This window comes from Schistocerca cancellata, chromosome 4 (genome assembly GCF_023864275.1).
Source record: "Schistocerca cancellata isolate TAMUIC-IGC-003103 chromosome 4, iqSchCanc2.1, whole genome shotgun sequence".
Lineage (NCBI taxonomy): Eukaryota > Metazoa > Arthropoda > Insecta > Orthoptera > Acrididae > Schistocerca > Schistocerca cancellata.
This window is the reverse complement of record NC_064629.1, coordinates 640123390-640195478: the sequence shown is the minus strand read 5'-3', so window position 1 is coordinate 640195478 and position 72089 is coordinate 640123390. Positions and strand designations below refer to the sequence as shown.

The window sequence follows — 72089 nt, the reverse complement described above, 5'->3', positions numbered from 1 at the left end:
GTCGCCTGGACGCGAGTCTCGCCCGCTTGCCACTTTTTTTTTTTTTTTGTTGATCTCATTTTTGTTCTATATTGTTCGTTGAATATGTTCGTGGCGGACGTCCGCTGACACCCGCTCGGGTTGTTCGTTGATCCGTTCACTCAGTTTTCTTTTTATTGCAGAGGGTGGCTAAGCCCTCTGACCGAACACGCTGAGCTACCGTGCCGGCATCACTCGGCTGCTCGCTCACTTGCCAGAATAGTGAAACTCTTCTGTATATAAAGAGCTGCCCAAACTTTAACAGGCAATATTTCAAAAACGAGGCCGCATCGGCACCTACAATTTTAGGGTGTGATAGGTGCCTACCAACACTATAAGCAGGCGAAGTGGGAGGTCATAACTCGATGCACTTCCCAGAAGGTACCCTCGTAAGAATCGATTTCATTTCTAGCAGTGTAAAACAGTGGACATGGATGTGTAGATTCCATCCATATGAGTTTCTTGAGTTAGTAGTATCAGTAACTCATATCTGTATTCCATACACTGAGGTGACAAAAGTCATGGGGTACCTCTTCATATCGTGTCGGACCTCCCTTTGCCCGGCGCAGTGCATCAATTGGTCGTGGCACAGACTCAACAAGTCGTTGGGAGTCCCCTGCATAACCAATTAATCACGGTGCCTCTATAGTCGTCTATAATTGCGAAAGTGTTGCCAGTAGATGATTTACTTCGCCAACTGACCTCTCGATTACGTCCCATATATGTTCTATGGGATTCAGGTCGGACGATTTGGGTGGCCAAATCATTCGCTTGAATTTTCCAGAACGTTCTTGAAACCAACTGCAAACAATTGTGGCCCAGTGACATGGCGTATTGTCATCCAATAAAATTCTGTCGTTGTTTGGAAACACGAAGTCCACAAATGGCTGCAAATGATCTCCAAGTAGCCGAACATAATCATTTGCAGTCATTGATCGATTCACTTGGGCCAGAGGACCCGGTCCATTCCATGTAAATAAGGCCCATACCATCATGGAGCCACGACCATCTTGCACGGTGGCTCGTTGACAACGTGGGTCCATGTCGTCAAGGGGCCTGCGCCATACTCCAATCCTGCCATCGTCTCTTAACAAATGAAATCGGGACTCATCTGACCAGGCCTCTTTTTCCCACTCGTCTAAGGTCCAACCGATACGGTCACGAGCCCAAGAGAGGCGCTGCAGGCGATGTTGTGCTGTTAGCAAAGGCACTCACGTTGGTCGTCTGATGCCATAGCCCATTAACGCAAAATTTCGCCGCACCGTCCTAACGGATACATTCGTCGTACGTCCCACATTGATGTCTGCGGTTATTTCACGCTGTGTTACTTGACTGATAGAACTGACAACTCCACGCAAACGCCGCTGCTCTCGGTCGTTAAATGAAGGCCGTCGGCCACTGCGTTGTCCGTGGTGAGAGGTAATGCCCGAAATTTGGTATTCTCAGCGCACTTTGGACACTATGGACCTTGGAATATTGCATTCGCTAACGATTTCCGAAATGGAATGGCCCATGCGTCTAGCTCCAACTACCAGTTCGCGTTGAAAGTCTATTAATTCCCGTCGAGCGTCCATAAGCTCGTCGAAAACATTTTCACCTTGATCACCTGAGTACAAATGACAGCTCCGCCGAAGTACTGCCCTTTTATATCTTGTGTATGCGATACTACCACCACCTGTATATACGCATATTGCTATCCCATGGCTTTTGTCACTTCAGTGTTTAGTATTAAGTCACTTTGTGGAATATAAATACCTCCACGCAAGTGTGCCCTCTGCGTAGCTGGTTCAAATGGCTCTGAGCACTATGGGACTTAACATCTGAGGTCATCAGTACCCTAGAACTTACAAGTACTTAAACCTAACTAACCTAAGGGCATCACACACATCCATGCCCGAGGCAGGATTCCAACCTGCGACCGTAGCGTTCGCGCGGTTCCAGTCTGAAGCGTCTAGAACCGCTCGGTCACACCGGCCGGCTCTGCGTAGCTAATGACTCGTAAGATATGCTGCGGAAGAGTCGGTAAACTTAACGGAACACTTACAGTTTTTCCTCGTTACTTAGTGGGACAGAGAAAGTTGAGAATCGTTTGCTCCATCTTCTGTTTGCAGACCTATGAAGGATAGAAGTGCATGGCTACAATCTGTCATGTTCTACCCTCCACCCCTACTCACTTGCCCCCTATTACACCCCAGAATAGAATTTATCTTTTAATACGACTCTCTGTCAAGACGCTATATCAATATAATGGCATTGAGACAGAGAATTACAGAGTAAAGGCCGAGGTACTGTACGTCGTTTTCCTAAGCCGTTTCACAAAGGAAGATCACACTGTAGTTATTCCTTTATCGTCGCACGACAGAAGAAAATACAGATATCGCAATAGCTGATCAAATGATAGAAAAACAACAGAAATCGCTCAACAGAGGAAAGGCCACGGAACATAACGGAATACCAGTTCGATTCTACACAGAGTGCAGCAATGTACCGTAGGCCTCTAGAGAAGCGAAGCATTCATAATGATTGGAAAAAGTACATATCATTTGCGTTTTCAAGAAGGGTCGTCGAACAGAAGCACAAAACTATAAGCCTCTATCTCTGCCATCGGTCTGTTGTATAATTTTTGAAAATTTTCATGCTAGCGTATTATGACATTTCTGGAGACTGAAAATCTCCTCTGTAGGATCAAATATGGGTTCCGAGAAGAACGATCGTGTGAAACCCAGCTCTCTCTGTTCGTCCACGAGACCCAGAAAGCAATAGATACAGGCTCCAAGATAGATGCCATATTCCTTGACATCCGGAAGGCATTCGATACTGTTCCGCAGGGCCACCTAATGAATAAAATTCGAGCGTACGTAATATCAGACCAACTGTGCGATGGATTGAAGATTTTCTAGCAAACAGAACACAGCATGTCATTCCGAGTAGAGAGAAGTCCTCAGATGTAAAAGTAATTTCGGGCGTGCGCAGGGGAGTGTTGTAGGACCATTACTTTTCAAAATACATATTGAGTTCTCTATGCCCGTCATATGTGGTGTATTTACTGTTGTTGAGTCGACCATAGTGCCGCTTTGATCTCCACATCAGGGGCAGTTTTTGTACATAGGTTATCGCCTGTATTTGTCACACTTACGACACGGACGCTTTGAAAATGGACATATGTGTCCGGAACTAGTCGCCATGAAGAAAGAAAAGGATACTTCTCAGTGCAATTTATGACGGAGTTACAACCATTTATTTCACATAAACAAATGCAACATATTGTGAATTCGTAGACAGGAAGACCCTTTATCGTATGATTACACAACTGCAGAACAATCACTGGGAGCAGTTACTTCCATAAAATAACTAGGAGTACGCCTAGGAGAGATTTCATGTGGAATAAGCCCATCAAATTAATCGCTGCTAAGACTTATTAGAAGACCCTCAGGAAATGTAGTCCATCAACAAAGGAAGTAGCTTACGAAACACTCTTTCGACAAGTACTTGAACCTTGCTCGGCAATAGGAGATCCGTACCAGATAGGACTGATTGAAGAAATAGAGATGATCAAAAGAAGAGCAGCACGTTTCGCTACAGGTTAATTTAGTAAGCACGAAAGTATCACGGAGAGATTCGAGCCCACACAGAGGTTTACCAGGAATCGTTCTTCCCCTCAACAATACGCGACTGGAAGAGGAAAAGGAAGTGACTGTGGTACACAAAGTACCTTCCACCACACACCGTTAAGTGGCTGCCGGAGTATAGATGTGGATGTAGATGTATTGCAATTAAATGTGGTACACAATTTGATGTTTGTTATTAAGCCACTTCATTTAACAATAATCGTTACTTTTACACCATTAAAACACTGTTTTAAATAATCTGCTATCATTTCATCCCCTGCAACGCGGAAACTGTCATAGAAAAAAATGAATAGAAACTTTTCTGTAGGAAATTTAATGTAGTTTAATTCTGTATTGGGAAACATTTTCGATAGAAGCAGCTGTTTTCGAATTATTCAAGGAAAATAAACGCCTCGCCCCACCTTCATGCTTACACCACAGCGGTCGGGATATTTAATACAGGGTGGTTATAATTAAACTTTCGCTACTTGAGCCGATGTGGACAGAGAACTATTTAACGTATGGGTACACAATCTTACAGGAATGATGTTCAAACTGTGCGCTGCAGGATTTGCGTTATTAGCAGTGTGTCATGACTTGCCGTTACTGATACGGCGACGAAGAGTGTGCATTACTGCTACAGACAGCTAACATGGATCTGGATACGGTTTAGTCGTAAAACTGTTTTATCAAAACAACAGGAAAAGTGCTGCTCTTCGCGAGTATCGACGCATTAAAGGAATACGGAGAGGTCCGCTTTTCGCACAGGGATTGAAAAACACGACTCGGATGTTCGAATTAATTGGCTGTTTGAGAATTGCTCCTGGGAGATGCCGGCGACAAATTGCGCCAAAAATTGTTGAAGGAGTTACTTTTGTCATGGCTAAAATGCTGGACACAATGTGTGATCCCTAAGCAGTGCACGAGCTTTGTCACGGCATCTGAACATTCCATGGTCCACTTTTCGAAAAGTGCTGCTAACAATTGTGAAATGGTTGCAGTCTGTCGGGGATGCAGATGGTCGTCACACTAAGCAACGTTTGTAAGTAAAACAATAGAGGGTACGCAATTAACAAGTGTTAAACTCTCATGTGAAAATTAAAATGCGTTTCTTTCAATTGTTTATTCCTTATTTCCCTTCTACATGTCCTTACAGGTGTTTCCACAAAGTTTTATTGTCCTCCCATCACTCGCTTTTCATCGTGGCTCTCTCAAGTAGTGAATGTCTAATTATGGCCACCCTGTATGTTTTTCATGACACTGTCTCCGCCCACTGTAGAAAACCTAATGGTATTTTCATTCTGTCGTTGCAGTTACAAGGAATGAGTTTTTTTTCACCATACGCGTTTCGCTTTATTAAGGTAAAGCATCATCAGTGATGATGATTTCTGGTTGGTTTCTCGCCTACATAGGAAATGCATTTCTTATGTACTACACAGTACACTTTTTCGCACATCATAGTGGAGTGCGAAAAAGTGTGCTGTGTAAAACGTAAGAAATGCGTAGTTCTGCAGAGCAACGGAAAATTAAAGTATCAGCGTCTAATGAAGAAAGACAACAAAGATGTGCTACCAGATGGCATTTCTTGAAGTAGGCGAGAAACCAACTAGAAAGCATCATCACTGATGATGCTTTACCTCAATAAAGCGAAACACGCATTTCTTGTAGTTGCAAAGAAAGAACGATATCACCCCCAGGAACTGTAAAGCAATTACGAACAATATGGCCACACAAATGAAGAACTCACTGTACAAAAATTTACGACTTCACGATTTTTCCCCCTAAGTCTTCTTCGTTGAATGGACTATTCCTACCCCAATGATATTTGCTACAGCTTCTCTTTCCTTTTTATAAACACACTCACACATATAAATAAGGGCGATTGCGTACTCGTCTCGTCTTAGGAAAAACAGAAACGTTTAGTGATCCTTATCTGCATTTATACTGCACAGTCCACTGTATAGGGCACAGCAGAGGGTTTATTGCTTCAATATTATCGATTTTCTTCCCTGTACCATTAAAGCAGGCTCAGACATGGTAATTGGATGTCTCTATAGGCCCCCTGGCTCAGCAGCTGTTGTGGCTGAGCACCTGAAAGATAATTTGGAAAATATTTCGAGTAGATTTCCCCACCATGTTATAGTTCTGGGTGGGGATTTTAATTTGCCGGATATAGACTGGGAGACTCAGACGTTCATAACGGGTGGCAGGGACAAAGAATCCAGTGAAATTTTTTTAAGTGCTTTATCTGAAAACTACACTCCTGGAAATTGAAATAAGAACACCGTGAATTCATTGTCCCAGGAAGGGGAAACTTTATTGACACATTCCTGGGGTCAGATACATCACATGATCACATTGACAGAACCACAGGCACATAGACACAGGCAACAGAGCATGCACAATGTCGGCACTAGTACAGTGTATATCCACCTTTCGCAGCAATGCAGGCTGCTATTCTCCCATGGAGACGATCGTAGAGATGCTGGATGTAGTCCTGTGGAACGGCTTGCCATGCCATTTCCACCTGGCGCCTCAGTTGGACCAGCGTTCGTGCTGGACGTGCAGACCGCGTGAGACGACGCTTCATCCAGTCCCAAACATGCTCAATGGGGGACAGATCCGGAGATCTTGCTGGCCAGGGTAGTTGACTTACACCTTCTAGAGCACGTTGGGTGGCACGGGATACATGCGGACGTGCATTGTCCTGTTGGAACAGCAAGTTCCCTTGCCGGTCTAGGAATGGTAGAACGATGGGTTCGATGACGGTTTGGATGTACCGTGCACTATTCAGTGTCCCCTCGACGATCACCAGTGGTGTACGGCCAGTGTAGGAGATCGCTCCCCACACCATGATGCCGGGTGTTGGCCCTGTGTGCCTCGGTCGTATGCAGTCCTGATTGTGGCGCTCACCTGCACGGCGCCAAACACGCATACGACCATCATTGGCACCAAGGCAGAAGCGACTCTCATCGCTGAAGACGACACGTCTCCATTCGTCCCTCCATTCACGCCTGTCGCGACACCACTGGAGGCGGGCTGCACGATGTTGGGGCGTGAGCGGAAGACGGCCTAACGGTGTGCGGGACCGTAGCCCAGCTTCATGGAGACGGTTGCGAATGGTCCTCGCCGATACCCCAGGAGCAACAGTGTCCCTAATTTGCTGGGAAGTGGCGGTGCGGTCCCCTACGGCACTGCGTAGGATCCTACGGTCTTGGCGTGCATCCGTGCGTCGCTGCGGTCCGGTCCCAGGTCGACGGGCACGTGCACCTTCCGCCGACCACTGGCGACAACATCGATGTACTGTGGAGACCTCACGCCCCACGTGTTGAGCAATTCGGCGGTACGTCCACCCGGCCTCCCGCATGCCCACTATACGCCCTCGCTCAAAGTCCGTCAACTGCACATACGGTTCACGTCCACGCTGTCGCGGCATGCTACCAGTGTTAAAGACTGCGATGGAGCTCCGTATGCCACGGCAAACTGGCTGACACTGACGGCGGCGGTGCACAAATGCTGCGCAGCTAGCGCCATTCGACGGCCAACACCGCGGTTCCTGGTGTGTCCGCTGTGCCGTGCGTGTGATCATTGCTTGTACAGCCCTCTCGCAGTGTCCGGAGCAAGTATGGTGGGTCTGACACACCGGTGTCAATGTGTTCTTTTTTCCATTTCCAGGAGTGTACCTTGAGCAGTTAAACAGAGAACCGACTCGTGGCGATAACATATTAGACCTTCTGGTGACAAACAGACCCGAACTATTTGAAAAAGTTAACGCAGAACAGGGAATCAGCGATCATAAAGCGGTTACGGCATCGATGATTTCAGCCGTAAATAGGAATATTAAAAAGGGTAGGAAGATTTTTCTGTTTAGCAAAAGTGACAAAAAGCAGATTTCAGAGTACCTGTTGGCTCAACACAAAAGTTTTGTCTCAAGTACTGATAGTGTTGAGGATCAGTGGACAAAGTTCAAAACCATCGTACAATATGCGTTAGATGAGTATGTGCCAAGCAAGATCGTAAGAGATGGAAAAGAGCCACCGTGGTTCAACAACCGAGTTAGAAAACTGCTGCGGAAGCAAAGGGAACTTCACAGCAAACATAAACATAGCCAAAGCCTTGCAGACAAACAAAAATTACGCGAAGCGAAATGTAGTGTGAAGAGAGCTATGCGAGAGGCGTTCAATGAATTCGAAAGTAAAGTTCTATGTACTGACTTGGCAGAAAATCCTAAGAAATTTTGGTCTTATGTCAAAGCGGTAGGTGGATCAAAACAAAATGTCCAGACACTCTGTGACCAAAATGGTACTGAAACAGAGGATGACAGACTAAAGGCCGAAATACTAAATGTCTTTTTCCAAAGTTGTTTCACAGAGGAAGATTGCACTGTAGTTCCTTCTCTAGATTGTCGCACAGATGACAAAATGGTAGATATCGAAATAGACGACAGAGGGATAGAGAAACAATTAAAATCGCTCAAAAGAGGAAAGGCCTCTGGACCTGATGGGATACCAGTTCAATTTTACACAGAGTACGCGAAGGAACTTGCCCCTCTTCCTGCAGCGGTGTACCGTAGGTCTCTAGAAGAGCGTAGCGTTCCAAAGGATTGGAAAAGGGCACAGGTCATCCCCGTTTTCAAGAGGGGACGTCGAACAGATGTGCAGAACTATAGACCTATATCTCTAACGTTGATCAGTTGTAGAATTTTGGAACACGTATTGTGTTCGAGTATAATGACTTTTCTGGAGACTAGAAATCTACTCTGTAGGATTCAGCATGGGTTTCGAAAAAGACGGTCATGTGAAACCCAGCTCGCGCTATTCGTCCACGAGACTCAGAGGGCCATAGACACGGGTTCACAGGTAGATGCCGTGTTTCTTGACTTCCGCAAGGCGTTCGATACAGTTCCCCACAGTCGTTTATTGAACAAAGTAAGAGCATATGGACTATCAGACCAATTGTGTGATTGGATTGAGGAGTTCCTAGATAACAGGACGCAGCATGTTATTCTCAATGGAGAGAAGTCTTCCGAAGTAAGAGTAATTTCAGGTGTGCCGCAGGGGAGTGTCATAGGACCGTTGCTATTCACAATATACATAAATGACCTGGTGGATGACATCGGAAGTTCACTGAGGCTTTTTGCAGATGATGCTGTGGTGTATCGAGAGGTTGTAACAATGGAAAATTGTACTGAAATGCAGGAGGATCTACAGCGAATTGACGCATGGTGCAGGGAATGGCAACTGAATCTCAATGTAGACAAGTGTAATGTGCTGCGAATACACAGAAAGATAGATCCTTTATCATTTAGCTACAAAATAGCAGGTCAGCAACTGGAAGCAGTTAATACCATAAATTATCTGGGAGTACGCATTAGGAGTGATTTAAAATCGAATGATCATATAATGTTGATTGTCGGTAAAGCAGATGCCAGACTGAGATTCATTGGAAGGATCCTAAGGAAATGCAATCCGAAAACAAAGGAAGTAGGTTACAGTACGCTTGTTCGCCCACTGCTTGAATACTGCTCAGCAGTGTGGGATCCGTACCAGATAGGGTTGATACAAGACATAGAGAAGATCCAACGGAGAGCAGCGCGCTTCGTTACAGGATCATTTAGTAATCGCGAAAGCGTTACGGAGATGATAGATAAACTCCAGTGGAAGACTCTGCAGGAGAGACGCTCAGTAGCTCGGTACGGGCTTTTGTCAAAGTTTCGAGAACATACCTTCACCGAAGAGTCAAGCAGTATATTGCTCCCTCCTACGTATATCTCGCGAAGAGACCATGAGGATAAAATCAGAGAGATTAGAGCCCACACAGAGGCATACCGACAATCCTTCTTTCCACGAACAATACGAGACTGGAATAGAAGGGAGAACCGATAGAGGTACTGAAGGTACCCTCCGCCACACACCGTCAGGTGGCTTGCGGAGTATGGATGTAGATGTAGATGTAGATGTAGATGTAGATGTATTGTGCAAGGGTAAAGATATTGTCTGTACGCCTTTGTACGCGTCTAAGTCTCTCTTATCCTATTCTCACGATCCCAAGGCGAGATACACGCTGGCGGCAGGAAAATGGTCGCACAGTTTTCTTCGAATACAGATTCTCTAAACTTAACCATGCGGCACTAGCGAGAACTGCGTTGCCTTTCTGCTAAGAAGTCCCATTTAAGTCCACCGAGCAGTCCGTTACAGTTTCACATACGGTATACCGACCCGTTAGGATCCTAGCAGCCCGCCTCTGAATTCGTTCAATGTCTGTCGTCAGGCCTACTTGATAACGACTCTAAACACTGGAACAATACTCTAAAATTGTCAGCACTAGCGTCTTGTACACGATTTCGTTTACAGATGCCTTGCATTTTTCCATAATAGTTCCAACATACATAATTTTCATTTGCCTTCTCTAATATTGATTTTACGTGCTTTCCCAATTTCATTCTTCTTCTTAATATGTTCTGATGGAGATCTCCTCAGTCTGGCAAGACTTCGTTCACAAAGACGTACTCGTGTTACCCGGATAACAGAACTTCAGTATACCGATGAGACTGCATCCGTTGAAGAGTTACAAGTCAGTTAGCTGTTTTAAAGCTGCATGTGGTCGCTTTGGTCCTACCATCGATACGGAGAAAACGACGGTGCTCGCACAACCTGCCCCAGGATTAAGTCTTCCTGAGTTCAGTATCTCCACCTTAGACACAGCACTGGAACAGGTTGATTATTTTTCATACCTTTGAAGCATCTTGTCTAAACGGTGTATCTGCGAACATTATGTTGTAGGCTGCCCATTCAACATTCGGATGATTAATGCACAGAGTCCTCATGAATAAAGGTCTAAATCTGCGTACCAATCTCACGGTGTATAGAGCTGTTCTCATTTCCACTCTCCTGCGTGACTGTGAAACTCGGACATTCCATCGCCTTGATATCAGAAAACTTGATGAGTGATACCAGGTTTCCCCGTCAAGTCCTTTATGAACTCTGCTCTGATAGCAGGCTTCATGGGGCCCCTATTTAGCGCTTTAAGGACAGACAAAACACATAATGAAGACGGCCGGCATAATCATATAGGCCGGCTGCTGTGGCCGAGCGGTTCTAGGCACTTCAGTCCGGAACCGTGCTGCTGCAACGATCGCAGGTTCGAATCCTGCCTCGGGAATGGATGTGTATGATGTCCTTGGGTTAGTTAGGTTTAAGTAGTTCTAGGGGATTGATGACAAGTCCCAAAGTGCTTAGAGCCATTTGAAGCATTTTTATAATCATACAACCATGTGAAGCATGTTCTGTAGATCACTTACTATGGAGGAACACTATATCAACCGCTGTCAACTCGTTTGAAGAAGAACGCCGCAGACGTGAGGAGGCCAAGCGACAAACAAGAAAGCTTCGCCAATTAAAACCCCACCCTCCTCCCACTATTCAGCGTTATTTGTGTGCACACATGTTTAGCTCATTCTGTGCTGAAAGAAGTTGTGCATCTCAGAATCGAGTTGCAGCCGACGACGAAGACAATCCCTACATACTCAAACGATGTGGCGTGCTCAAGATGTTCACCAGTAATTTTGGAATCAGATACTACACCATTCTTTCTCCTTATTGAAGATGTTATCTCACATTTATTCATATTTAAAGAGAGCTGCCCTTCATTATATCAAGCGTACATTTTGTCCAAGTTTCTGTGCACAGCCGTTCCATCGTTCGACGATGACACTTTTCTGTACACAATACAGCATCGTCAACTAAGTCTTAAAGTGCTGCTGATCGTATCTGATAAATCTTTTATGCATATTGAGAATTTTAGAATTCATAATATGCTTCCTTGGGCCACATCCGATGTTCCATCCGTGCCTGTGGAACATTCCCCGTCCAGTATAACGTGTTGTTATACATCCCTCGAGCCAGTCTGATATTTGGGGGGAGACACTCCGTATGATCGTGTCGTGGTTAGTATTCGCCGATGTGGCACGGTGTAGAACGCCTTTCGAAAAACTAGGAAGACGGAATCTACTGATTCACCTGGATCTGTTGTTTGCAACATGTCGTATATAAATAAAGCAAGCTGTGTTTCACCAGAGTATTTTTTATAAATCCGTACTGATTGTTTGAGAGACGCTTGCTGTCCTCCAGGAACGTCATAACGCTTGAGCTTAGAATATGTTCTACGATCTTGCAACAGACAGATGTCAGCAACGTTGGTCTGTAATTCTGCAAATTTGGTCTTTTACTCTTTTTGTAAAAAGAAGTGGCGTGTACTTTTCTCCAGGGTCACGTAAGTATTCGATGAGCAAAAGACTCTCGATAAACATGAGATAGGGAAGGAGCTAATTTTGTGAAGCATTCAATGCAATATCTACCTGAAATTCCTCTGGGGCTTGGTGTCATGTTCGCTCTAACAATTCTTGATTGTTTTTCAATACCGAGGGTCATAGTACCGATATATCTCGTATGTGAGCCAGTGGTAGTATCCTCTTGCGCGAATACATCTTTAAATACGAAACATAAAATTTCTGCATCCTGTCTGTTGTCTTCAGTTTCTACACCTGACATAGCCACGAGAGCTTGAATGGAAGATTTTAATCCATTCACCGGCTTTACTTAAGATGCTTCTAAGGTTTTCTCCTAGCTATAGGCCTTGGAATGTGAAAAAATGAAGCATTTCTCGTTACGAACTGGCTACAAACTGGATAGGAAAAGGAAACATTATTTATTCTGGCCTCAGATGAGCCTATCGAGAGCTATCGATCGCCGTTTCATTCTCAGCCGATGGTGTTATCTGGATGCGGTACGAAGGGGCGTCAGGTCAGCACACCGCTCTCCTGGCCGTTGTCGGGTTGGCAGCCGCTGCTTCTCATTTAAGTGGCTGCTTAACTGGCATCTCGAGGCTTAGTGCACCCCGCTCCAGTCCTCCCTCCAAGCAAAAATCACTGGCAGTACCGGGGACTGAACCCGGGACCTCCGCATGGCAGCCAGGGCCACAATATGGGTACATATAAACCCAGTAAATGAAAATATACAGTTAATTGTTATCCATGTGCACAGCCGACCTATCTCACAATTAGAAGTTACCTCCCAGAGCCATGTACTCTGACGTATAGTTGCTTACATCTACGAAGTACTGGCGAGTCAATACTGGGGACTGGTAGTTCTGATGGTATTGTATTGCCTATTATGCCCTTAATTGCTTTTAGGCTCTATTGAAGCTGTTGCTTCAGAAAAAATCCTTGATACTAGTTTCGGCTTGTCTGCAAGTCATTGTCAGGTAACAGCAAAATACAATGATTAGTGTACAACTGCCAAACGGCGGAACGCATTGCCATAATTTGTGAGAGCTGGCTCGTTTGTCGTAAAATCCAATGGAACTACGATGTAAATTATCCCAGAATAATAGGTCGTCCGTCATAAGTAATACACATAGACAGAATCGGAGAGTTTACATACGCACCCCGGCAAGAACAGTGACACAGCTCAAAAATGTAATACTTCAGAAACCCGACTTCTGGAATTAAATCTATAAAAATTATATTGAGATAGTATAAGCCGCCTTTAAATTTCAAGTAAGTATTGTTGACAGTAAATGCCATTATATTTTTTCGTGCACGTAGGGGCACTTCACACGTATTTCTCAGTGACATAAACTAAATACGCCGTTTTTCGACTTCTGTCACTTTTCTTGCCGGGGTGCGATGTCTGAACACTACGATCATGTTTCCCATATTATTTATCGTAAAGTAACATCAGAAGCAGTGGCGGTTATAGACTATGTAGAATGCGAGGCCTGTTCCACACTAAAACCTGCACTATGCAGCCCCCTCAAGTGAATATAAACATCGTATCGCTCAAGACACAAGCCTAGGTAAAAAGAAAGCGCCCCTCTTCTTCTTCCTTTTTTTTTTACTTTCAATTTATTGGCTTTCGATGTGTGTCCAAGCAGTTACCTGAATCGAACCCGGGCGCTTTCGGTCAACAATTTACCCCGCTGACTCCGTAGCTACGGTGACCGCGATGTGCTCATCTAGAGGCAGGCAGAAGACTCAGGTCAACATGGGCACTTGCCTATTTACCGAGATTTGTGTTCAGCGACGCAAGATGCTTATGTTCACAAATGGAGACTAAATAGTAGTAGTTTCTAGTATAGAAAAGGCATCTAGTTCCATGGAGTCCATAACAGCCACTGCTTCTGACGTTACTTTGGTATAAATAATGTGATAAATACACTGATGCACCAAAGATTCTGGTATAGGCATGTTGTTGTTGTTGTTGTTGTTGTTGTTGTTGTTGTGGTCTTCAGTCCTGAGACTGGTTTGATGCAGCTCTCCATGCTACTCTATCCTGCGCAAGCTTCTTCATCTCCCAGTACCTACTGCAACCTACATCCTTCTGAATCTGCTTAGTGTATTCATCTCTTGGTCTCCCCCTACGATTTTTACCCTCCACGCTGCCCTCCAATACTAAATTGGTGATCCCTTGATGCCTCAGAACATGTCCTACCAACCGATCCCTTCTTCTGGTCAAGTTGTGCCACAAACTCCTCTTCTCCCCAATCCTATTCAGTACCTCCTCATTAGTTATGTGATCTACCCATCTAATCTTCAGCATTCTTCTGTAGCACCACATTTCGAAAGCTTCTATTCTCTTCCTGTCCAAACTATTTACCGTCCATGTTTCACTTCCATACATGGCTACACTCCATACAAATACTTTCAGAAATGACTTCCTGACACTTAAATCTATACTCGATGTTAACAAATTTCTCTTCTTCAGAAACGCTTTCCTTGCCATTGCCAGTCTACATTTTATATCCTCTCTACTTCGATCATCATCAGTTATTTTGCTCCCCAAATAGCAAAACTCCTTTACTACTTTAAGTGTCTCATTTCCTAATCTAATACCCTCAACATCACCCGACTTAATTCGACTACATTCCATTATCCTCGTTTTCCTTTTGTTGATGTTCATCTTATATCCTCCCTTCAAGACACCATCCATTCCGTTCAACTGCTCTTCCAAGTCCTTTGCTGTCTCTGACAGAATTACAATGTCATCGGCAAACCTCAAAGTTTTTATTTCTTCTCCATGGATTTTAATACCTACTCCGAATTTTTCTTTTGTTTCCTTTACTGCTTGCTCAATATACAGATTAAATAACATCGGGGAGAGGCTAAAACCCTGTCTTACTCCCTTCCCAACCACTGCTTCCCTTTCATGTCCCTCGACTTTTATAACTGCCATCTGGTTTCTGTACAAATTGTAAATAGCCTTTCGCTCCCTGTATTTTACCCCTGCCACCTTTAGAATTTGAAAGAGAGTATTCCAGTCAACATTGTCAAAAGCTTTCTCTAAGTATACAAATGCTAGAAACGTAGGTTTGCCTTTCCTTAATCTTTCTTCTAAGATAAGTCGTAAGGTCAGTATTGCCCCACGTGTTCCAGTATTTCTACGGAATCCAAACTGATCTTCCCCGAGGTCGGCTTCTACTAGTTTTTCCATTCGTCTGTAAAGAATTCGTGTTAGTATTTTGCAGCTGTGGCTTATTAAACTGATTATTCGGTAATTCTCACATCTGTCAACACCTGCTTTCTTTGGGATTGGAATTATTATATTCTTCTTGAAGTCTGAGGGTATTTCGCCTGTTTCATACATCTTGCTCACCAGATGGTAGAGTTTTGTCAGGACTGGCTCTCCCAAGGCCGTCAGTAGTTCCAATGGAATGTTGTCTACTCCGGGGGCCTTGTTTCGACTCAGGTCTTTCAGTGCACTGTCAAACTCTTCACGCAGTATCGTTTCTCCCATTTCATCTTCATCTACATCCTCTTCCATTTTCATAATATTGTCCTCAAGTACATCGCCCTTGTATAGACCCTCTATATACTCCTTCCACCTTTCTGCTTTCCCTTCTTTGCTTAGAACTGGGTTTCCATTTGAGTTCTTGATGTTCATACAAGTGGTTCTCTTATTTCCAAACGTCTCTTTAATTTTCCTGTAGGCAGTATCTATCTTACCCCTAGTGAGATAAGCCTCTACATCCTTAAATTTATCCTCTAGCTATCCCTGCTTAGCCATTTTGCACTTCCTGTCGATCTCATTTTTGAGACGTTTGTATTCCTTTTTGCCTGCTTCATTTACTGCATTTTTATATTTTCTCCTTTCATCAATTAAATTCAATATTTCTTCTGTTACCCAAGGATTTCTGCTAGCCCTCGTCTTTTTACCTACTTGATCCTCTGCTGCCTTCACTACTTCATCCCTCAAAGCTACCCATTCTTCTTCTGCTGTATTTCTTTCCCCCATTCCTGTCAATTGTTCCCTTATGCTCTCCCTATAACTCTGTACAACCTCTGGTTCTTTCAGTTTATCCAGGTCCCATCTCCTTAAATTCCCACCTTTTTGCAGTTTCTTCAGTTTTAATCTACAGGTCATAACCAACAGATTGTGGTCAGAGTCCACATCTGCCCCTGGAAATGTCTTACAATTTAAAACCTGGTTCCTAAATCTCTGTCTTACCATTATATAATCTATCTGATACCTTTTAGTATGTCCAGGGTTCTTCCATGTATACAACCTTCTATCATGATTCTTAAACCAAGTGTTAGCTATGATTAAGTTGTGCTCTGTGCAAAATTCTACCAGGCGGCTTCCTCTTTCATTTCTTAGCCCCAATCCATATTCACCTGCTACGTTCCCTTCTCTCCCTTTTCCTACACTAGAATTCCAGTCACCCATGACTATTAAATTTTCGTCTCTCTTCACTATCTGAATAATTTCTTTTATTTCATCATACATTTCTTCAATTTCTTCGTCATCTGCAGAGCTAGTTGGCATATAAACTTGTACTACTGTAGTAGGCATGGGCTTCGTATCTATCTTGGCCACAATAATGCGTTCACTATGCTGTTTGTAGTAGCTTATCCGCGTTGATATTTTCCTATTCATTATTAAACCTACTCCTGCATTACCCCTATTTGACTTTGTGTTTATAACCCTGTAGTCACCCGACCAGAAGTCTTGTTCCTGTCCTCTGTCTGTTTACATATATCTTTATTTGAATACGCATGCCTGGTATAGGCATGCGTATTCAAATAAAGATATATGTAAACAGACAGAGTATGGCGCGGCGGTTGGCATCTTCTATATAAGAGAACAGGTGTCTGGTGCAGTTGTTAGATCGATTATTACTGTAATGGCAGGTTATCAGGATTTAAGTGAGTTTGAACTTGGTGTTATAGTCGGCGCACGAGCGATGGGACACAGCATCTTCGAGGTAGCGATGATGTGGGGATTTTCCCGTACGACAATTTCACGAGTGTACCGTGAATATCAGGAATCCGGTAAAACGTCAAATCTCCGACATCGCTGCCACCGGAAAAAGATCCTGTAAGAAAGGGACCAACGACGACTGAAGAGAATCGTTCAACGTGTCAGAAGTGCAGCCCTTCCGTAAATTGCTGCAGATTTCAATAATGGGCCATCAACAAGTGTCAGCGTGCGAACCATTCAACGAAACATCATCGATATGGGCTTTCGGAGCCGAAGGCTCTCTCGTGTACCCTTGATGACTGCACACACAAAGCCCTGCACCTCACCTAGACCCGCCAACACCGACATTAGACTGCTGATGACTGGAAACATGTTGCCTGGTTGGACGAGTATCATTTCAAATTGTATCGAGCGGATTGACGTGCACGGGTATGGAGAAAACCTTATGAATCCATGGACTCTGCATGTCAGCAGGGGACTGTTCAAGCTGACGGAAGCTCTGTTCGAGTGATATGGGACTCGTGATACGTCTAGACACTACTCTGACAGGTGAAACTTACGTAAGCATCCTGTCTGATCATCTACATCCATTCATGTTCATTGTGCATTCCGGCGGACGTGGGAAAATCCAGGCGACAACCCACACGTCCATAATTGCTGTAGAGTGGCCCCTGGAACACTCTCCTGAGTTTAAACACCTCAGCTAGCCACCAAATTATGCAGACACGAACATTATTGAGCGTATCTGGGATGCCTTGCAACATGCTGTTCAGAAGAGGTCTCCACTCCCTCGTGCTCTTACGGATTTATTGACTGCCCTGCAGTATTCATGGTGTCAGTTCCCCCCAGCACTACTTCAGACATTAGTCGAGTCCATGTCACGTCGTGTTGCGGCACTTCTACGTGCTCGCGGTAGCCCTACACGATATTAGGCAGGTGTGCCAGTTTCTTTGGCTCTCCAGTGTATGATTGCAGTGTTCACATCGCGCAAGAAAAGTGACACAAGCCAAAAAACGGCAAGTTTTAGTTTATGTCTCTGAAAAATAAGCGTGAAGTGCCTTAAGGGGCACAGAAAACGTTACACCTTTATGTAGCAATTTGTTCACTTCAGGACAGTTGTGTCAGTTTTGTTGTTGTTGTAACTTGATAGTTCGCCACGGCAAGAACAGTGTCGTTTCAGCATTGCTACTCGTAGGTCATTCAAGAAGAGCGGCACATTCTGAGTTGTAACACTTTTCATGTACAAGTTGATTGTAATTATTAATGTGATTGATTATTACAATGTCTATGTGTATACAGTGTCTGGCTCTTACATTACAATGTCCGTCAGACATACTTGCATATCTATCTGAACAGACACTATTTCGATGATTACAGCTGTTGTAAATATTACGAAATTTCGTGGGTTGTAGCATACATGAAAAAAAATTGGAAATTTCTGCTATAAAGAAAATTCTTTTTTCTCGCCGAAAAGTATTGCTGCATTACACATAGTTAGGACTGTATGTTTTCGTTAACTGTGTTTTTTAAATTGTACGTAATTAATGTTCCTTATTAAATTATGTTCATTTTCATAAATTATAATTACGCTTTTGTGTTTTTGTAATAAAACAATTTCCATTTGTTTTTTCCACTTTTAATTGTAACTTAAGTACTATAAAACAACAAACTGGTAGCCAAGATCGCAGGAATTCTTTTTACTCCATGATTACCGTTTTCGGCGAAACTAAATCCACCATCATCGGATCTAGGGAGGACAGAAAACACTATAATAGTGGGCTTGGATTACATATATATAAATTTAGTTACATACCTTAGGACACATACAGGTTACAACATCAAGGCAAACAATGGTGTTATTAATAGTTGCTTATAACACTCAGGCCTTACAAAATTGTCGTAAGTAGCACATAGGCGCCCAAGAGAGATGGCATTATAAATGTTAAGTGTCTTCATCACGTACAAGCGCAAGCTAGCTACTACCGCAATTCCGACTCCTTTCTTACACTACAGGCCGTGTCGCGAGATGGCGCTAGCATAAGAGGCGCCAATGAAAGTCACAGCTCGCGTCATAACAGGCTCTGCGTGTGTGGTAACTCTACGTCATTAGGGCTTGTACATAATTCTAGAGATTACTGTATCAGGTAAACACATACAAAACTTATGAAAGCTGCAGACCTACACAACTGTACATCTGCCTGGTCACATCTACGACATATCGAAAATCAAATGCAAATTTCATGAGAACTGCGGAATTACAAAAATGTACATCTGTATGGTCCTATACATAATAAGATACGAACATACATAGATATTTTATGGGATATGCAGGGTTATACATAGCACAACAGTCTGGTGATGTAAAAAATCTACCGAGAGTATATACAAATTTTAAGAACATTACAGGGTTACACAGTGCATACCCGTCTCGTCATATATAAAAATACCAATAAAACACACCTTGCGAATGAGCGCAGATTTTTCCAGTCATATCAAATGCACATCTGCCTGGATATATATAAAACATACCGAAAAGAAATGCAACTTTTCTGGGACTGCCGAGTTACACAAGTGCACATCTGTCTGGTCATATATAAAACCTACCAAAAGTCATATACAAATTTAAGAACACTGAAAGGTTACACAAATGCATATCCGTCTTGTCTTATATTAAAAAACATACCAATAAAATACACATTGCCTATGGGTTTTGGTCTTACGGACCACTTAATTTAAGAAGTACAACTATGTGGCAGTCTCATGTAAATGAACCACAGTCATCTAACAAAACCAATATCATAACGTTTGGCCGCCTTATGTCAACTATATACTTATGTAGTAGTAAAAGACAGCCCTTTGAAGAGCAACAGTGAAGCATGGGAATGTAGTCAAGTCTTTTATGAATGTGGGGAGAATGTCCTATTTTAGAGCGATAGGCACGCAAATTTGGCATTGTGTATTCGAATACTATGTATCTATAAGAGGTAATCTACGTAATATTCGCTGCCACGATTTGTAAAAGTTCGGTCATATCATCTTCTTGATCATCCTCCATTGTATTCAGTTGTTGATCTTCTAGGAGGGAAGGTTAGAATTGGCGAAGGTGTGTCTGCCGCTTTACGTCGTAGGAGCCTGATCGATTGGTTGACGTCGACCGCAATCTATATCACTGCGGACTGTGCAGCGGGAGGCTGCGGCGCACTACGTGGCCCCACGTTGTCCAGGGACTGACTCACCTTAAGAACAGCATTGCTCTTGGGAAATTCAGCGCTATGTTCTATAGTCCACAACAACATTCCGCTATATCCCTTTGCTAGTTACATACCAAACTACGATACTGCGGTCACTGTGTTGTTCAGAATTACGATGCAGTGTCGCGGTGACTACAGCCTTATGAAACACGTGAAATGTATTCGAAGTTGTGAATATGGACAACCATCAGCTGTATAATGGAATAACAATGAAAATTTGTGTAGGACTGGGACTCGAACCCCGATTTCCCGCTTAACGCGAGCGGTCGCCTTAGCATTAGGCCATCCATGCACGCCCCAGTGCAAGACCTAAACTTCTATATGTCGTCAACCATGTGTCTACCACCTGCAAGATTATTGCATCGTAATTCTGAACAACGCAGGTAGTGCAATATCGTATTTATTCGCCGACACTGGGCTGGTGACTCAATGAAAACGTCTCCCCTGTGCGGGAATGTACATAATGAATGTACGAGTACAGGTTGTAAACACATGGCTGATGACATGCGGAAGCTAAGATGTGGCCCTGAAGCGTGCTCGGATAGCCGAATAGTCAGGCGACCGTTCGCGATAAGCGGGAAGTATGGGTTCGAATTCCGGCCTGGCACAAATTTTCACTGTCGTCATTTCATTCTGTAGCTGATAGTTGTCCTTATTCGTAAGTGCGAATAAATTTCATGTGTATACCAAACTGTCTACAAGTGGATCTTAGTGATAGAGTTATCAGGGGTTAAGGTTACAGTGTACAGATCACCCTGTAAGCAAATGTAACAACCCGAACTTGCAAAATAAGAGTATTTTATTAATTCAAGCAATACAGGGAGTCCCAGAAGAAATGGTGAGTATTCAGGGATATAACAGAGACGATCATTCGAAGCATAAAAGTCTAGTAAACATGGTCTCTAAAACGCATAGGTTAAGAGCTATGAACACATCTTCGTGTTCAGTGCTGTGAAACATATGTCTTCTAGTACAAGCACTTTGCTCTTTATATTTTGAGAGGTGGTAGTATGGACGAAAACAAGATGTCCAGTAAACACGCGCTTCAAAGTTCATAACTTATGAGCTATGAGGACTTGTTCATCTTCGCTACCGTGAAACATATCTGCTCTACTGAAAAAGTGCTCGTAGCTCTAAATGTATGTATTTTAGAGCCCATGTTTACCAGAAATTTTTTTCTTGTTTTTGTCCATACTACCTTCTTTCAAAATATGGAAAGCAAAGAACTTGCAGTAGAAGAGATCTGTTTCACAGTATCAAAGATGAGGAAGTGCTTGTAGCTCTTAAGGAATGCATTTTAGATCCACTGTACTGTTTTGCTTCGAGAATCGTTCCCCTCAGTCTTGAATATTGACCTCTCCTCCTGGGACACCCAGAATATTTGATCATAAAATATAATTTTATCCACTCAGCAGACATGTGATTTTCAGTATGTTTATCGAGAAACGTTTATCATGTGCACCTGTACACAACAGATAATTTTTTTGCAATGCTTATGTACGTTATGATATGTCCTCTTTGTACTTAGGCTACGTGAAGCACGCAATTGGCGCCAGGTTTTGAAGTTATACGACCTCTTTCAAGGTGTATTACCCACATCGTTACTGCACGAAACTGCATTTGGTGCCTGTTCGATGTAAAACGTGTTGCAGAACTAATATCTCTCCTCGCCAATAATTTGCCTGCATTCGAATGCTCTAAGGAAAAACTCACAGACCGTGAAATGCTTATTCTCTCGTTTCCTGGCTTGTTAGTGTCGTTATCGCTGAAGCTACAAAAGTATACAGTAGGTCAGAAGTGCTACGGTTAATCTGCTCTCGGGACGCGCCAGCTTTTATCTGCCCAGAACAACTATTGTCTTGTTTGCCCTCCAACTGTTCAATTTAGCTGACTCAGGTCACGTATCGCCTTATTATGCACTGGACGTTAAGTATGTCTCTCTAGAAATTACAAAGGAATGCGACGATGTTTTTTTCTTGTGTAGGTCAATGAGCCATTGACATAAGCCGAGTAACTGAAAAAATAACACGGTAAAGAAGTGATAAGAAAGCGTGAAGTTTTTACCATACACACAAACTCCTACATTACTGTCAAAAAAGGGAAAAAACACCTATCTGCAGTAGAAATTGGCATTTCGCTGATACTGATATCTGCAGAGCATTTATAGGTTAGTCATTGTTTATTTTCATTTATTCGTTGCTGATTTTAGGTACGACATGTATTCTAGATGCTAATGCACGCCACGTTTCGCAGTTATTATTATTATTATTATCATTGTTATTATTAGTAAGATCTGCGCTACATTAATAGCGTTTTTTGATTTTATAGTTTATTATACAACCCTAACCAAAATACGAAATTATTCTTCTTAACTATTGCTAAGATTTAAATGAAATGAAATAGACGAAGAAAAAAACAAGAATCAAGCAGGGGGATTTCTACAGATCCTGTGGAGGTCCAGATGAATGTCCCCCATAGCATTATAATGCCCCCCCCCCTCCCACCGCCCACAGATCGCCGTCTAACCCGCTTTTAAGAGTTGGTACACCCCAACCTCTACGTTCTGCGATGAGGAGTGAACGTCCAACACCTCGTCGCCTATTCGTGGTTTCATCATCCTTCAGCTACTTTCATAGATGCTCAGAATGTCCGAAAGAACAAACACCACGCATTCGTATAACTGATTCGCCTCGATGGGCAATGACTCCCCAACCTTCAGTGCACATTTAAATCCTATCCCCAGCGGGAACCTAAAATTAGCGAACATGGTGGACACGGGAATCGATAAAATTTTGTGGTAACTTCTATTACTGCGGACAGGTGGAGCTGGATGGAACTGTGAGTGGCTGGGAAGCGTATCGAGATAGTCCGCACAATGGATATCTGTTCTTTCGGACTTGTCCGAAAGAACAGACACCACGCATTCACGTAATCGATAAAATTTTGTGGTAACTTCTACGTTACACCGCCACAATCCTAGTCAGATATGTTCCCTGTTCGCTGACAATGTAGAACACCTTTCCCTTCATGTGCACCAGATACGAAAAAGAACCTGTGACGGATTTTCATCGTAGTGCCAAAATGCTCTAACTTACGCAAAATATAATATGGTACAGACAATCAAGTACTTTTGGTAAATCAAAGAGATAAATATTGTCATCTACTTATCATTTACATCTGTAAACGTGTCACACACGAAAGCTGCTAACTAAACTGAAGACTGCGTTAATGTTTTACAGTTAAAATTTTAATCTTACTGCGAACGCCTGACTACTCACTATATTTATCATTGGAGCTATGATAATTAGTTTGCGGAACTGAATGTATTGTTTCTGTTATTTTTCTTTGTAAATTAAGGTAAAGAATGTTTGGACCAAACCACTTCAAAGACTTCAACGTCTCCACTGATTATTTCGCATAAACTAAAAACCATTTTCTTGCCTTCAATAATAAAATTAATTGCAACGCTTTCAGTATTTTAGTTCGCTATTTAATCATTTCAAAAAATATTGAAAGAAAGTATTAATGATAGTAGCAAATGTACAGTCGTTCTGAAATTAAATCTACGATTAAATAATTAAACTATTAATTGGGTGGAACACGACTCTACAGTCTTTTACCTCCTCAGTCTTTTTTTAAAAAGATGACAGCAATGAAATTTGTTATTCGTTATTGTCATTGCTACTGCCACCTTCATTATAAGGAGGCTACACAGTTCGTACTTCGGTATTTCTGAAATACTGAAAATTGTAGCTGAATCATTGACAGTTCAGTCACAATTGCTAAGTAGCAATTGCTAAAGAAAGGGATTTAACGTAGCGCGCTAACGACGGCTTTGTCATCAGAGGAAGAGCGCAAGATCAATAGGACGGGGCTGTGGGAGGGAATCACCTGTGACCTTTTTGCATAAATCATCCTGGCGTTCTCTGCGAAGGACATAGTAAAATCGCAGAAAACCTGAAAGGGGAAGATTGAATTGGGCTTTGAACTTCAGTGTCTTACTCCGTCACTTAGCTACGTGTTTCTCTGGACTCTAAACTAAACTCCGCTCGAACAGGCTATGAAGCCCCCAACGGTACAGGCCGGTCGCCGTGTCATACTCAGCTCACAGGAGTCACTGGATGCGGATAAGAAAGGGCTTGTGGTCAGCACACCGCTCTCCCGGCCGTATGGCAGTTTACGAGACCGGAGCCGCTACTTCTCAATCAAGTAGCTCCTCGGTTTGTCTCACAAGGGCTGAGTGCACCCCGCTTGCCGACAGCGCTTAACTTCGATAATCTGTCGGGAACTCCATGTTTCTATTGCCCGTTTTAAATTTTAAAGTAAAACGTTGTACTGTCTCTTTATCTCACTACGGTTGCCACAGATGAACAAGGAATGCTCCATCACAAGATGTTCGAATACGCGTCACAATAGAATAAATGGAAATGCTTTCTCGTTGACTAACCAGACTCCACTCGCTTCCCGAGCACGGGGTCCCGGGTTCGATTCCCGGCGGGGTCAGGGATTTTCACCTGCCTCGAGATGACTGGGTGTTTGTGTTGTCCTCATCATTTCATCATCATCCAGGAAAGTGGCGAAATTGGACTGAGCAAAGATTGGGTAATTGTACGGGCGCTGATAACCACGCAGTTGAGCGCCCCACAAACCAAACATCATCATCATCATCACCAGACTCCACGCTTTTCCACACGATGTAATAACGCGTATAAGTTCTTATTTCAGTGCGTGGTAGCTTGAGGAAATGCCAACTGTATTGAAGTGAATTTTTCTTTTTCCACAGAATTTATTTAGTTGTTGAAAACAAACATAATTTATTCCGAATCTCAGTGACGTAACATACGAAATAACAAGTGTGGTAAGCTTCTCTGGAGCTCAGTGTAACATCAGTTATATGTCCGAAGGAAAAGGAAGGAAGATTAGATCTTAACGTCTTGTCAGTAGTGACGCTGTCATTAGCAACGGAACTCGAGATCGCAACAGACAAGGATGAGGCAAGATTCAACTGTGTCCTTTCCAAATTGTCCCTTCTACCATTTACTTTAATCGATTTAGGGAACCCACACAAAACCTAAACGTGAATGAGAATACAGAGGCTTGACTCTCGCTCCTCCTAACAGTTATTCCAGTTTCTTAACCATTGTGACACGGAACTTATTACTGCAACCGAGGTTATATCCGCACAGGATCAATTCGTCGACATACGAGTAATAAAACGTCTGCTGAATTTTTCTTTACATGAGAGAATTGAGACCAAAGTAGGTATGACTGCAGCGATGCACAAGACTGAGTATGCTATCAGAGGAATTTCACCGATCTTACGATTTCCCAAACCTACTGTCACCTACAATAATGAGCCAAAGCTTTTGTGATCACCGAGCACCGCGAGACACTGCCGCCTGATGACGTTGGGAGCATTTGACGCGAGAAGGAAACTATACCGGGTGCTTCTCCTAAGAGTCGTCAAACGCATTTCTCTGACATTTCGTCACATGTTTGCAGTTTCGTTCTTGCAATGTGTAGCTGGAGTGAGCCCAAACAAACGCTGCTCATTAGGTCTTTCACACGACGATAAGTATCGACGGAAAGCGTCGGTTTATTTTCCGTCACCAATAAAATAATTTTTAAAGTGGAATTTTACACGCCCAAATTAGTATGGTGCGATATTTGTTTTATCGATTTGCATTAGCAGGGACAGTAAATCACGAAGAATAACCAGTACTCCAGCAGCAAGTGGGCAGCACTGCTGCATAGCGGTAGCAGTCAGCGCGGGCCACTGAAGTGCTGTCGCTGCTTGATTATTGGTTATTCGTCGTGTTTTACAGACCCCGTTAACAGATGTCGATAAAACGAATATCGCGCAAGATTAATTTGGGACCACTTTGTCGAATGCAAACGCAAAATTCCGCTTTGAAAGTCATTTTGTTTGTAACGGGAAACAAACCGACTCTTTCCGTCGGCGGTGGGCGTCGCATGAAAAACAAGATGAGTTGTATTTGTCTGGGCTGATTCTAGCTACATATTGCTAAAACGAAAAAACAAATATTTGCCGAAACACCAGAGAAAATGCGAATGATGTCTCTAAGCAAAGACAATCTGTATAAGCGGAGCACAGACGGATGGGCGATCATTCGAGCGACGCCAAGGGCTGCAAATAGGGAAATGCATTGATACGCTGTATAAGCGACTTCGACAAAGGGCAGATTGTAATGGCCCGGCGCCGGGAACAAGAATATCGGTAATGGTGAAGCTGGTCGGCTGTTCGCTTTTTGCTGTCCTGAGGATCTATGGAGACTGGTTGAAGGTCCATATAACAACGAGTATCGACAACGCGTTGGGCGTCCACTCCTCATCAAACAGCGAGAAGGTTGGAGGCTTGCCCGCCTTGTAAAGCACGATAGGTGGCGATCTATGCGAGATATAACGACAGAGTACAATAGTGGCGAAGGTGCAAAGATTTCGGATCAAACAGTTCAACGCTAATAGTTGGACATAAGACTCCTGCATAGAATTTTCAGATCCGCTCAAACCAGACGCAGATGTTCATACTGTAATCTCTCACATTGAAGGATGGTTAAATCACGAGGAGGCGACACGGTGTTGCTCCGTCACAATACGTGGGGGCTGAAGACATGCTGGCTTTGTAAAGTAGGACAGATGGCGATATGTGACAGATCTGATGACAAAGTACAATGTTGTGTTTAGTAACAGATGATCCAAGCACATCGTTCAGGGAACATTTTTGAACATCGGGCCCTGCAATAGACGACCCCTACGAGTTCCCATGTTGACCCAAGTATGTTACTCCGTGGGATCTGTGGTAGTAATTGAAGGCACCTTGACAGCTATACCCCCAGGGGGCTCGCCACTCTTTGGTGGGTTCGTGCAGCCTTTGCAGCATCTTTTCCCTTCCGTGCTGCATGTCTATCCTCTTGCTATTATTTTTCCCCTCCCTTGGGGAACATGTCTGAGGTGTTATTGGGAATGTTTTGCATTGTTTGTCGCTGACATAAGAACAGTCTCGCCACTGACTTTCGTTCTCTTTCCTTTCTTTGTTTCCCTTCTCCTCCCATTCCTCTGCTTCGGCGTTTGAGGTTCCTCTTTTTCTTCTTCCTCCCTGTGCACTCTTGAAGGGTAGCCCACGTGTCTGACGCGTAAAAGGTGACGAGGTAACGCGTAATTCCCAGCTCCGAGTTGACAGGTAGGGTTCCCACGTACCCCCTAGTACAGGCCAGGCCCAGGGAGGTGATTGCCTGAGCTGCAACCTTCCCAAATTGCCGATTGGTCCCTCTGTCAGGTGTTCGGGAGGTGCGACCTGAGGTGTGAACATCACCTAGGGTGGATGCGCCCCCTTGTGAAGGGGCCCCCGGTTGGAAGGAGTGTGCCACTGGAGATCCTGGCAATCATGGGGGATTTCCTCGCGATGAATCAACCAGCTTCCCACTCAACATCTACAAAACGTAAATGTAATGAGGCTAATGTTTCAAAGACCCTTCCAGCTGCACCACGGTTCCTAGTGGTCTCACATACTGAAGGCGGTCAGTCCTTCGCTATGGGAAATCCGTTTATTATTCAGAAAGATGTTGATGCAGTTACCAGCCCTGTGAAATCCTGCTCTCGTTTACAGAATGGCACTTTACTTTTGGAAATTACTACTGATTCTCATTAACAACAACTGCTTGCCACCCCGCTACTCCACGGCTACACAGTTTGTGTCGAGGCCCATAGAACTATGAACTCTTCCCGTGGTGTTATTTACACTAGGCTGAAACTTCCTGGCAGATTAAAACTGTGTGCCCGACCGAGACTCGAACTCGGGACCTTTGCCTTTCGCGGGCAAGTGCTCTACCAACTCAGCTACCGAAGCACGGCTCACGCCCGGTACTCACAGCTTTACTTCTGCCAGTATCTCGTCTCCTACCTTCCAAACTTTACAGAAGCTCTCCTGCGAACCTTGCAGAACTAGCACTCCTGAAAGAAAGGATATTGCGGAGACATGGCTTAGCCACAGCCTGGGGGATGTTTCCAGAATGAGATTTTCACTCCGCAGAGGAGTGAAAATCTCATTCTGGATACACTAGGCTGCTCGACGGTCTGACCCAGGTCGAAATCCAATCTTACTGCTCTCATCAGGGTGTCATTGCCGTCCTTCGGGTGATGAAAAAGGTAGATTCCTCCTTAGTGCCCACCCGCACTCCTTTTCTCACCTTCGATAGAGTGGTGCTTCCAGCCAAGATCAAAGCAGGCTATGAAATTATCACAGTCCGATCGTACATTCTAAACGCAGTGCGCTACTACCAGTGTCATCGTTTCAATCACACTAGAACGTCTTGTCGACACCCAGCCAAATGTTTAACCTGTGGTAGGAATGCGCGCGAGGGCGACTGTCCGCCTCCTTTTTCCTGCTGTATCGACTGTAATGGTAGTCATGCCGCCTCCTCTCAGGATTGTCCTATTTATCTCGATGAGCGGGCTGTCCAAGAGATCTGGGTAAAGTAAAAAGTGTCTTACCCAGTCGCTCGCAAGTTATTGGCTAGCCGCAAACCCTGCATTCATCCGTCTGGCACCTATAGTTCTGTTCTTTTTACCCCTCGCTACACAAAGGACATGACCACACAAACATGCGTCTTCAAATTCAGCTCTGAGGTTGTGAAATCACTCAGCTTGCAGGCAGCATCGCCATCCCCCCATTCAGCAGTGCAACAAGCCATCAAGTTCTCGCCTCAAGGGGCGAAGCCACCAGCTAGACAACCAATAGGCCGGAAAGACTTCCTACGTCCCTCTAGCGAAACAACACCCAAGTCTTCCTCTGCTAACTGGAAAGGCTCGAAGAAGTCCACCAAAGGCAAACGTCTTTTCGTTTGCCGACTCGAAGATCCACTTCGACGGTGCCACGTGATACCTTAGCCCGGCCGGCCTCCATGTCGTCGGTGTGCACCACCAACCGTTTTTCTGCGTTGGACTCCACTGGCTGACAGCACAAGGAAGCCGATGCTTCTGTGGACCCCATGGAGCAGGATCCTCCTGATTCTGTGCCCTGTAACAGCGACTCTTCACAGGCTGTCACTGAGCAGCTGCCGAGGTAACACCCCTTCTTCTCTTCCTCATCATGACTCTCCTCCAATGGAACGTTCGTGGCCTTCGGTTCCACAGAGAGATTTTACAGCTGCTTTCAGCATCGCAGTGTACCCCTTGTACTCTGCCTTCAGGAAACGAAATTGCGTCCTCACGACCGCTTTGAGCTTTCGCATTTCTTCCCGGTTCTTTTTGACCTTCCCCCTGAGGTCGACATTCCATCTCATGGGGGCGTCATGCTGCTCATACGAGATGACGTTCATAGTCAACCCATCTCCCTGACTGCCCTTCTTCAAGTTGTTGCAGTTCTTCTTTTCCTTCCCCACCTGACTTTTTCCTTCTGTACCATTTATGTCCCTCCATCCTTCAATGTCACCACGGTAGATTTCCTTCAGCTTATTGAGCAGCTACCTCCACCATTTCTGAAACTCGGTGACTTTAATGCACATCATCCCATTTAGGGTTCTCCCAGAACCTGTCAGAGAGGTGCCCTCTTGGCTGATCTTTAATCAACTCAACCTCTTCTGCCTTAGCACTGGAGCAACCACATTCCTTTCCAACTCCTTGCACACTTATTCCCTGTTGGACCTATCCTTCTGCACTGCGCAGCTTGCTCATCATCTTGAGTGGTCCGTTCTTTCTGACACCTACTCGAGTGACCATTTCCCATGCGCTATCCGTTTGCAGACTCCTACCCCGTATGTGTGCATGCCCAAATGGCAGCTTACTAAGGCAGACTGGCGGCTTTACTCCTCCCTGGCGACCTTCGGGAAACTGGATTTTCCCAGCTGTGATGGACTGCTCGAATAGCTCACAAACGTTATCCTTACTGCTGCAGAACGTTCCATTCCTTGCACTTCCTCTTTAACATGCCATGTCCCAGTCCCTTGGTGGACTGAGACATGCCGTGACGCAATTCGAGCACGGAGACTGCTCTCCGCGATTTTAACCGTCATCCTACGATGGCAAACTGCATTCATTATAAACAGATGGATGCAAAGTGTCGTCGCATTCTTTTGGATACAAAAAAGCTAGCTGACTTTCATTCACTAATTCTTTTAACAGTTCCACCCCTTCCTCTGTCGTGTGGGCCAACTGCCGACGGCTCTCTGGGACCAAGATCAATTCGCCAATTTCCGGCCTGACAGTAGCAGACGGTGTTATCGTGGACCTTATTGCTACCTCCAACACCTTGGGTCGCCATTTTGCGGAAATTTCGAGTTATTCCCACTATCACCCTGCCTTCCTCCATCGGAAACGAGCGGAGGAAGCTCGGGCGATACCCTCCTCTTCTCTGAATCGTTAGTGCTGCAGTGTCGCCTTTACGATGAGGGATCTAGATCATACTATCAGTTCAAACCCGATCCTCCACATTCAGATGTTGCAGCACCTTTCTCTTGCAGGCAAGCACTTTCTGCTTAACACGTACAACTGCATCTGGGCAGAGGGCACATTTCCCAGACGTTGGCGTGAAGCCGCCGTCATACCCATTCCCAAGTCCGGTAAGGACAATAGCCTTCCTTCCAGCTACCGCCCCATCTCTCTCACCAGCTGCGTTTGTTAGGTGATGGATCGTATGACTCATGCCCGGCTGGTATGTTGGCTCGAGTCTCGTAATTTACTATCGCCTACACAGAGTGTATTTCGAGCGCGCCGTTCTGCAGTTGACCATCTCGTTATTTTGTCCACCCATCTCATGAATGGTTTTCTGCGGAAATCCCAAACTGTGGCCGTGTTTTTCGATATGGAGAAGGCCTACGACGCATGCTGCAGAACTGGTATCCTCCATACTCTTTACACGTGGAGCTTCCGAGGCCGCCTGCCCTCTTTCCTTCAGGAATTTTTAAAAGACCGAGTTTTCAAGATTCGTGTGGATTCTGCCTTGTCGGACACCTGTATCCATGAAATCGGTGTGCCTCAGTGTCGTGTCCTGAGTGTCGTCCTCTTTGCTATCGCCATTAACCCTATGATGGCCTGTCTCCTGCCGGGCATCTCCGGCTCCCTTTTTGTTGACGATTTTGCGATTTCTCCACAGACCTGTCTCACTGAGCGGCGTCTTCAGCGATGTCTTGACCGTCTTTACTCCTGGAGTATCGACAATGGCTTTATTTTTTCCACTGACAAAACCGTCTGTATGAATTTCTAGCGGCGCAAATGATTTCTACCACCATCTTTACTTATTGAGCCTGTTGCCCTTCCGTTCGTTGAAACTACGAAATTTCTGGGGCTCATGCTCGATAGGAAACTCTCTTGGTCCTCCCTTGTGTCTTACCTGGCAGCCTGCTGTATGTAGTCCCTCAATGTCTTACGTGTCCTAAGTGGTACTTCCGGGGTGCCGATCGAATCACCCTCCTCCGTTTGTACTGGTCCCTTGTCCGTTCGCAGCTCGACTATGGGTGCTTTTTTTATGCGTCTGCACGTCCATCCCTCTTACGCCGTCTCAACACTATCCACCATGGCATTCGTTTGGCCATTGGCGTCCTTTACACTAGCCCGGTTGGGATTCTGTGTGCTGAAGCCACTGAACTATCACTGTCCTACCGCCGTGACTTTCTCCTCAGCAGGTATGCATGCCGTTTGTCTGCCATGCGTGGCCACCAATCCTATACCTCCTTCTTTGATGATTCCTTTGATCGCCAGTATCTGGCACGTCCGTCATCTCTGTTACCTCCTGGAGTCCACTTTCGGCGCTTGGTCCAGCAGCTCAACTTCACACTACCTGCAACTTTCCCAGTGGGTGTCAACCCTTCATCACCTTGGCTTTGTGAAGTGGCCCGAGTTAACCTTGGCCTTCATTCGCTTCCTAAGGACAATACTCCAGCCTCGCTCTATCGCCTTCAGTTTCACGACCTTCACGTGGAATTTCGCGATAGTACCTTTGTGTACACTGATGGTTCTCGGAGTGACCGTGGTGGCGGGTGTGCCTTCGTCATTGGCGCCTACGTCTTTAGATATCGGCTTCCGGCACACTGCTCAATATTTACAGCCGAGCTGTTCGCCCTGTATCAGGCCAAGGAGTACATCCGGCGACACAGACCTACCTCAGACTCTCAGCGCCCTTCGAAGACTATGTGCGCTGTATGCCGACCTTCCGTTAGTGCAACGGGTCCAGAAAAACTTACACTCGCACACTCTTGGTGAAGCCACTGTGCAGTTTATGTGGGTTCCTGGTCATGTCGGTCTGCGAGGAAACGAGGCTGCTGACGCTGCTGCCAAGGTTGCAGTCCTCGTACCTCAGCCCACTAGTTCCTATATTCCCTCCAAGATCTCTGTGTTGCCGTCTGTCAGGATGTGGTGTCCCTTTGGCATCGCCATTGGTCCTGCCTTCATGGGAATAAACTCAGGATTATTAAACTTGGACGACCTCGTCTCGGCCCTCCCGCCGGGAGGAGGTAATTTTAAATAGGTTGCGTATTGGGCACTGCCTTTTTGATGATGATGATGAGTCCCATACTCCTTTACGCCGCCTTACTAGGCAGGATCCTAGTGGAGGTGGTTTGCCATTGCCTTCCTCCGACCGTAATGGGGATGAATGATGATGATGAGGACGACACAACAACACCCAGTCATCTCGAGGCAGGAAAAATCCCTGACCCCGCCGGGAATCGAACCCGGGACCCCGTGCTCGGGAAGCGAGAACGCTACCGCGAGACCACGAGCTGCGGACTGCCTTTTTAGCCATCGTCATTTGATAAGTGGCAACCGTTTACGTTCCCGCTTGGGTTTGCCGTCTAAGTTATCGGCCATTTTGGCAAATGAATCGCGGACTGTCGATTGCGTTTTACTTTTTATCCTTCATAGCAACATGGCGAATACCATTTAATTTTTAGTTTTGGACCTCCGTTTCTGTGTGATGTCTTTAGTCACCCTGTATCCACGTCCCTGTTTTTAGCGGTCTTCTCTTATGTCAATTGGGACTGACGTTCAACCGTCTGTTTTCGTGTTCTACAGTTTTGACGTGGGCGCGTATGACTCCAGTTCTTTGTGCGTCCTAAGACAAAACAAAACAAAACAAACCTTGACAGCTATGGGCCGCATGGACATTATTGCGGATCGTCTGCATCCTTTCATGCTTGAGTTTTACTCCACGGTGGTGGCATCTTCCAGTAAGTTAACTGAGGAGCATGATACTGAACTCACGTTGATATCTTGATAGCCAAATTCACCTGATCTATACCTGATGGAACATATCTGTATTGTCATCGAACTCGAGATCCCCAGTGAAATTGCGTGGCATGTGCGTAGACTTCTGGTGCCATATGCCTCTAGAAACCTATGAAGCGTTCCAAAGGTGGACCAACATGCTATTAATCACGTGTCGTTATGTTTTGGCTCATCGGTGTACTGCCGTGTATCACATTTTAACGGAGTGAGAGTTATACATTGATGAGAGAGTAATAGACAATTGAAATGCAAACATGCATTCTATTTCAGTCTATTTCAGCTGAAAACGAGATATGCTTTATAAATTTTGTGAGTAGTCCAGACTCCGGCCTAAACTCTTAGGTTGGATGTTTTAGTGCGTGTAAGAGTTTCTTGATCATCGTTTTAGTCTAGGACACAGCCAATCACAATTTTCTCCTCTAATCTACTGTCTTACATTTTTCATAGCGTCATTTAACCAAAACTTTTAGAATGAGTTGATTTTACATGTTTAGAAATTATATTGAAGAACTGTAAGTATTACTCGAGCAAAAAAAAAAAAAAAAATTCCTCTCAAATGTACACTGTCCAATCACGTTGTAATGAATAACCACCTTTTGCAGCGCAGACCACTGCGAGATATGCAGGAAGACAGTCAATGAAGTTTTGGAAGGTACCGAGAGGCATGTGGAGACACACAGCCCCAGTGCTATGGCCAGTTGAACTGATTTCTTAGTTGAGGGTCCATGGCGCGAACAGCTCAGTCGAGGTGGTCCCGCGGATTATCGATTGGGTTTAAACCGAGGGAGTCTGGTGAACAGCGGAGTAAGATAAAGACACCCTTATGCTCGTAGAACCACTGACGTATACTGTGAGCTGTGTGTTACGTTGCGTGGTCCTGCTAGTAGATGCCATCGTGCCGAGGAAAAACAAACAGCATGTAGGTGTGGACATGGTCCCCAAGGATAGGTGCATACTTGTGTTGAGCCACAGTGCCTTCCACAATGACGAGATCACCCAGGGTACTCCACGAAAACATTCTCCAAATCATAATTTATTTGAAACTTCCTGGCAGGTTAAATCTGTGTGCCAGACCGAGAATCGTACGAGATACTGGCAGAAGTAAAGCTGTGGGGGGGGGGAGGGGGGAGGCGACGGCATAAGTCGTGCTTGGATAGCTCAGATGGTAGAGCACTTGCCCGCGAAAGGCAATGGTCCCAAGTTCGAGTCTCGGTCCGGCACACAATTTTAATCTGCCAGGAAGTTTCATATCAGCGCACACACCGCTGCAGAGTGAAAATCTCATTCTGGCATAATTTATTTATTTACACGTCAAGTTCCATAAGACCAAATTGAGGAGCAAATCTGCGAGGTCCATGGAACCTGTCAGTGCACGAAATTACAGCATAAAAGTAATAACATATAAAAATAAAATGTTTATGAACCCGAAAAAAATTCAAGCCATAAGTTTAAGTAAACATAATCAACAATACAACAAGAATCAGCTTAATTATTCAAGGAACTCCTCGACAGAATAGAAGGAGTGACCCATGAGCAAACTCTTTGCTTTCGTCTTGAAAGCGCGTGGATTACAGCTAAGATTTTTGAATTCTAGTGGTAGTTTACTGAAAAAGGATGCAGCAGTATACAGCACACCTTCCTGCACAAGAGTTAAGGAAGTCCGACCCAAATGCAGGTTTGATTTCTGCTGGGTATTAACTGAGTGAAAGCTGCTTATTCTTGGCAATAAGCTGATATTGTTAACAAGAAATGACAGTAAGGAATATATATATATATATATATATATATATATATATATATATATATATATATATATATATATATATATATATATATATATACACTCCTGGAAATGGAAAAAAGAACACATTGACACCGGTGTGTCAGACCCACCATACTTGCTCCGGACACTGCGAGAGGGCTGTACAAGCAATGATCACACGCACGGCACAGCGGACACACCAGGAACCGCGGTGTTGGCCGTCGAATGGCGCTAGCTGCGCAGCATTTGTGCACCGCCGCCGTCAGTGTCAGCCAGTTTGCCGTGGCATACGGAGCTCCATCGCAGTCTTTAACACTGGTAGCATGCCGCGACAGCGTGGACGTGAACCGTATGTGCAGTTGACGGACTTTGAGCGAGGGCGTATAGTGGGCATGCGGGAGGCCGGGTGGACGTACCGCCGAATTGCTCAACACGTGGGGCGTGAGGTCTCCACAGTACATCGATGTTGTCGCCAGTGGTCGGCGGAAGGTGCACGTGCCCGTCGACCTGGGACCGGACCGCAGCGACGCACGGATGCACGCCAAGACCGTAGGATCCTACGCAGTGCCGTAGGGGACCGCACCGCCACTTCCCAGCAAATTAGGGACACTGTTGCTCCTGGGGTATCGGCGAGGACCATTCGCAACCGTCTCCATGAAGCTGGGCTACGGTCCCGCACACCGTTAGGCCGTCTTCCGCTCACGCCCCAACATCGTGCAGCCCGCCTCCAGTGGTGTCGCGACAGGCGTGAATGGAGGGACGAATGGAGACGTGTCGTCTTCAGCGATGAGAGTCGCTTCTGCCTTGGTGCCAATGATGGTCGTATGCGTGTTTGGCGCCGTGCAGGTGAGCGCCACAATCAGGACTGCATACGACCGAGGCACACAGGGCCAACACCCGGCATCATGGTGTGGGGAGCGATCTCCTACACTGGCCGTAGACCACTGGTGATCGTCGAGGAGACACTGAATAGTGCACGGTACATCCAAACCGTCATCGAACCCATCGTTCTACCATTCCTAGACCGGCAAGGGAACTTGCTGTTCCAACAGGACAATGCACGTCCGCATGTATCCCGTGCCACCCAACGTGCTCTAGAAGGTGTAAGTCAACTACCCTGGCCAGCAAGATCTCCGGATCTGTCCCCCATTGAGCATGTTTGGGACTGGATGAAGCGTCGTCTCACGCGGTCTGCACGTCCAGCACGAACGCTGGTCCAACTGAGGCGCCAGGTGGAAATGGCATGGCAAGCCGTTCCACAGGACTACATCCAGCATCTCTACGATCGTCTCCATGGGAGAATAGCAGCCTGCATTGCTGCGAAAGGTGGATATACACTGTACTAGTGCCGACATTGTGCATGCTCTGTTGCCTGTGTCTATGTGCCTGTGGTTCTGTCAGTGTGATCATGTGATGTATCTGACCCCAGGAATGTGTCAATAAAGTTTCCCCTTCCTGGGACAATGAATTCACGGTGTTCTTATTTCAATTTCCAGGAGTGTATATAGAGGCCAATGTCAATATACCCAGACTCGTGAACAAGGGTCGACAGGAGATTCGTAAATTTACACCACTTATTGCCCGAACCGACCGTTTCTGAGCCAAAAATATCCTTTTAGAATGAAAAGAGTTACCCCAAAGTATAATACCATACGACATAAGCGAATGCATATAAGCAAAGTAGACCAATTTTCGGGTCGAACGATCACTTACTTCAGATATCTTTCGAATAGTAAAAATGGCAGCATTAAGTCTCTGAACAAAGTTCTGAATTTGGGGTTTCCACGACAGTTTAATATCTATCTGAAGACCCAGAAATTTGAATTGTTCAGTTTTACTTAACATATGCCCATTCTGTAACATTAAAACGTCAGGTTTTGTTGAATTGTGTGTTAGAAACTGTAAAAACTGAGTCTTACTGTGATTTAGCGTTGGTTTATTTTCTACAAGCCATGAACTTATGTCATGAACTGCCTACCTGCAATCTAGCCAATGTTGCACCCAACATCCTTTACTACCAAGCCAGTGTCATCAGCAAACAGAAATATTTTTGAGTTACCCATACTACTAGAGGACATATCATTTAAATGGTTCAAATGGCTCTGAGCACTATGAGACTTAACTGCTGAGGTCATCAGTTCCCAAGAACTTAGAACTACTTAAACCTAAATAACCTAAGGACATCACACACATCCATGCCCGAGGCAGGATTCGAACCTGCGACCGCAGCAGTCGCGCGGTTCCAGACTGTAGCGCCTAGAACCGCTCGGCCACTCAGGCCGGCACATATCATTTATATAAATAAGGAACAGCAGTGGTCCCAACACTGATCCCTGGGCCACTCCACATCTGACCGTACCCCACTGAGAGCCTACGTCACAGCCATTCTAAACACTGTGAATAATGACCTTTTGCTGTCTGTTGCCAAAATAAGAGGTGAACCAGTTGTGAGCTACTCCCTGTACTCTGTAGTGGTCCAACTTCTGGATCAATATTTTGTGATCAACACAATAAAATACCTTATTTAAATCAAAAAAATACGCCTAGCGTTCGAAACCATTTGTTTAACCCATCCTGTACCTCACGGATAAAAGAGCATAAAGCATTTTCAGTTGTTAAACGACTTCTAAAGCCGAACTGTACATTTGATAGCAAATAATGTGATATAAAATGATCAGTTTTCCTCACATACACAACCTTTTCAATAATTTTACCAAACACTGATGGCATAGAAGAAAAGCACTCCGTCTTCAGGCCACGAGTGGCCTACCGGGACCATCCGACCGCCGGGTCATCCTCGGTGGAGGATGGGGATGGGAGGGGCGTGGGGTCAGCATACCGCTCTCCCGGTCGTTATGATGGTATTCTTGACCGAAGACGCTACTATTCGGTCGAGTAGCTCCTCAATTGGCATCACGAGGCAGAGATGGCATAGAAATAGGTCTAAAATTGTCTACATTATCCTTTTCTCCCTTTTTATAAAGCGGCTTTGCTACTGAGTACTTTAATCGTTCAGGAAACTGACCATTTCTAAAGGAAAAACTACAAATATGGCTAAATACAGAACTAACATGTGCAGCACATTACTTTAATATTCTGCTAGTTACTCAATCATATCCATGAGAGTCCTTAGTCTTCAGTGGTTTAATTATTGACTCAATCTCCCCCTTGTCTGTATCACAGAGGAGTATTTCAGACATCAATTTGGGAAAGGCATTTGCCAAGATAGTTATATGATTCCTTGTAGAAACTAAATTTTTATTTAATTTACCAGCAATGCTCAGAAAATAATTGTTAAATACTGTACATGTATCTGATTTATCAGTAAGAGAAATATTTTTACTGCGAACTGACTTTATACCGTCGGACTTGTGCTGCTGAGCAGACACTTTCTTCACAACTGACCATATGGTTTTAATTTTATCCTATGAATTAGCTATTCTATTTGCATACCAGATACTCTTTGCCTTCCTAATAACATTTTTGAGCACCTTACAATACTGTTAGCAATGGGCTACTGTAGCTTGATTGTGACTACTTCTAACATTTTGATATAATTCCCGCTTTGTTCTACATGACATTCTTATCCCACTAATCAGCCACCCAGGATGCCTTTTACTGGTAGTACCCGTTTAGAACGTTCTAATGGAAAGCAACTCTCAAAGAGCATGAGAAATGTGCTAAGAAAAGCTTTATTTTTGACATCAATGTTTTCAGCACTATAAACGTTCTGCCACTCTTGTTCCTTGACGAGGTTTATAAAACTCTCTATTGCTGTTGGATTAATTTTCCTACGTAATTTATAATGATATGTAACATTTGTTTGAGTACAAAAGCCTTTTAGTGTTAAAATTTGTGCATCATGGTCTGAAAGGCCATTCACCCTTTTACTAACAGAATGCCCATCTAATAAAGAAGAATGAATAAAGATATTGTCTATGGCTGTGCTACTGTTCCCCTGCACCCTAGTTGGAAGAAACACAATCTGCATCAGATCATATGAATTTGGCAGATCTACCAACATCCTTTTTCGTGCACCATCATGTACAAAATTAATACTGAAGTCACCATATATAACTAATTTCTGGTACTTCCTATAAGCCGGCCGGAGTGGACGTGCGGTTCTAGGCGCTACAGTCTGGAGGCGAGCGACCGCTACGGTCGCAGGTTCGAATCCTGCCTTGGGCATGCATGTGTGTGATGTCCTTAGGTTAGTTAGGTTTAATTAGTTCTAAGTTCTAGGCGGCTGATGACCTCAGAAGTTAAGTCGCATAGTGCTGAGAGCCATTTACTTCCTATAAAGCGAATCAAGAACCCTCTCTAGCTTGAGCAGAAATGCTCTGAAGTCAGAGTTAGGTGATTTATAAACAACAACAATTAGAAGTTCAGTTTCACTAAATTCAACTGCCCCTTCACAACATTCAAATATCTGTTCAGTGCAGTGCTGTGATACGTTCAAAAAATGCTTCAAATGGCTCTGAGCACTATGGGACTTAACATCTGAGGTCATCAGTCCCCAAGAACTTAGAACTACTTAAACCTAACTAACCTAAGGACACCACACACATCCATGCCCGAGGCAGGATTCGAACCTTCGACCGTAGCGGTCACGTGGTTATTGACTGAAGCGCCTAGAACCGCTCGGCCACACCGGCCGGGGCTGTGATACGTCTATGGACTCAAATAGAATACTGTTTTTTACGTTCATGGCCATTCCCCCACCCACAAGGGACTCCTTGAAAAAGAGCCAGCTAATTTGTATCTCTCTTCCGGACTGCACCCTTTTGACTGTTGGTTCAGGGCATTTGTTTTCAGGAGGTACTCGTCAAACGAGCATAAAAAGTTATTCAGCTGAAAAGGCCACCTGTCGTAACTCGGTGGACGTCCAGTCGCAGTAATGGTGTGCTAATTCCAGCCTTCGTCGCCGACCAACAGCAGTCAGCATGGGTGCATGACCAGGCGCGTACCGTAGAGGCCTATAAGCAGCAACGTTTACTGAACGGTCGTTGAGGAGACACTGTTGGTAGCCCCGTGGGTCATCTGGGAGGTCAGTTGATCAACGGCTGAACGTCTATTCGCCTATGCACATCTCCACAGCCATCGTTCACCGCTGTCATCTGTAGCCTTAGTTCCACCGCAGTTGCCTCGGCACCGGTTTTGGATAGCGCCGTTTCGCCATGGACATTGCATTTAACCACGGCGGCACATGAACAGTATACAAACATAGCCGTTGCGTAAATGCTTCGCCGGCCAAGGTGCTCGAGCGGTTATAGGCGCTACAGTCTGGAACCGCGCGACCGCTACGGTCGCAGGTTCGAATCCTGCCTCGGGCATGGATGTGTGTGATGTCCTTAGGTTAGTTAGGTTTAAGTAGTTCTAAGTTCTAGGGGACTGATGACCGTAGAAGTTAAGTCCCATAGTGCTCAGAGCCATTTGAACCATTTAAATGCTTCCACCCTTGGCCCGAAAGCCAATGACATCAGATAAATTGCTCCGTATTCGCATTATGTCAACGACTACACTGTTTGCCGGGACCCCCGACATTTTATACACTGAACACGCAAAATACGGCGCTGCTGTCGGTAACGCCTATATAAGACAAGTGTCTGACGCAGTTGTTAGATCAGTTACTGCTGCTACAATGGCAGGTGATCAAGATTTAAGTGCGTTTGAACGTGGTGTTATAGTCGGCGCACGAGCGATGGGACACAGCATCTCCAAGGTAGCGATCAAGAAGGGATTTTGCCGAACGACCATTTCACGGGTGTACCGTAAATATCAGGAATCCAGTAAAACATCAAATCTCCGACATCGCTGCGACCGGAAAAAGATCCTGCAAGAACGGAACCAACGACGACTGAAGAGAATCCTTCTACGTGGAAAAAGTGCAACCCTTCCGCAAATTGCTGAAGATTTCAGCTATGGAGCATCAACAAGTGTCAGCGTGCGACCCATTCAACGATACACCATCGATATGGGCCTTCGGAACCGAAGGCCCACTCGTGTACCCTTGATGACTGCATGACACAAAGCTTTACGCCTCGCCTGGGCCCTTCAACACCGACATTGGACTGTTGATGATTAGAAACATCTTGGCTGGTCGGACGAATCTCGTTTCAAATTGTATCGAGCGGATGGACATGTACGGGTATGGAGATAACCTCATGAATCCATGGACCCTGTATGTCAGCAGGGGACTGTTCAAACTGGTGAACGCTCCGTAATGGTGTGGGGCGTGTGCAGCTGGAGTGATATGAGCCCTCTGATACGTCTAGATACGACTCTGGCAGGTGGCACGTACGTAAGCGTCCTGTCTGATCACCTGCATCCATTCATATCCATTGTGCATTCCAACGGACTTGGGCAATTCCAGCAGGACAATCTGACACCCCACACGTCCAGCATTGCTACAGAGTGGTTCCAGGAACACTCTTCTGAGTTTAAACACTTCCGTTGGCCACCTAACTCTCCAGACATGAACGTTACTGAGCATATCTGGGATGCCTTTCAATGTGCTGACCAGAAGAGATCTCCGCCCCCTCATACCCTTACGAATTTATGGATTGCCCTACAGGATTCACGGTGTCAGTTCCCTCCAGCACCACTCCAGACATTAGTCGAGTCCATGCTACGTCGTGTTGCGGCACTTCTGTGTGCTCACGGGGGCCCTACACGACATTAGGCTGGTGTACCAGTTTCTTTTGCTCTTCAGTGTATAACCTCCACAGATAGTTCGCCTGCCGTCTGTGAATGGTTTTGCACGTTGACGTGGAACATAGGCAGTGGTCACATTAGTGATTACACGCATATCAAAAAAGGTTTATTAAAGGCGGTAAAGGCGTAAGGAGTTAAATGTCGTGCGTCAAATAAATGCAAGTATACAGTCATCTCTATCTTCATCGTCTACTTTTTATTGTTTCACCTGAATGTAGGGACACTGGTTATAGCGATGAAACTGCATAGGATGAAACTGGTTATAGCGATGAAACTGCATCAGTTCCCTGTGCAGCCTCTCAGATTTCGTTTTTCTGTGCTTTTTGCTCCCGAAAGCAGCAAATCCGGCTTCAATACTTGGCCTAGCGCAAATGCTCAATAGCAACGCTACATTCCGCCGAGAAGTCCTAGACACACGAATGAAGTGCTACGTGGCAGAGTGTTCAAGCTATGGGCGGTTATTGGAGTACGCGATATGAACAAACTGCAGGGTTATGGCTGTCTTGTCCTACTGGCCGTAACCGACTATGCACCCACTTTCACAGCGCTCACAGGTATGGAACACTGCAACGTAGCTGCACAGACGGGTCGATACAGTCTGCTTTTGGCTGAGTTGGTAGCTCGCATGCCATTGCGTCGGCTTCCATTGTTCAGGATTACAAAAGCCTCAGAGAAGAGTGGACACGTGAATGGCTTCGCTGACCGTCTGCGTATTTTAGGTGAGTTCCGCTCCAACCTGTCTCACAATGAGCGGACGCATTCGTAGTGGTAGCAAACTGGCAACGTAGAGGACATACGCCAAGTAGGATGGTTTGGGATGATGTGTCGTTAGGTGATAGGTTTGGTAGGTTGAACTTACTGACCTCGTAAGTACGCTTTCTCCCATGACGTAATGATGTTTGAGGAGTGTCGCAGCATACGCACGCGAAGGTAGAGACAACATTGGCTGTATTTGTTCTGTCAGAGACGGCAAATGACTTGAAAGAACAGTTGAACAGAATGGATAGTGTCTTGAAAAGAGGTCATTAGATGAACAGCAACAATACTGAAACAAAGGTATTGGGATGTGGTCGGGATAGGCAGGGCTGTGAGAATTAGATCAGGGAATGAGATATTAAAAGTAGTAGAACACTTTTGCTATTTGAGCAGGAAAATATCTAACGATAGCTGAGGTAGAAACAGTGTAAAATTCAGAAAGAAAATAGTTTACGAGAAAGGGAAATTTGTTAACATCAAATGTTAATTTAAGTGTTAGGAAATCATTTCTGAAGGTACATGTCTAAATGTAATGTTGTACGGAAGTGAAACATAATAGGGAATATGTTGTCAAGGTTGTTTCGAATACGCTGCAGAAGTTTCGCTGGGAAGCCCTAACACATCCTCCATGCAGATCCCGGTCTCTCCACGTTCATTTTAGTGATACTTATCCATTTTTGTGTTGCAGTTTTCTCATACGTACGTATTGCTGTGGACAGCACATTTTTCTGCTGGGAATGCCAATTGTTTTGAAAGCACTTGTATTGCATGAAGGTGTGTAAGTTCCATATGACCAGTATCAACTAACTTTGTTACAATACTGGTGGGCAGATTGAGTTGTCATCCCCTGTGGCGCGCGGGAAAGCCGCGCAATCTGAGGCGCCTTGCCACGGCTCGCGCGGCGCCCCCCATCGGAGGTTCGAGTCCTCCCTCTGGCATGGGTCTGTGTGTTGTCCTTAGCACAAGTTAGAATAAGTAGTGCGTAAGTCTAGGGACCAATGACCTCAGCAGTTTGGTCCCACAGGAACTTACCACAAATTTTCAAAATTTCCTCCTGTGTGAGATTCTCTAATCCTGCATGCACCACTTTTTGTACTTACGGCACTGCAACTTTGTTTCCTACCCATCGCGAAAGCCGAAACTGCGTACGTAGAATTCTTCTTCTTAATTTAAGTAAAGCGTTTACCAAGATTTTGATACTTTTGCATTCAGAAACAATTCCACAATACATTCACAAACAAGAATAACTGCTGTGAGGTAGCAGAGAGCTCCCCAAAAAACTCATATTGTACTCTAAGAGGCTTACGACCAACAAGTCCAATTTCACCTAATGCGCATTGATCCTACCAACTTGATACAATGGGGTAGATATGCCATTGACTGAAGGCATTTTGATCAACAGCAAGGGGATGCGGTGGAACCAGTTATTTCTTATTTTTAACAAAATACGTAAAAATAACGAAAAATTAGATGGCATGCTACATGAATGTCCCTAAACGATATTAATTTATGTTGCAAGTGAAAATACACACATCAGAAAAGTTTTGCATCACCCCATTTCCCAGAACTCCTGAAGATAGACGTTGACTGTGGATATTGTATCATAGACACAGTCCCTTTGACTGTTCGGAGATGTCACTAAATCCGCCAAAGATGTAAATAACAATGCATGAGCAGCACCTATTAGACGAAGAGGGCCCGACAGCCGATCATTTACAGTCATTCCACCAGGAAGGAGGTACACGCCTCGTGTTGTCTGTAGTTCAACCATGCCTAGACGGTCAATACCGCGATTAGATAGCGTCCGCATTATTACTTTGTGCCAGGAAGGGTTCTGAACAAGGGAAGTGTCTAGCCGTCTCGGAGTGAACCAAAGCGATGTTGTTCGGACATGGAGAAGATACAGAGAGACAGGAACTGTCGATGACTTGCCACGTTCAGGCCGCCTAACGGCTACTACTGCAGTGGATGGCCGCTACCTACGGATTATGGCTCGGAGGAACCCTGACAGCAACGAATAGTGCTTTTCGAGCAGCCACAGGACGTCGTGTTACGACTCAAACTGTGTGCAGTGGGCTGCATGATGCGCAACTTCACTCCTGACGTCCATGGCGAGGTCCGTCTTTGCAACCACGACACCATGCAGCGCGGTACAGATGGGCCCAACAACATGCCGAATGGACCGCTTAGGATTGGCATCACGTTCTCTTCACCGATGAGTGTCGCATGTGCCTTCAACCAGACAATCGTTGGAGACGTGTTTGGAGGCAACCCTGTCAGGCTGAACGCCTTAGACACACTGTCCAGCGAGTGCAGCAAGGTGGAGGTTCCCTACTCTTTTGCGGTGGCATTATGTGGGGCCTATGTACGCCGCTGGTGGTCATGGAAGGCGCCGTAACGGCTGTACGATACGTGAATGACATCCTCCGACCGATAGTGCAACCATATCGGCAACATATTGGCGCGGCATTCGTGTTCATGGACGACAAATCGCGCCCCCATCGTGTACATCTTGTGAATGACTTTCTTCAGGATAACGACATCGCTCGACTACAGAGACCAACATGTTCTGCAGACATGAACCATATCGAATATGCCAGGGATAGGTTGAAAAGGGCCGTTTATGGACGACGTGACCCATCAACTACTCTGAGGGATCTACACCGAATCGCCGTTGAAGAGTGGGACAATCAGGGCCAGCAGTGCCTTGATGAACTTGTGGATATTATGCCATGACGAATGCAGGCATGCATCAATGGAAGAAGACCTGCTACTGGATGTTAGAGGTACCGGTATGTACAGCAATCTGGACCACCACCTCTGAAGGTCTCGCTGTATGGTGGTACAACATGCAATGCGTGGTTTTCGTGAGCAATAAAAAGGGCGGAAATGTTGTTTATGTTGATCTCTATTCCAATTTTATGTATAGGTTCCGGAACTCTTGGAAACGAGGTGATGCAAAACATTTTTTGATGTGTGTAAATTGTTGATTGTTGAAGGAAGTGACTTTGATCGTAATTATATGGTTCAAATGGCTCTGAGCACTATGGGACTTAACATCTGAGGTCATCAGTCCCCTAGAACTTAGAACTACTTAAACCTAACTAACCTAAGGACATCACACACATCCATGCCCGAGGCAGGATTCGAACCTGCGACCGTAGCGGTCGCGTGGTTCCAGACTGAAGCGCCTAGAGCCACTCGGCCACTCTGGCCGGCTGATCGTAATTATACTGCAACGTACTTGAGGCAGTACATATACTGTTACTTCGAACTTCCCAAACAGAGCAACAAGGTAACTTGTTTACTGAATTAAATAGGATTGCAGACCTATGGTATGATATAAAATGTATCATCATAATTCTCGGAATGTTTCCGAAACCCTGGGAAGTTCTATACAGGTACCCAAGACAATATTGTGCGGAAACATGTGATAGTCATCTTACACTTTTAATGTTACGGAATTCCACTTTGAAGTATCTTATAAATCCTAACTGTTCGCAAATGAATACCTTTACACACACGAAGCAAACAGTAATCTGTTCAGTGCCCACTTCAAAACTGATCTCCATGTTGTCATGCAGTCTGCGTCATACGTGATATTGATTATCAGCTCGAAGTAGCTGGCACGATAACTCAACGGACCAAAGTTTCGGTGTACAGCGTTGTATAGTCCCATGAACAACAGCACAGGTCTAGGGCAGCTCAATCTCTGGTCTATCTTAACAGAGGCATTTTGAAGGGCAACCGAACACATCACTGACCTGTCGGTTACGTCTCGTAGTTGTCATACTAAATTTGGCAGCGATAAAAATAATCTCTGCCTTCTCTAACTTATTAAAAAAGCTGAGAGATATTAAGAGTAATTTTGAAAACAAATTTAAATTATTTAACGATTCATTTTTCGTATCCGCTTATGGCTGTCAACAATTATTAATTAGATGAAGCTGGCCGTGGTGACCGAACGGTTCTAGGCGCTTCAGTCCGGAACCGCGCCACTGCTACGGTCGCAGTTTCGAGTCCTACCTCGGGCATGGATGTGTGTGGTATCCTTAGGTTAGTTAGGTGTAAGTAGTTCTAAGTTCTAGGGGACTGCTGACCTCAGATGTTGAGTCCCGTCCGCAGCTCGTGGTCGTGCGGTAGCGTTCTCGCTTCCCGCGCCCGGGTTCGATTCCCGGCGGGATCAGGGATTTTCTCTGCCTCGTGATGACTGGGTGTTGTGTGATGTCCTTAGGTTAGTTAGGTTTAAGTAGTTCTAAGTTCTAGGAGACTGATGACCATAGATGTTAAGTCCCATAGTGCTCAGAGCCATTTGAACCATTTTTGTTGAGTCCCATTATGCTCAGAGCCATTTGAACCATTTGAATTTGAATTAGATGAAGTTTGTGGGTTCATCCCACGCCAAACTACTAAATTCAAATAAATTTTTAGGTAGTTTAGCGTGGTTATGGCTTGCTAGCGATTAACCTTAAAGAATGTGCGATGGTGGTAGTGGTGCATTGCGCTGTCAGCGACGAACGAGAACGCTTTCGAGACAGTAATTCAGATAATCTTGTTACGTTTGGGCGTTCCATATGTTTGACAGAATCTACGATGCTTCAATCAGATCGGTAAGTTCAGTAGCGTCTCCATGAGCAGTTAGTGTGTCTTAAATGAATGTACGAGTGCGTGCTGAAAAGTAATGCCTCTGGATTTCTTATGTGGAAACTCTTAAAGCTATTTTTAAAAACAACAAGTGATATTTACATTTTACATCTTTATTCTTCATGTCTATGCATTCACTTCTCAGTGTAGTCACCCTGGCGACGAACACATTCCTCCCTAAGAGACTAATTTGTTGATGCCGTCACTACAGAAGGTCTAACTTTGTTGTCGGAGCCACAACCTCCCTCTGTGTGCACTGCTTCTTCAGTGACGAAGTGAAGTCCTCAAAGCTGTTCTTTAAGTTTTGGAAACAGATCAAAATCGGATGGGCCAAGTGGGGATTGTATGGAGGATGATCGATGACAGGATTCTTGCAGATGTCGTGAAGCTCGTGTGTGGTATGGCATTATAATGCTGATGAAGAGGGTATAATGCTGATGAAGAGGGTACTCCTTGTGAGAGCGAACTCTTCGAATTCGTAATTCGATTACAATACGCTGTTTCTCACGCACCGATGTGGTCGCGATACACAGCGTCATGTTACACGCTACAATTCATAGCCTCTAGCAATCTAGCGACAGAGGGCAGGTAATATGTAGCCACGAAGAATAAAGGTATGGACTGTTAATAACGTTTGTTTTATTTAAAAAGTTTTAAGAGTTTCCGTATAAAAAATTCAGAGGGATTACTTTTCAGCACGCCCTCAAAGAAAGAGTACTGATAAACCAATGAATTATGCCGTCATCTCACCATGACTATTCTCTTAATATTTTCCTGTGAGTGAAGATGAGGTATTATAGAAAAGTCATGACAAACTATCCTGGGATTACATTTCTCGCCCACACACGGCGAGAGTTTCTACTACTTGTCTTCACGCCTGTCAAATACTACCTTGTCCAGCAAGGTCCCCGGATCTCTCCTCAGTTGCGAACATTTGGAGCATTACGGGGATGGACTTCCAGCCAAGCAGAATAACTGCTTTCGCAGGACCAGAGATGGAACAACGCATTACTGACTTGCTCAATTTGTGAACCTCTTTCTCTTGAATAAATCTTTCAATTTTTCCGAAATTGTAATCATTTATTTGTCTGTACATGTACATGACATCTACCAATTCCCGTCCCTTTTGTATAATTCCTTCGTGGTGCGTCCTTTCTGTCTCCGAGTGTATTATTTTCGCAAATAAATTGACACATTGCACATGCAAATAGAATATGATGAACATGATCCATTGAACATGAAAATAACACAATCCTCCTAAGACTGACTGCACTAGCACCGTATTGCGTGACTGATCTGTGAAGAACTATAAAGTTAAGTAACGGAACGAAAGCAGTTCAGCAACGGATAATATCCTTCTGCATAGAAAAAAAACTGAAGCTACGAATCTACTTCTGTGAATTCCAATTGCTACTGTAATTCATCTCGTTTCTTGAGGGCATAAACAGCAATAGACCAAAACAAATACTTCACACTTTGGAAGTAATTGAAAGGTTGACAACCACAGAGTTGAAGGAAAAGAACAGATATTTACTAGACGAATCCTTGTGGAGACTATACGACACAGAAAGAAATAATTTGGTGAAAGGAAATGACAAAAACCATACTAGTAACGTTGTGTTTGTAAAACCAGCTGATCACCTTGGAGGTTTCAATTTTTTTCCTTTTTCTCTGACTGCATAAAAAGGAAATTATTAAATGTTAATAATGCCAAGCATTCTTTCTGGAACTCATCAGGAGCGATTTTTCCAAAAATTCCATGCACTATAAATGAGAAGCCTCCGATGAAAAACTTAATTATGATTTTCGAAAACACGAATTCAGCTTCTTACTGTCACGCCATTTAAACCATCCGTGTACAATGAACACATGAGAATGATATTAATGATAAAAGCAACAAGAGAGTATTGCTATACCTGTATACGATTTGGACGCAATGTCGCAGTATAGAATTAATACTGTAAAGTCAGCTGGAACGGGGTTTAATTTGTGCTAGCAAGTGAGGAAGTGAAGAAAGGCTTACTGGAAAACGCGTAACTACTGGAGCAACCAAAAGAAGATACTTGGTATAGGGGAACGATGGAGAAGGAAATCGGCGGGGTTGTTATGTTAGGAATCATAGCGATAATCGCCATAATAAAAAAAAATAAAAAATGTTCAAATGTGTGTGAAATCTTATGGGACTTAACTGCTAAGGTCATCAGTCCCTTAGCTTACACACTACTTAACCTAAATTATCCTAAGGACAAACACACACACCCATGCCCGAGGGAGGACTCGAACCTCCGCCGGGACCAGCCGCACACTCCATGACTGCAGCGCCTAAGACTGCTCGGCTAATCCCGCGCGGTCGCCACAATCGATTGAGGGAAACAACGTAAAACCTTACTCTGGATGACAGGATGAGGATTTGAGCTCCTTTCCTCCGAAATGTGTATCCAGTGACTTAATCACTCTACCGCCTCGCTCAGTAAATTCAAGACGCTTTTCTTCACGAGATTTCTAAAGCAATTGTATTTTCGAGGACTGATGTGGATGAAAGTGCCACAAGATAATACGACTATAAAACTGCTACGTATAACAGACATTATTAACTTTCTTTTATTTCTAATTATTTTGCCTTTAACGTAAAAATTCCTAGAAAACACACAATAACTGCCAAAACAGTTGTTAAAATACAGCTACAGAATATCTGCAGATATTTGTGCAATTGTAAAATTTTTAAGTTTAAAGGAAGAGATAGCAGAAAGATTGAGAAACGATGTTTAGATGCTACCGATAGTGAAATGTCTAGCTATCTCTGTGGGGTAGGAAATGAGAAACTGATAAATTAGCTAAGGGCAAAGTGCTCATAATATTTACTTTTATCGACGTAAATAATAGCCCATAGCTCAAAATTTTGGTTGTACAGGCTACTAAAACAGTCGTCCAGTGTGGCCGAGCGGTTCTAGGCGCTTCAGTCTGGGACCGCGCGACCACTACGGTCGCAGGTTCGAATCCTGCCTCGGGCATGGATGTGTGTGATGTTCTTAGGTTAGTTAGGTTTAATTAGTTCTAAGTTATAGGGGACTGATGACCTCAGATGTTAAGTCCCATAGCGCTCAGAGCCGTTTCAACCAGTTGCTACTTAAATGAAAAAATATACTTTTGGGCTAAAGATTGAGTAAGTTTCAAAATCAAAATTTTTGGCTCCATTTAAGAAAAGCAAACGAGAACAAAGTAGGGAGCTGCAGTCTTAGGCATGTAATGGGGGCCTTTACAGATATGGATGCAAAGGCAGCGAAGGAATCCAATGTGCACTCATTGTACATACCAGGAGGAGTCATTCCAGATGTGGAACAGTTGCTTCCAGATGCCATGAATATCACAGGGTGCAGCCAACCACAGGAGAAGGCTCATGCTGGTACTAACGATGTGTATATCTTTGGATATTCTCTCTGCTTTTGGGAAGTAGTAAAGACTAAACAGAACCAAGGTAGGGAGGCAATGTATGCTATGGGATGTTTTGTTAGTGCAGGTTGCATACATTCAGTGGTAAACTTGATTGATTTATGACCCTCTCGCCCTACCCTTAACCTGTTGTTCTGTTAAGTGACTTATGACCTTATGAGAGTTGATTTATGATGCCCTGAGAATAATCCACCTACTGACAACCCTCACGATCCCTCCTCTCCATCCACCTCCTCAGCCCTCTGGAAGCCACTAACCCTCCCCCTCATTCTTGCAGGTACAAGCACACTTTCAGGCATGAGTTATTCGAACAGTCCCCTCCCACTCTATCAATTTGATAGTTAATTAATTTAATTTAGCAATTAATAAAGCTCCCCCTCCCAACCCCATCCCCTCTTCCCTCCCCACATGGAAATTAGCGGAAAAAGGACTCAGTTAGTTGGCAATTTGGTAGGAAATCGATCGTGGTGAATAGAATATTGTTTAAACAAATTCTGGTATACAAGGCAATGTGTGGAATATTGTTTATATAAATAATTTATAGAATACAAAGCAGTGTTTGGAATATAGTTTATTTATTAATGTAAAGAATTTTTAGGGAAACTGACTATAGTGTATGGAATACTGTTTATTTAAATATTTTGAGGGTGACAAGACAGTGTGGAATATTTAAACAATTACAATGCTATTTTATTACAATCAAGCAAAGAATAGCATCATGAAAAACCTTTCGAATGTGAAGCATGCACCGTCCACTGTCCGTTGAGCTACACCAAGTGCCAGCTGCCTCAATATTTCTTCACATGCCGTCCAGGACACAAGCCTGCACACAGCGTCGGCTTGTGCAGCACGCAAACCGGAAACCATGCTACATCCTGAACAAAAGATGCTGGTGGCAGTGACTCTTTCATATTGATACCTGAGAAATTCCTGTCGAAACACATGCTCGCCCTCTCTGCTTCTGACTCTCCCTCCCTCCCTCCCTCCCTCCCTCCCTCCCTCCTCTCTCTCTCTCTCTCTCTCTCTCTCTCTCTCTCTCTCTCAAGTGGATCCTTCCTGTTCGTGTAAACTAACGTATGCAGACCCACCCCTCCTCCCTTCCATCCCCCTCCACTACCCCCCTCGCCATTCATGCAGACCTGGCATTAGTAGTCAGTACATCTCTTTGTTCTCACATTTCCACTTTTATGGAAACCTGTGACTGATGCAATAAAGACATTCAAGAAGAAGTAAGTAGCAATGGATACCTGGAAAACCCCCAGTTGTGGATGTCTTGGATATATTCCCTTATTCTGTCAGACTGATTGACTAATTAATTCATTAAATTGATACCCTTTGTGGTTGGACAGCTTTTCCTTGCGTCCTGTTGGTGGACACCAGTGACTGGTATACAAGGAGTGATTCGATCCTGCAACTACTCGGGCCCCAAATACTAGCAGATCTATTTTCCCTAGCCTACTGTTGGTGGATAATGGCACAGTTAGGTCATTTGGCAGGAAATCCATCATGTTGGAGGTAGCTGAGAATTTCAAATTTCAGCTCAATTGCATGCTATGTCGGTAAACCATCTGTGGATGGAATGGACTGAGGTGTGTGATCTCAGTACCACTATTGGAAACAATAAGTTGACCAATCAGAGAACTGAAGTCTCAATTGAAAGTGGTGCTGTATAAAACGATAGTTGGAATTTCAAATTTCGACAAGAATTTATACCACTACAGTTACGGAATTCGTGATGACTACAGGTCTGCTAACTTTATTTTATAAAACAGTATAGAATTCACAAGTTTCCTCTCTCAGCTACAACAGGATGAAGAAGGAGGAGGAAAGCATCTGCTGCATGATAGGATAGTAATAACAACAAATACCAGAAGAAGATAGACTGCACGGCAATGTATTGAGAATCACTAAACCACAATCCAAGCAGCTGTCATGGCTAGATGACTAAGATTGCTGAAAACACTTGTACATCCAGCCCACTCACCCCTGAGATGTCTACACGCAGTATGCCCTTCCTCTCATACGCCACCAGTGCCAACACTCAGAAGTCGAACAAAACTTCCACCGTGGCAGAAAATGCAGTAATGAACAAGTGTGTGTGCCAGAGTGCGCCACTGCGGCGATGGAGGGCATCTGGGAATGTGGAGTGGTAGGAATTCTTCTGATGTTATCAATACATCCAGTGCCAACACTTGGCAGTGATTGATATCGAATAGCTCAATTTCCCACAGAGAATAGATGTAACACACACGATCACATGGACAGCCAAACATATACTAAGTGTTAGTTCACTGTTCAGCTATCCAAGGAACGTCAAGGGACTTGTCCCTGCTGCTGCAGGCAAGAACTGACTAGCTGGCCAGCTGGGATTTTTCTTTGTACCTAACAGCCCATGACAGGCTAACTTAATACATGACTTCCGGTCACCACCTACAACCACCACGCACCCGAACTGCCAGTGAAGTCATCCTAAGAAACCAGCCACATATTTATCAATATAATTACAATTAAATATTACGTCTGCAGTCCCAATCTGATGACATTCGACAATGAGCGAAGTATTAGAAACACATCCTCCTGACGGCTGAGGTTCTGTCAGTTTGACATATCAATATCTGTATCCTCCATGTGACTGCACATAATTTTCCACATAAAGTCTCTCATACACTTTATGGTATCGATGCGTTCAAATCTCAATCTTTAACGTCAAATCCATAAATCCCTTATGAGTGGACGTAGTCATTTTCTTTGCACATGTTGGGACACGTACCACAGTAAATTTACATCCCAACAAATACTTTGTAAGCCTGCTGATCACGGCGAATCCATCAAACATCCCTTACTAAGCATAATAATTCGCCAATAACTGAATGCTAGTGACTTCAAACAATATTGAGCGAAAATCCGCGATCTATGGCCATGCTTCATTTCTTTTACTTGCGAGTGGTATCAGTTTGTCTTATGAAGAAAGACATACTCGTCTTATAATCGACCAGCCATTAAAAAAAAACGATCGCAACGACCATGTCACTGTCACCCTGCATAAAAAAAGGTCTTGGTTCCACAGGATACTCATGTTAAAAACTATACATGCTTTATAAATTGAGGAATGCTATTGCTTCCAAATTAACTGGACTTCCGCCCAAATACCGTGACATTGGATATGTACAGTGTTCACAGAGTGTGTGTTAAGAGACCAAAAGAATGGGTGCATGTCGCCAGTGGTGTAAGCTGTTTCGCCCTTCTCACCGAATTCAGATAGTGACGCAGCTAAGGAAAGTGGTGTTAAGCCAATATTTGCAACTCCCTCATGCCGCTGCTAGATATTGCGCATCCTAACAAACAGTGTTTGTAACACATTCTATCTGCATCTGACATACTTCCACCTTGCAGTCTTCTATCCCAATCACTATGGTGACAAACATGATGATAAAATACTTCCTTCTACACAAGAGTAAAACATAGATTCTTTGTGATTCATGCACAAATAGCTTTCCAAAGGTGTATAGCGCCCACTGTTCACATCCGATTATGGGTCAGAAGTTATACAATGCTCGCATCAGTCCTACAAAATGATCATCAGCAATGGAAATTGCCTTTTACAAGAAAACAGACAAACGCATAGAACAGGTGTTTGATATATGAAATTACATACCATGCTGCACTAACTCTGTAAACAAGACAACTGTCAAGAAAATGTACACATATGGTTTCCAGTACCTCACAATCAATTGTCACTAACTTAGAATCACTGCACTTATGGTTAGGTTAGTGTAGTTTAGCGTCCCGTCGACAACGAGGTCATTAGGGACGGAGCGCAAGCCCGGGTTAGGGAAGGATGGGGAAGGAAATCGGCCGTGCCCTTTCAAAGGAACCATCCTGGCATTTGCCTGAAACGATTTTTAGGGAAATCACGGAAAACCTAAATCAGGATGGCTGGAGACGGGATTGAACCGTCGTCCTCCCGAATGCGAGTCCAGTGTGCTAACCACTGGCACTTATGCCGCGCGGGAGTAGCCGAGCGGTCCCAAGCGCTGCAGTCATGGACTGTGCGGCTGGTCCCGGCGGAGGTTCGAGTCCTCCCTCAGGCATGGGTGTGTGTGTTTGTCCTTAGGATAATTTAGTTTAAGTAGTGTGTAAGCTTAGGGACTGATGACCTTAGCAGTTAAGTCTCATAAGATTTCACACACATTTGAACATTTTTGAACTGCACTTATGAAACTGAAGACTCTGTTTATGTCAAATATGTGGCAGAGAAATGGATTACTTCGCATACATCTTCGTTTGTCTAGAGGAAGATGTTGAAATAGGTTTTCCATCGTTGGACATGATTGATGACACATGCGTTGGAAGTCCTGTGCTGACTGTGGTATGGAGATGTTTGCTGTTGACGTTGGCAGGTAGATAGTGCTCTACCACATACAGGACACGCAATAGTATACAAGCCGATCGCAAGTTACACTACATAACTGATGTACCCCAAGGGAACAATGTAAAAAAATCAGCTTACCATTAAATCAGACATCGTTACAACTCCTCTCAACCGGTCACTATATCTACTTTATATCATCCTTCAATGCAGAGCCATGTTAATTTAGAGGCACATGGTTCTCTCTTCCAGGAAAGCATCAAAGACAGCAGTCAACTTGCATGTATACCCTCACTTGGTATACAGTAGAATGTTGTTACAAACCATGCAGTAACTGTTCTCTAAATTATTTTTTCCTGAAACCGCAGTGTTGTGGTTGGTGGACCACATTGTAAATACTATTTTTTAGGGTTTAAAACACCTAAACAGTTTTGCACAGGGTCAAATACGTGATCCATTTTGTAGCTGTATATTGCAGTCCCCCACAGCTGATAATACAACGCTCTTTAGCTAGAGACACTTTATAAAAAATCTATAAGGTAGTTGCCAATAACTTTGGGGTCACACCTGGGCTTATCATCCGACATATATAAATTTATTACCCTACAGTTGGCTGTTATCCACATTAAACATTCAGTTCCAGACGTCTTATGGCTGTTGACAAAAAATGACTATTTCTTTGGTTCCCAGTACTTCCATACCAACTTTTTTGTGTATTTCTCTTGCTGTCACGTACTCGCCTCCATTTACAAGAATTTTCCTGCACCAACCGGGAGACATGCAAGTACTTCCTCAGTCTCCCTCAATTTCCCCGCATTTTGGCGTATTTTCCCTCAATTTATACGTATTTCCGGCAATTTTCGTAATTTAATCGATTTTATGTCACTTCTTCCCATGCAATCATGACATCACTTCTCGCCACATATTCTAAAATTGCTTGTAAATGTGGTACAGTTGTCAACACCCAGCGCAAATGCACTATTTCTCTGATCAGATAGTATATTATAGCACTGTACTAGAATGCATCCAGTCACTTCCAACCAACAGTTGCAGGCATTTTCTCTGTTTTCTGCGTGTTTGTGCGTTCGTGTGTCGCAGATGGCTCCCATGGCCCAGTCCTCCTGCTAGTGGATCCCCCTTCAGATATAGAACACATCTCCAGATATAACGTGTGATGGATCCACCTTCGAACCCTATCCTGGATGTAGCCTAGTGTGGATCTGCGTCTGAACAGGACTCTGGATATAATGCGTGGCAGATTTACCTTCAGACCCTGTCCCAGACATGGCGTATTTTGGATCCACACCAAACATCACTCTGGATATGATGCGTGGTGGATCCACACTTGAACATTAGTTCGGGTCTACTCTTCGTTACAGGAGCCATCCTTGAAAGAAGCATTTTCCATTGCTGATGATCATTTTATAGGACTGATGCAAGCATAGTACAATTTCTGAAGCGTAATCGGATGTAAACAATGGGTGTTGTACACCTCTGGAAAGCTACATTGTGAATGTACCACAAAGAACCTGTTTTCCTGTTGTTTGGAAGGAAGTAGTTTTATCATCTTAAAGTTTGTCACCATAGTGAGTTGGATAGAAAACATGCATGCAGGGTGGATGCATGTAAAATGTTGGTCATATACATCCTGTATTAGTGTATTAAGAGCACTGCACTCTGTGTGACTAATATTTTGGAAACCTCATGGCTTTAACATTATAGTGTCTTTAAGTGCACAGCCTTGTAGCCTTAAAAGTATGTGTGTTTATGTTTTATCATCATTTCTCACTTGCTTGTTCCTTCTTGGTACTGGCCCTAGGCACTAGAACAATACTTTAGAATTGATAGCGCAATTGATGAATGTAAAATGCTTCAAACTATGACCATCTGAAGCCCCATGATGCATAAACCGCACGTTTCTTCCTAACAATCTGTTATACCATCACAGCACTCTTATATCTATACTATACCTCGATAAGAGGTGCTCATCCTCGACATGCGCATATGGAGACATCTTGTGCATATGGATGGGTGTCGTGAGTGAGATTGGCACGAAACAGTCTTTGCGGAATAGCAGTTATGGACTCAGCTCACTCCCTTCCTTTACGAGACATGGAATGTAGCTATCTACTTCTGGTCAGCTGCATAATTAAATCAGTGACAGTGTTGCATGGAGGGTTGGTCAAAGGCAATGCAAGAATATCTTCCAGTCTCTAACTTTATCCTATGAATGCAAAAATACTCTGTGACTCCTATCCACATAGGAAAAGAAGGGCATTTGTAATCGTAAATTGCGCACTATGGTCAAAAGGCTAGAAATATGTATATAACTTAACTGCATCGGTATAAGATGCTGTCTGCTATACAGTGGTGTACACGTTGGAGAATTAATCACGAATGGATGTTCTGCACAGTCATCTATCTACATTCACAATCTAGTACATGGTACACACAAAGTAGTACAGATATGGTTTAGTGATGATACAGAAATTGGAAAGCGTGCTGCTGTGTCATTGGTCAGTGTTGAAATTACAGAAAAACTAGTAAAATTGCTAAAATTGATATCAGTATCAATTATGGTGCTTATTACAGTACATTGACCCATATCAACAGTGTCTATTCTATCCCATTTGTCCTCTGGTATGCGTTTAATGATTGACTGGTACCACTTGTTTGAGATGGAGGGAGTTCTTGTGGGAGCAACAACTGGTGGGGCTGGCCAGCACCGAAACAGTGATTGTGTACACCACTGTAATACGAGGAATCAATTTTCTTGATCTCTTCAAAATAGAACATCTAAACATCTGCTACCCCACCACTGCGAAAGACGAGATTAAATATGACGTCATCACCTTTGGGCAGCTGTCTGGAAATGCTCCATAATGTGGCAAAAAGTCTTAATGTCAGTTTAGCACCTTGAAGTTGTGGTGGAAAACGAAAATGTATGGATGGCAGCGTACATACACTACTTGGATGAGTTACAGCAGAAAAATAAAATCGGACTGCTTATGAAAGAACAACACAGGGACAGTCTGTGGGATATGGTCCTCCTACCATACGGGTGACGAAACTTTACACTGGTGAGCGACTTCAATCACTGTGCTATTGCTCCAATAGACCAATATCTGTATATTTAATAGGATCGCCACATATGATCAACGTCAGCACGCAGACACTATTTGTTTTCGATATATCAGAAGAGAGGAATGCGATAACATCTTATCGAGTTCTCTACTGGATGATGTTAGTAAAATTGTTAAAGATCGCAATTTTTCTTCATTGGATGGTAAAAAATAATGAGGATAGAGAGAATGTTTGGGAGACAGACACGGATGCACACCGAGGGATGCACATCATTCAGCCTGCAGTGCCTGTATGTAGTTTGAAAATACACTGCAATGCAGTAGCAAAATCCTCATCCTTCTTCCAGTTTCTGTATGATGTGGAGCGTTCCTAGTTTTTCCGATAAGGAACACCACAATAACTGCTCGTACTGTAGTCTTTTCTACTACCTTGAATTTCAGGAGAACGGTTCGTTTGGTGCTGCCCTTACACATTGTACACAGTTGGCAGAGCTTCAACAACATATTCTCATTTCTACTCAGCAGTCAAAACACAGTCCTGTTGTATTAACTCAGCCCACCCTGCTTCTCCATAGGATGCAAAAGATGGTAGATACAGCGTTCTCTGTCTTCTGCTCAGTTCCGACTTACGCTGGAATGATCACATGGATAAAGCTGCAGTGAGGGCAGGACAGAGACCGAGGAAATGTTACAAGATGCAAAAAGACTGTCTAAAACCACGCTGAAGTTTTGCTGTATGGGGTTCTTAGCAGATATGTTTGAAAACGGTGACTGGTTTCGAGACATGAGAGTACCACAAATATGACTCATCAATGGATGTAATCATTAAAAGACATCTCCATAGAATCCAAAGCCAGTATGTGGTTGAATGGAGAAGCTTGATTCCAAATTGCAGACAGCATTTCTACCATAACGGTAACACTATAGCTCTGAAAAGCAGGTGTATTAATCATAGGATACTGGACATTTCTTACAAATTCAATCTAGCGTTGCATTTTTTTAAGTTATTCGTCACACAGCACACACTCTACTGTATGTGATCATTCTCTGTCAATCATCATACTCAATCATCTATAACCCTACGAATATATTGCAGAACCTCTGTTACACTGTCCACATGGTATCGAGACAAAATGTGTTACAAATACTGCTTGTTAGCTTGAGAAATATCTAGTGGTGGCACGAGGGGGTTGCAAATATCGGCTTAATACCACGTTCCTCAGCCGAATCACTTTATAGTTTCAGTGAGAAGGGTGATTTTACTATGAGCTTACACCACTGGAGACACGTACCCATACTTTTGGCCTGTTAACACACACTCCGCAATCACTGCATATATCCAATGTCGTGGTATTTGTGTGGAAGTCCATTTCATTTGGAAGCAATAGCATACCTCTATTTATAAAACATATATAGTTTCTAACATAGATATTGTTAGCGATACTTGTGTGTGCCTGTGGAACCAAGACCTTTTTTTATGCAGGGCGACAGTAACATGGTCGTTACGAGCTTGTTTTCAATGGCTGGTCGATTAAAAGACGAGTATGCCTCTCTTCATAAGACACACTGATCCCACTCGCAAGAAAAACAAATGAAGCATGTCCATAGATCGCGGATTTTCGCTCAATATTGTTTGAAGTCACCAGCATTCAGTTATTGGCGAATTATTATGCTTAGTAAGGGATGTTTGATGGATTCGCTGTGATCAGCAGGCTTATAAAGTATTTGTTGGGATGTAAATTTACTGTGGCATGTGTCCCAAGATGTGCAAAGAAAATGACTACGTCCACTCATAAGGCAATCATGTATTTGCCGTTAAAGATTGAGATTTTAACGCATCGATACCATAACGTGTATGAGACACTTTATGTGGGAAACTATGTGCAGTCATATGGAGGATACAGATATTGAAATGTCAAAGTGACATTCGTCCCAGAACCATAGCTGCAAAAATTGGAAATTTGTGGAAAGTTCTATGGGACCAAACTGCTGAGGCCATCGGTCTCTAGGCTGACACACTACTTCATCTAACTTAAACTAACTTACGCTAACGACATCACACACACCCATGCCGAATGGAGGACTCGAACCTCCGATGTGGAGAGCTGCGCGAACCATGGCAAGGCTCCCTAGACCACACTGCTACCCCGTGCGGCACCACAGCCGCCAGAAGGATGTGTTTCCATACTTCGCTCATTGTCGAATGTCACCAAATTGGGGCTGCAATCATAATAGTTAATTTTAATTATATTGATAAATGTGTGACTGGTTTCTTAGGACGACTCTGACGGCAGTTCAGGTGCATGGCGGAGGTAATTGTTTAAATGGCTCTAAAAATCAAATGGCTCTGAGCACTATAGGACTTAACATCTGAGGTCATCAGCCTCCTAGACTTAGAACTACTTAAGCCTAACTAACTAACCTAAGGATATCACACACATCCATGGCTGTGGCAGGATTCAAAGCTGCGACTGCAGAAGCCGCTTGGTTCCTGACTGAAGTGCCTAGAACCGTTCTGCTACCGAGGCCGGCTCATGGTGGAGGTAGGTGGTGACCAGAAGTCATGTATTAAGTTAGCCTGTGAGGGGCTGTTAGGTACATAGAAAAGTCCCAGCTGGCCAGCTAGTCAGTTCTTGCCTGCAGCAGCTGGGACAAGTCCCTTGACGGTCCTTGTGACGCTCTCTAGATAGCTGAATAGTGAACTAATACTTAGTATATGTTTGGCTGTCTCCGTGATAGTATGTGTTACATCTATTCTCTGTGGAAAATTGAGCTATTCGATATCAATCACTGCCAAGTGTTGGCACTGGATGTACTGATAACATCAGAATTCCTACCACTCCACATTCCCAGATGCCCTCCGTGGCCGCAGTGGCGCACTCTGGCATACACACTTGTCCATTACTGCATTTGCTGCCACGGCGGAAGTTTTGTTCAACTTCTGAGCGTTGGCACTGGTGGCGTATGAGAGGAAGGGCATGCTGCGTGTAGACATCTCAGGGGTGAGTGGGCTGTATGTGCAAGTGTTTTCAGCAATCTTAGTCATCTAGCCATGACATCTACTTGGATTGTGGTTTAGTGGTTCTCAATACATTGCCGTGCAGTCTATCTTCTTGTGGTATTTGTTGTTATTACTATCATATCATGCAGCAGACGCTTTCCTCCTCCTTCTTCATCCTGGTGTAGCTGAGAGAAGAAACTTAGGAATTCTATAGCAGCAGACCTGTAGTGATCACGAATTCCATAACTGTGTTGGTATAAATTCTCGTCGAAATTTGAAAATCCAACTATCATTTTATACAGCACCACTTCCAATTGAGAGTTCAAATCTCTGATTGGTCAACTTATTGTTTCCAGTAGTAGTGCTGAGATCACACACCTCAATCCATCCCCTCCACAGATGGTTTACCGATATAGCATGCAACTGAGCTGAAATTTGAAATTCTCAGCTACCTCCAACGTGACGAATTTCCTGGAAAATGACTTAACTGTGCCATTATCAACCAACAGTAGGCTAGGGGCAAAAGATCTGCTAGGATTTGGGAACTGGGTAGTTGCAGGATCGAATCCCACCTTGTATACCAGTCACTGGTGTCCACCAACAGGATGCAAGGAAATACTGTCCACACTGAAAGGATATCAGTTGAATTAATTAATCAGTCTGACAGAATAAGGGAATATTTCCAAGACATCCACAGCTGGGGGGAGTGGTTTTACGAGGTATCCAGAACAAAGGTGGAGTTAGTGCAGCACATGACAGATGCTACTTACTTCTTCTTGAATATCTTTATTCAATCTGCTACTGGTTTCCACAGAAGTAGAACTGTGAGAACAAAGGGATGTACCAACTACTATAGCCAGGTCTGCATGGTTCAAATGGTTCAAATGGCTCTGAGCACTATGGGACTTAACATCTGTGGTCATCGGTCCCCTAGAACTTAGAACTACTTAAACCTAACGACATCACAGACATCCATGCCCGAGGCAGGATTCGAACCTGCGACCGTAGCAGCCGCGCGGTTCCGGACTGCGCGCCTAGAACCGCTAGACCACCACGGCCGGCAGGTCTGCATGATCAACAAGGAGGGAAGTGGAGGGGGATGGAAGAGAGGAGGGCTGGGTGGACATCTTGGTCTTTGTGTCTTTGCATATGTTAGTTCACACAAATAGGAAGCATCCCTGTTAGAGAGAGAGAGAGAGGGAGAGCATGTGTTTCGAAAGGAATTTCTCAGGTGTCAGTATCAGAGGGTTGCTGTCATCTGAAGCTTTTTTTCAGGGTACTAGTATGACTTGCAGTGTGCATGGTGCACGAGCCAGTGCTGAGTGCAGGCTTTTTCCTGCTGGGCATGCAGGAATAGATAAGGTGGGTTGCGCATGTTGTGTCACAGCAGATGGCATGTGCTTCATGACTGACTGATTTTTAACAGTTTAATTACGTGTGATAAGTGTTTCATAATGGTATTTCTTGCATGATTGGAATAAAAAAAACATTGTAGCTGTTTAAATATTCTGTGCTGCTATGTCACCCTCAAAATGTTTAAATGAACGTTATTCCATACATTGCAGTCAATTTCCCAACAAATTCTGTAAATTAATAAATAAACTAGATTCCAGAAACTGCGTTGTATCCCATAAATTGTTTAAAAAACAATAGTCCACATATCAGCTTGTCTACCAGAAGTTGTTTAAACAATATTCCATACACTGCAATAGATTTCCCACTAAATAGCCAGTCAGTTGAGTCTTTTTCCCACCAATTTCCAGGCGATGGAGGGAGGGGAGAATGGGGAGTTGGAGGAGAGGGTTTAATTAATTGACCATTTTAATTAATTGGTCATCAAGTTGATAGAGTGGGAGGGGGCTATTTGAGTAACTCTGTCCTAAAAGTGTGCTTGTATTGACAGAGGGGAGGGGGATGGTTGGAGGTTTCCAAAAGGGTGAGGAGGTGTAGGGGGAGGAGGAGGGGTGGAGGGGTTTTTCAGAAGGATGGATTATTCCCAGGGGACTTAAATAATCCCTTTGGGGGTCATAAACAATTTAGTGGAGAAATATGTTAGCCTTTGAATGTATGCAACCCACAATAACAAAACGCCCCAAAGCCTACATTGCCCCCCTACTAACCAACTGTGGTCATTTGGTGCAGAGCCTCATGGAAGTTCTGAATCAGATGCTCAGACGGTTCTGTGATTGTTTGGGTTATAAATTCCTCAACTTGTGTCATAGCGTGGTGGTCTTCCAGGTTCCCACTACCTAGGTCAGCAGTCTGTTCAGAAAGGATAGATTAAATACAGTTGGTCGTGAAGAGTTTATTGCTGGTGATTTATTATAGGTAAAGGATGTACTTGACAGCCAGTGTAAATTAATAGTTGGCTCCTTTTACCGACCCTCCAACTCAGATAATACAGTTGCTAAATAGTTCAAAGAAAACTTGAGTGTCATTTCAAATAGGTACCACACATATAGAATTATAGTTGGTGGTGATTTCAATCTACCCTCGATATGCTGGCGAAAATAAATGTTTAAGGTCAGTGGTAGGCATAAAACGTCGTCCGAAATCGTACTGAATGCCTCCTCAGAAAATTGTTTTGAACAGCCAGAACAGGAATCCACTCGAAGTGTAAATGGTTTCGAAAACATACGTAACGTCTTAGCAACAAATAATGCTGACCAGATAAGAACATCATGATAAATACATATATAAGTGATCACAGTGTTGTTGTGGCTAGACTGAATACCGTTAAATTCAAGCCCACCAATAATAAACGCAAAATACATCTATTTCAAAAAACAAATAAAAACTCACGTGGCACCTTCCTAAGAGACAGCCAATGTTCCTTCCAATCTGACTATGTAATCGTAAACCAGATGTGTTTTAAGTTTAAAGAAATAGTACCGACGGCAATTGAGATATATACACCAAATAAGTTAATAAGAGATAGTACTGGTTCCCCATGGCACACAAAACAGGTCAGAACTCTGTTGCAGAAGCAACGAAAAAGTCATACCAAATTTAAAAGAACTCAAAATCCCCAAGATTGGCGATGTTTTATAGAAACTCGAAATTTAGCGCGAACTTCAGTGTGAATGCTCTGAATAGTTTCCACAACGAAAATCTGTCTCGAAATCTCTCGGAAAAGCCGAAGAGATTCTGGTAGTATGTGAAGAACAACAGTGGCAAGACGCAATCAATGCCTTCACTGCGCGATAACAATAGTGATGTTATCGATGACAGCGCCACTAAAGCAGGGTTACTAAACGCAGGCCGGCTGGAATGACTACAGTCTGGAACCGCGCGACCGCTACAGTCGCAGGTTCGAATTCTTACTCGGGCATGGATGTGTGTGATGTCCTTAAGTTAGTTAGGTTTAAGTAGTTCTAAGTTCTAGGGGACTGATGACCTCAGAAGTTAAGTCACATAGTGCTCAGAGCCATTTTAACTAAACACAGTTTTCCGAAATTCCTTCACAAGAAGGCGAAATAAATATTCCAGAATTCGAATCAAGAATAACTGCCATCATGAGTATCTTAGAAGTAGATATCCTGGGAAGTTGCACAAGTCACACCAATATCCAAGAAAGGAAATAGAAGTAATCCGTTGATTTACAAACCCATATAATTAACGTCGATTTGCAGCAGAATTTTGGAACACGTACTATACTTGAACATTATGAATCACCTCGAGGAAAACGATTTATTGACAAATAGCGAACACAGATTCAGAAAATGTCATTCTTGTGAAACACAAAAAGCTCTTTATTCTCATGAAGCCATCGATAGGGGATGTAAGATTGATTCCATATTTTTAGATTTCCAGAAGGATTTTGACACCGTCCGTCACAAATGACGTCTAATTAAACTGCGTGCCTATGGAATCTAGTTTCAGTGGTGAGACTGGATCCGTGATTTCCTGTCAGATAGGTCACAATTGGAAATAACTGACAGAAAGTAATCGAGTAAAACAGAAGTAATATCTGACGTTCCCCATGGAAGTGTTATAAGCCCTCTGCCGTTCCTTATTTACATAAAAGATTTAGGAGACTGTCTGAGCAGTCATCTTAGATTGTTTGCAGATGATGCTGTCATTTATCATCATGTAATGTCATCAAATGATCAAAACGAATTGCAAAATGATTTAGGCAAGATATCTGTATGGTACAAAAAGTGGCAATTGACTCAAAATAATGAAAAGTGTGTAGTCATCCACATGGCACTAAAAAGAATCCGCTAAATTTCAATTACATAATAAATCTCACAATTCTAAAATACTTAGGGATTACAGGTACAAGTAACTTAAATTGGAACGATTACATGGAAATTTTGCGGGGAAAGCAAATCAAAGGCTGCGATTTTTTGGCAGACACTTAGGAAATGTAACGGGTTTTCTAATGAGATTGCTTACTATAAGCTTGCCCGCCCTCTTCTGGCGTATTGCTGTGCGATGTGGGACTCGCAACAGATAGGATTGACGGAGGACATCGAAAAAGTGCAAAGAAGGCAGCTCGTATTGTATTACCGCGAAATTGAGGAAAGAGTACCACGGATATTATACATTATTTGGGGTGGCATTCATTAAAACAAAGGCGTTTTTGACTGCTGCATGATCTTCTCATTAAATTTCAGACACCAACTTCCTCCTCAGAGAATGGAAATATTTTGTTGATGCCCACCTACTTCTGGAGAAATGATCATCAAACTAAAGTAAGAGAAATCAGAGCTCACACGGAAAAATTTGTATGTTCGTTTTTCCCGCGCGCTGTTCGAGAGTGGAACGGCAGAAATGTAGCTTAAAGGTGAGGGTTCGGTAAACGCTCTGTCTCGCATATAATTGTGAATTCCAGAGTAATCATGTAGATATAGAAATAGATGTAGAATACCGCCAAGCGCTAAGCAGGAAAGAATCTGACATATATTTCATCTGTCCTATTGTAGAAGGTAGAAAAATACTAGAAGAATACACTGCGATGGTAATGTAATCACCAAACGAAACACAATTTGTAATTAATGAGCAGGCCAAACTCTAAATAAAGTACTGAAATAACAAAAGTAAAAGCTTCAGAAATACTGTCTGTCATACACATTCCTCAAGCGTTCAAATACTTATTCACCGTTACTGGCTAGCAAAATTTCCACGAGTCAGCAGGAATTATGGAAGTCTGAATCGTGACATCGAAAAAATATACTAGGACAAGCTTCTGTTAGTGAGCGAGAAGTGGAACAAGGTGCTGGACGTCTTCTGTTTCTCAATCTCCTTAATGACGGCAATACAGCTTCCGCCATTGCACATGAATACCGTCGCTCGGTGGGGAAAATAAGCCCGGATGGGCCACCAGTCCCTGTGTAAGGCTCCTGCGCTGCCACGATGCTTAACAGATGTGAGTTAATAGCGCCTTCCGCCAAGTCAAGGACAGTGAGTCTTATTAATGTCCCCGCAGCCGTTTAGCTGAACTCCTAAAATGTCCTTTATTAGCGATGTGCTGCTAACAGTAACTGTAACATTTTCGGGTTGCTGGAATTTAAGTAGCGAAGTAAGAAGTTTGCGCTACCAACAGGTTATCTGTCTCGTTCAGATTTTCAGGTTTTAGATACAGTTAACGTCTGCAGTAAAATAAAACGTTTAGAATTCGGAGAGTATTATTAACCTTCAAACAGGAATGCTATTCAGTAAGCGAATAAACGTTGATTTAAAATGATTAAATACGTAAACATTATTTTCGTTAAGATAAAATAATTATGATCAAATGCATGGCGCAATGTTGGTAATGTTTGGCCCTTCTTGTTCAGTGAAGATGACCATGGCGAGGGCTACCACTAATGCTTCGTGCGAGAGTTGCGAAATACTGTGGGCTGGAGAGGATAATACAAAAAAGATGTTGGGTATGTACGTGAGAAATAACTAATAGATGGAAAATTGGTGCGAAGCGGGTACGTGGAAATTGTAGGGTAGTTTGTGGCTGACAGGTAGGTTGGATCTAGGGAATATTTTTCCATTAATACCCTCTCCAACCCCACAAAATTACTCAACACTTCCACTCAGGAACCCAAATACTATCATCCCCACTGATCAAGAAGTGACAGACATTACCATCGTAACGTCATGCATTTTATTATCATTTCTTTATCTTAATAAAATTTGTTTATGTGTTTTGATTACTTCAAATAAAATGCTGAAAAGCGGTAGTAATGGTCATCTCCCAACTCCCATCAGAGGGGATGCAAAATAATAATAATAATAATAATAATAATAATAATAATAATAAAATGTGTGTGAAATCTTATGGGACTTAACTGCTAAATTATCCTAAGGACAAACACACCCACCCATGCCCGAGGGACGACTCGAACCTGCGCCGGGACCAGCGGCACAGTCCATGACTGTAGCGCCTAAGACCGCTCGGCTAATCCCGCGCGGCAGAGGGGATGCAAATGACGAATGAAAGAAGTTCACTGATGATACGATACGCTTCGTTAAAGAAGATAAAAATGCTGCTGTCACTTCTTTTTTACTATACAAGTACTTGAATTTGTGTTACTCTCTTTGGAATTGTGACACAGAGAGGAACTGAGGTATGTAGACAATACAGTTAAGGAGTAAATATAAAAATCAAAAAATTCAATTACATTATGGAATGCTGAAAACTTCCAGTAATGTTTTTACTTCAACATAAAGTCTGGTTTGAGGTTAGCTGGATGGTATACCGCGTGTGTAATCTGGCCAAAAGCACTCAAGGTATTCAGTGTTACGTCCTGTAGACCACTTTATACGCCAGGTAATGTACCCGGCTGGATCTAGTTAGTCGTTCACAATCTTACTGGCGTGAGAGCAGTTTATAGAGACCGCAACAAAACTGATAAAGTAAACGAAAGGAGAGTAAAAAATGGTTCAAATGGCTCTGAGCACTATGGGACTCAACATCTTAGGTCATAAGTCCCCTAGAACTTAGAACTACTTAAACCTAACTAACCTAAGGACATCACACACACCCATGCCCGAGGCAGGATTCGAACCTGCGACCGTAGCAAAAGGAGAGTAGAAGAGTCTCGAGTTTGTCACGAAATATGGACTAAAAAAGAAAGATTTATATGTTTTAGACGATAGGTGACTGGATCGGGCTATATCTAATCTCCCATAAATTAGTCACACTCTGTTCAAATTAACCAAAAGAGGTGGCGTAGTGGTTAGGACACTCGTCTCGCTTTCGGGAGGACTGGCACGACCATAAAAATTTACGATTTCCGTCGTTTCCTTGAACTGCATAAGACAAATGCTAGAATGGTTCCTCTGAAAGGACACACCTCGTTTCTTGCCCTGTACTTGTTCAGTGGATGCTTGTATTCCGTCTCTAATAAACACGTTGTCAGCAGGATGTTAAACCAGTAACTTCCTTCCGTTTGTGGAATAGCCATTCGTCTGGGAAAGTACATTTTCTTAAGATACTTTACACTGTTTTAGAACCGTAAAAGGCACGTCGTTCCGTTATCGGTTGAGTGAATACAGTGACTTATTTGTACCAGTTTATGTGACGTCGTCTCAGGTAGTCTCTGATTTACTAATTTATTAAAAGCTGGACGTCTATACCTTGTTTTACTTACACCGCAGTGCTAACGGCTATTGTTTCTTCAGCTACAGCAAGCCTGCTTTTCAGAAACGAGAAGATGCACTGAGCGAGCTTGCGCATTGGTTAGCGCACTGAACTCGCATTCGGGAGGACGACGGTTCAAACCCGCGCCCGGCCATCTTGATTTAGTTCTTCCGTGATTTATCTAAATCGATTCAGTCAAATGCCGGGATGATTTCTTTAAAAGGGCACGGCCGATTTCCTTTCCCATGCTTCCCTAATCCGATGGGACCGAGGACCTCGCTGTTTGGTCCCCTACCCGAAATCAAACAACCAACCAAAAAGATGCGCATTATGGTACCTAAACTATTTTATAACCGTCCATTATGTTAAGTGTTGAGTCTAGCAACAACATTTCACACTGTTGCTCAGTGTCTATAACATATTCACAGTTCGAATCGCGAAAGTATGTCATAGGTTAAAGCTTGCTGCTGCTTAATGCCACTCGAGACCGTGACTGTTACGAACACAAGCACTTCATTTGTGCTTCATAAGAACAACTACTGTTCAGTGCACGATATAAGAAACTGATATTGATCAAGTCTTGTTCAATCTTGAACCGTTATAAGGTGATACGAAGACTTGGAGCAAAAAGGGTTGTAAAATACAGGTTGTACACAGAGAGTTGTTTCTTTATTTTGTGGTTTAGAACAACTAGTTTTAGTACGCATAAAAGACTTAAAACAAATTATTTCAGTATCACAATATTAATTAATTTCGTTGCTATTATGTTTTTGTATGGTCAGATGACGCTACAGGAAAAACTGAGCGAGGTGCCGTATGGTATGGACACTGAACTCGCATTTGGGAATAGCAGGATTCAGATACTTGTCCATTCATCTAGATATACCCGTCAGTCCAAAAAGTTCCGAGACTGGTTGAATGAAAAATAGATATACCACAAGATAATGATTTTCATGCTTCAGGTCTTCTACATAGTCTCTCCCGACCTGAATATGACGCATAGAACGTTCATACAACTGCGTGAGACTCTCACAACAGTCATTCTTTGGGATGTTGTTCAACTCGCGCTTCATAATGGCTTGACTCTCGTTCATATCAGACAAGCGTTGACACTTCACGTGAAATTCTACACAGTGTTGTTTTGAGGTAGACTGCTATTGATAACACCAAGTCTCGTCACCCCTTGATCATTTCTTTCCAGAAAAGAAACTGTTCGCGTTTTAAATTTCAATCAAGTAGCGGCAGGCGTAGACACGTCGTTGTTTTTGTTTGGGAGTCAAGGTGTGCGGCACAGATTTAACACACACTTTTCTGTTCTTCAAAACATTCTGGATAAAGTTTTGAACTCTTAATTTAGAGATGTTGTTCTACTGCGCTTTGTGACACAACAGCGCTGACGCACTGTGGTCGCACGTTCACTACGTAACACTGCCTGCTCACAACTGAGCGAGCAAACACACTTCTGTTGTTTACAGTTGTTAGTTCAAGCTGCCACCGTAGTTACCGCGCTGACGTCGCTCATACTCCGACAGACGGTGTAGGTTTCTCGTGGGTTCCCTAAATCGCTTACGGCGAATGCTACGATATTTTCTTTGAAAGAGTCAAGGCCGATTTCCTTCGCCATCCTTGTCCTATCTGAGCTAGTGCTAGGTCTCTAACGAGCACTTCGTCTATACCATAATTCTACTCCTTTTTTTCTCCGCCGGCCGCGGTGGCCGTGCGGTTCTGGCGCTGCAGTCCGGAACCGCGGGACTGCTACGGTCGCAGGTTCGAATCCTGCCTCGGGCATGGGTGTGTGTGATGTCCTTAGGTTAGTTAGGTTTAAGTAGTTCTAAGTTCTAGGGGACTTATGACCTAAGATGTTGAGTCCCGTAGTGCTCAGAGCCAGTTTTTTTCCTTCGCTGTAAGAAAAAAAGAAAACTTTATTACATAAGAGTGGCATTAGGGTACTGTAGTTCATTCAGAAATATCTCATACTTGTAAGTTATCAGTCCGAGAAACGCCGTGCGGCCTGATGTTTAACGTGCTCGTCAAATCAGCCGGACAGGACAGATCTTGCGTGTTCGCGGAAGGGCAGCACGCTTCATGTCGGATCAATACGAGAATGTCACGGACACTCTGTATATTTCGAGATTGTGCTATGGCGCAGCACATTTCACGATTACCTGCGGGGCAAAATTTTATCAGTTTCGCGCAAGAGCCCACACACCTCAAGCTGCGATCGTTGTAATTTTCGTAAAAACATCTTAAACGCACGGTCATGGTAGTAACGTTAATACCATACTTACAATTTATCTTAAGCCTACACAACGATACGCCAGTGTTTCAGCCACAGATAACATTCTTCACTCCAATAAACCGCGACATGGTCTGGTCTATGTACTACGGACCGTATTAAACTTCTCGCAGCGGCTGGAGTGCTAGGATGAGTACAGAAAAACATTTAGCTTATTGTGGTCACAGAAATGGCAAACGCGAGTTCTCATTTGCTTATTTTACTCAACAGGCGCTTTAAAATAAAAATAACGTGAAACCCGAGGAAGGTCGAGCAGTGGTGAAAGTGGATAACCTGTATTTGAGAGGAATGGTGTTCCATTCCCTTTCAGGCCACCCCTATTTAGGATTTCCATAATCTCTTCAGGTGCACGCCAGGATGACACCTTTGAAAAAACCGCAACATATTGCCTTCCTCTCCCTAATTCAACTAAGTAACTGATTCATCTCCAATGATCATGCCGTCGGCGTACCGTTATTCTCCAGCTTCCTTATTTATGTGAAACTGCATCCGTTCGACAACAGGACGAGCTCCCGAAGAAAGTGTTAGTATGTAGAGAAATAATTCTTGACTGCACGTGATTACTGCATAGATTAGAGTCTATTGATATCAATGTTCGCTGAGTTGCCAGTAACTCTACGAGTCTCTCGAAACATAAGGCCGTGTCCGTGAGCTTCCGTCGGTGGCCACCTGACAAGCGCAAGCCAGCACAAAGCTTTGGTTGCCCACGACACACCTACTGCATTCAGAACACAGCACTGTGCAGGATGTGCATTTCTCATGTATTCACAGACTGTAAGTATGCGGGTTGCCAAGAAAATCACGCAACACATTTTTTTCTTCAACAATTCGTTATTGAACATAATGAGAATTACACAAGAAAGAATAGTGTTTTACCTACATATCCTATTTTTCCACGTAATCTCCCTTCCGTTCTACAGCCTTCCTCCAGCGCGAAACAAGGGCGTGTATACCCTGTCGGTACCAATCCCTGTCCTGGCGGCAGAGCCAGTGTTTCTCTATGTAAACTGTCCTCGTGAATGACATCAGCTCGCTCAACATGTCAGGTGTGACAGCTGCGGAT

At 43.8% G+C, this 72089-nt stretch overlaps 1 non-coding gene across 1 annotated transcript; it reads right to left on the bottom strand.

Moving 5' to 3' along the window:
• Positions 1-37330: 37330 nt before the first annotated feature.
• Trnas-gga (transfer RNA serine (anticodon GGA)) lies at positions 37331-37414 on the bottom strand. The gene is given in 2 exon segments: positions 37331-37365; positions 37375-37414. It is a non-coding gene; the product is annotated as a tRNA-Ser (tRNA).
• Positions 37415-72089: the final 34675 nt, after the last annotated feature.